Below are 72,089 nucleotides of genomic sequence, written 5' to 3' on the forward strand. Positions count from 1 at the left end.
TTGAAACTTTGTCTGATCCTTTCTTGTCTGATCCCTTGTTCTGTTTTCTCCTTCTTGTCTGTGTATTTCTTTTTGCCTTTTCTTTAACTTCTTGCTTTCCATCTCAGCTCACCCTTCCATTCTAAATATTACCATTGTTATTATTACAAGCTAGAAAATACTTAACTGCACACAGTACAGGGACAGTAACAACACCAAAGACAATGATGGGAAGACAGAAAAAACAGGGAAACCAGTTTCCCCACAGCAAAAAATTAGTACAGGAACCAGAAGGGAATGAAGAAAACAGATACTCAGATCAAGACTCTAAAAAAATGAAGATAAACTACGCCAAAGGACCCAATGAAGCCCGCAAGAATAATTTAAAAGAAGACATACTATAGGTGCTCAATGAGAATTTTATAGAGATGATACTGGATAGGGTCAACCAAAATGTACAGGAGACACTCAAGAAATTCCAAGAAAACAAAAATAGAGAATTTGAAAAAGCAAAAGAAGAAATAAAGGAAACCATAGAAGCACTGTATAAACACCAAAGTGAAACAGAGAACACGATGAATAAAGAGATAAATGAACTCAGGACAAAAATAGACAACATTAAAGAGGAAACCACCCAGGATATGGAAAACCTCAGAAAAAAGAAGGAAACAGAACTGCAAAACAAAACGGAAGGCCAATCCAGCAGAATAGAACAAACAGAAGACAGAATCTCAGAACTTGAAGATGAAGTGATAATTAAAGGAAAAACCAAAGCACTATTAATTAAACAACTCAAGACCTGTGAAAAGAAAATGCAAGAACTCACCAACTCCATCAAAAGACCAAACTTGAGAATCATGGGCATTGAAGAAGGAGAAGAGGTACAAGTGAAGGGAATGCATAATATATTCAACAAAATAATAACAGAAAATTTCCCAAATGTAGAGAAAGATATTCCCATACAGATGCAAGAGGCCTCCAGGAAACCAAACAGACCAGATCAAAATAGAATTACCCCACGACATATCATCATTAAAACAACAAGTTCAGAAACTAAGGAAAGAATGTTGAAGGCTGTAAGAGAGAAAAAACAAGTAACATACAAAGGTAAACCCATCAAAATCACAGCAGACTTCTCAACAGAAACATTAAAAGCAAGAACAGCATGGGGTGAGATCTTCCGGGCACTGAATGAAAATAACTTCAACCCCAGGATACTCTACCCAGCAAAGCTATCATTCAAAATAGATGGAGCAATAAAAGTCTTCCATGATAAGCAGAAACTAAAACAATATGTGACCACAAAGCCACCACTACAAAGGATTCTTCAAGGGATTCTGCACTCAGAAAGTGAAACCCAACTTAACCATGAAAAGACAGGCAGCACCAAACCACAGGAAAAGAAAAAGCAAGACAGTAGAGAGTAACCTCAACTTAGGTACACACAATCAAACCTTCAAACAACTAAGACAACTAAATGACAGGAATCACCACGTACCTATCAGTACTAACAATTAATGTTAATGGACTTAATTCACCCATCAAAAGGCACTGCTTGACGAAATGGATTAAAAGGAAAGATCCAACAATTTGTTGCTTACAGGAGACCCATCTCACGGACAGGAATAAGCATAGGCTTAGGATGAAAGGCTGGAAGAAAATTTACCAAAAACAGGCAGGAGTAGCAATACTTATCTCTGACAAAGTAGACTTCAAACCTAATTTGATCAAATGAGATAAAGAAGGACATTCCATACTAATAAAAGGGGAAATAGACCAAAAGGAAATAATAATCATCAACCTGTATGCACACAATGTCAACGCACCCAAATTCATCAAACATACCCTGAAAGAAATAAAAGCATATATTAATGCCAACACAGTGGTTGTGGGAGACTTTAACATCCCATTATCATCAATAGATAGGTCATCCAAACAAAAAATCAATAAAGAAATCCAAGATCTAAAATATACAATACATCAAATGGACCTACTTGATGTCTACAGAACATTTCATCCAACTTCTACACAATATACATTCTTCTCAGCAGCCCATGGAACCTTCTTCAAAATAGATTATATCCAAGGGCACAAAGCAAGTTTCAGCAAATATAAGAAAATAGAAATTATACCATGCATACTATCTGATCACAATGCAATAAAAGTAGAACTCAACAACAATAGTAAAGACAAAAAACATGAAAACAGCTGAAAACTAAATAACTCATTACTTAATGAACAATAGATCATCGATGAAATAAAAGAGGAAATTAAAAAGTTCCTGGAAGTAATGAAAATGAAAACACAACCTACCAGAACATATTGCACACAGCTAAGGCAGTCCTGAGAGGAAAGTTTATAGCCATGAGTGCATATATTAAAAAGACTGAAAGATCCCAAATCAATGACCTAATGATACATCTCAAACTCCTAGAAAAACAAGAACAAGCAAATCCCAAAACAAACAGAAGGAGAGAAATGATAAAAATAAGAGCTGAAATCAATGAACTAGAAACCAAAAAAACCATACAAAGAATTAATGAAACAAAAAGTTGGTTCTTCAATAAAATAAACAAGATTGATAGACTCCTGGCAAACCTGACTAAAATGAGGAGAGAAAAAAACCCAAATTAGCAGAACCAGGAATGCAAAAGGGGAGATAACAACAAACACCATGGAAGTCCAGGAAATCATCAGAGACTACTTTGAGAACCTATATTCAAATAAATTTGAAAATCTTAAAGAAATGGACAGATTTCTAGATACATATGATCATCCAAAACTGAACCAAGAGGAAATTAATCTCCTGAATAGATCTATAACACAAAATGAAATTGAAGCAGCAATCAAGAGTCTCCCCCAAAAGAAAAGTCCAGGACCTGATGGATCCTCTGTTGAATTCTATCAGATCTTTAAAGAAGAACTGATACCAATCCTCCTTAAACTGTTCCATGAAATAGAAAGGGAAGGAAAACTGCCAAACACATTTTATGAAGCCAGTATTACACTTATCCCAAAACCAGGCAAAGACACCTCCAAAAAGGAGAACTATAGGCCAATCTCCTTAATGAACATTGACGCAAAAATCCTCAACAAAATAATGGCAAACTGAATTCAACAACACATCAAAAAGATTATTCACCACGACCAAGTAGGCTTCATCCCAGGGATGCAGGGGTGATTCAACATATGAAAATCAATAAACGTAATAAACCACATTAACAGAAGCAAAGACAAAAACCACTTGATCATCTCAATAGATGCAGAAAAAGCCTTTGATAAGATCCAACACCATTTCATGATAAAAGCTCTAAGAAAACTAGGAATAGAAGGAAAGTACCTCAACATTATAAAAGCTATATATGACAAACCTACAGCCAGCATTATACTTAGTGGAGAAAAACTGAAACAATTCCCTCTAAAATCAGGAACCAGACAAGGATGCCCACTATCTCCACTCCTATTCAACATAGTACTGGAATTCCTAGCCAGAGCAATTAGGCAAGAAGAAGGAATAAAAGGAATACAAATAGGTAAAGAAACTGTCAAAATATCCCTATTTGCAGATGACGTGATCCTATACCTTAAAGACCCAAAAAACTCTACTCAGAAGCTTCTAGACATCATCAATAGCTATAGCAAGGTAGCAGGATATAAAATCAACATAGAAAAATCACTAGCATTTCTATACACTAACAATGAGCAAACTGAAAAAGAATGTATGAAAACAATTCCATTTACAATAGCCTCAAAAAAAATCAAATACCTAGGTGTAAACCTAACAAAAGATGTGAAAGACATCCACAAGGAAAACTACACGCTTCTGAAGAAAGAGATTGAGGAAGACTATAGAAAGTGGAGAGATCTCCCATGCTCATGGATTGGTAGAATCAATATAGTAAAAATGTCTATACTCCCAAAAGTAATCTACATGTTTAATGCAATTCCCATCAAAATTCCAATGACATTCATGAAAGAGATTGAGAAATCTACCGTGAAATTTATATTGGAAACACAAGAGGCCATGAATAGCCAAGGCAATACTCAGTCAAAAGAACAATGATGGAGGTATCACGATACCTGACTTCAAACTATATTACAAAACAATAACAATAAAAACAGCATGGTACTGGCACAAAAACAGACATGAAGACCAGTGGAACAGAATAGAGGACCCAGATATGAAGCCACACAACTATAACCAACTTGTCTTTGACAAAGGAGCTAAAAATATGCGATGGAGAAATAGCAGCCTCTTCATCAAAAACTGCTGGGAAAACTGGTTAGCAGTCTGCAAAAAACTGAAACTAGATCCATGTATATCACCCTATACCAATATTAACTCAAAATGGATCAAGTATCTTAATATCAAATCACAACTCTAAAGTTGATACAGGAAAGAGTAGGAAATACTCTGGAGTTAGTAGGTATAGGTAAGAACTTTCTCAACGAAACCCCAGCAGCACAGCAACTAAGAGATAACATAGATAAATGGGACCTCATAGAACTAAAAAGCTTCTGTTCATCCAAAGAAATGGTCTCTAAACTGAAGAGAACACTCACAGAGTGGGAGAAAATATTTGCCAACTACACATCAGACAAAGGACTAATAACCAGAATATTTAGGGAACTTAATAAACTAAATTCTCCCCAAACTAATGAACCAATAAAGAAATGGGCAAGTGAACTAAACAGAACTTTCTCAAAAGAAGAAATTCAAATGGCCAAAAAACACATGAAAAAATGCTCACCATCTCTAGCAATAAAGGAAATGCAAATTCAAACCACACTAAGATTCCACCTCACCCCTGTTAGAATAGCCATCATCAGCATCACCACCAACAACAGGTGTTGGCGAGGTTGCGGGGAAAAAGGAACCCTCTTACACTGCTGGTAGGAATGTAAACTAGTATAACCACTCTGGAAAAAAATTTGGAGGCTACTTAAAAAGCTAGACATTGATCTACCATCTGATCCAGCAATACCACTCTTGGGGATGTACCCAAGAGACTGTGACACAGGTTACTCCAGAGGCACCTGCACACCCATGTTTATTGCGGCACTATTCACAATAGCCAAGTTATGGAAACAGACAAGTTGCTCCTTAATCAATGAATGGATTAAGAAAATGTGGTATCTATACACAATGGAATTTTATGCAGCCATGAAGAACGAAATGTTATCATTTGCTGGTAAATGGATGGAATTGGAGAACATCATTCTGAGTGAGGTTAGCCTGGCCCAAAAGACCAAAAATCGTATGTTCTCCCTCATATGTGGACATTAGATCAAGGGCAAACACAACAATGGCATTGGACTTTGAGCACATGATAAAAGCGAGAGCACACAAGGGAGGGGTGAGGTAGGTAAGACACCTAAAAAATTAGCTAGCATTTGTTGCCTTTAATGCAGAGAAACTAAAGCAGTTACCTTAAAAGCAAATGAGGCCAATAGGAAAAGGGGACCAGGAACTAGAGAAAAGGTGAGATCAAAAAGAATTAACCTAGAAGGTAACACACACACACAGGAAATTAATGTAAGTCAACTCCCTGTATAGCTATCCTTATCTCAACCAGCAAAAACCTTGTTCCTTCCTATTATTGCTTATACTCTCTCTACAACAAAATTAGAAATAAGGGCAAAATAGTTTCTGCTGGGTATTGAGGGGGTGAGTGGGAGAGGGAGGGGGTGGAGTGGGTGGTAAGGGAGGGGGTCGGGGCAGGGGGGAGAAATGACCCAAGCCTTGTATGCACATATGAATAATAAAATAAAAAAAAGAGAATATACACCAAATTTTCTTATCCATTCATCTGTTAATTGACACACAGTTGATTCCATATGTTAGCTATTGTGGATAATGCTACAAGAAACATGCAAATGCAAATGTCTTTTTTATAATTCTTTTTTTACTTTAATTCCTTTGGATATATACCCAGTGGTGGGTTAGCAGGATCATATAGTAGTCCTCTTTGTAGGTCTTTGAGGAATCTCCATGCTATTTTCTATATGGCTGTAATAATTTACATTCCCATCAAGAGTACATGAGAGTTCCCCTTTCTCTTCATTCTCTCCTCTTCCTCTCCAGTATTTGGTACTCTTTGTCCTTTTGGTAATAGTCATTCTAACGGATGAGATGACATGTCATTGAGGTTTTAATTTACATTTCCCTGGTGATTAGTGATGTTGACCATTTCTTCAAATTCTTGTGGGCTATTTGTATATCCTCTTTTGAGGAATGTCTGTTCAGGTCATTATCATTTTTAAGCAGATTATTATTTTCATTTGAGTTCCTTATGTATTTTGGAAATTAATCTCCTGTTGGTGAATAGTTTACAAATGTTTCCTTCCATTCTGTGGGCTATCTCTTCACTCTGTTGGTTGTTTCTTTTGTTGTAGAGAATCTTTTCAGTTACATGCGGTCTTTTGTCATCTTTTGCTTTTGTTGCCTATACTTTTGGGGTCATGTCTAAAAACTTCCTTGCTCAGTCCAGTGTCTAGAAACATGTCCCCTATATCTTGTTCTACAAGTTTTGTAGTGTTAAGTCTCACATTTAAGTTTTTTATCTGTTTTGAGTCTATTTTTGTGCATGGGGAGAGTTAGGTGTCCAGAGTTGTTCTTCTGCATGTGGTTATTGAATTTTACTAGCACTATTTATTGACGAAATTCTCCTTTCTCCAAAATATATTCTCGGTGCCTTTGTTGAAAATCCATGGATTTAACTATGGCCTTTCTGTTCTATTCTGTTTGTCTATATGTCTATTTTTATGCCAGTAACAAATTGTTTTGGTTATTGCCACTTTGCAGTATATTTTCAAGACAACTATTGTAGTGCCTCTAGCTTTGTTCTTCATGCTGAGGATTGTTTTGTTTTTGGTCAACTGCTTTTTCCTTTGCATCTATCAAGAAGATTACATGGTTTTTTAGCCTTCATTTTTTGTAATAAAAGTAATAGTAAAGTTTATTAGGAAAGAAATTTAGCATAACAGATTAAATGAAGGAGAAATGGAAAAAGAATCATTTCTTGCTCTCCCTACAGGAAATGGGAGTAGAGACTCCTTGTCCTCCATTTTTTTGATATGTTTATCTAATTGTTACGTTGAACAATTCTTGCATCTGTGGGATAAATCCCTCTTGATCATGCTATATAATCTTTTTTATATGCTATTGGATTCCATTGCTTTTATTTTGTTGAGAATTTTTGTATTAATGTACACCAGGGATATTGGTCTACAGTTTTCTATTCTTCTGTCTTTGTCTGGTTTCAGTATCAGGGTAGTTTTGTACTCTTAGGATGAGTTTGGAATGTTTTCTTCCTTTCAATGCTTTGTAATAGTTTGAGAAGAATTGACATTGATACTTTATAAGTTTGGGAAAACCCCCATCTAGTCCTAAACTTTTCTTGCTGGAAAACTTTTTATTACCAGTTCAAACTAATTTTTTTTTAAATTATTGAACTGTTCATGGTTCATATGCTCTCATGACTCAATTTTGGTAGATTATATGTGTTTGGTACTTCATCCATTTCTTCTAGGACTTCAAAATTTTTGGAATATAGTTGTTCACAATTGTCCCTAATGATCTTTGCATTTCTGCGGTAATTTATGTCTCCATTTTCACTTCTGATTTTATTCTTTATAATGTAAATTGTATGCATTATAGTACTCTACCTTTTCTCTTGACTCACTGACTAAATTTTGCTTATTTATTTATCTTTTCAAAAAGTTAGCTAATTTGTTTTTGTGTTTTGTTTTTAGTTTCTATTTAATTTTTTCTGCCCTGATCATTTACCAGATTTGTTTGGTTTGTTCTTGTCTTCTCATTCTTTTTGTTTCTCCATTAAATTGCTTATTTGAATTTTTTTTTCTTTTGAATTGCTTATTGCTATAAACATTCTCCTTATTACTGCATCATTATTTTTGCCATGTCATTGGTAGATTTTGTTTTTATTTTCATTGGTTTCAAGAAATTCTAAAATTTCCATTTTTGTTTCATTGGTCCATTGATTGTCCAAGAAAACATCAATTTTCATGTATTTGTACAATTTCAAGGTTCTTTTTATTGACAATGTCTAGTTTTATTCCAAACGAGTAGGCTATGCTTTCAAATTTTTTGCATTTCTTGAGACTTACTTTGTTGTGTAACATAGGGTCTATCCTGGAGAATATTCCACATGCTGATAAGAAGAATATGTATTCTGTAGCTGTTGGATGAGATGTTCTGTAAATGTCTGTTAGGTCTATTTAACCTATAATGTAGTTAAATGCCATTGCTTCTTTGTTGATATTTTTGTCCAGATGATCTACCATTGATGAAAGTAGAGTGTTGAAATTTTCAACTATTATTGTATTAGAGTGTATTTCTCCTTTTTGATCAAATTATTATTGCTTTATATAATTGGGTGCCCCCTCATTGAATGCACATATATTTACAATTATTTCCTCTTGTTCAGTTGATCTGTTTATCATTATATAGTGACCTTCTTTGTATCTTTTTATAGTTTTCAGTTTAAAATCCATTTTATGTGATGTATGTATAGCCACTTCTGCTTGTTTTCATTTTACTTTACATGGTATAACTTTCAGTTCTTCTACTTTCAGTTCATGTGTCTCTACTTCAGTTTCTTATAGGCAGAATTTTAGATTTAGGCTTTTTTTTTAATCCAATCACCAGGTATATATATACCTTTTAATTGGGGAATTTAATCAATTTACATTAAGGTTCTTATTGATAACTAAAGGCATACTCCTGCCATTATATTAACTTTTTCCTCATCATTTTGAACATAGTTTGCTCTTTTCTTTCTTTTTGTTTATCTTTGTAGTTTAGTGTTTTGTCTGTATTGGTAGAGTTTGGTTCTGTTTTATGGTGTTTTTTTTTGTGTGTGTATCTTTTCTACCCTTGAGTTTTGTGCTTTCCTATGTTTTCATGATCATAGTTATCATTTGGTTTCTAATTAATATAGGGCTTTCTTAAGCATTTCTATGTTTTATTATTATTTTTAAAAATTTTTATGTGCTTGATTTGCCTGGCTAGAACCTCCAGAGTAATATCAAATACAAGTCATTAGAGAAGATATTTTTGTCTTGTGCCTGACTTAGGAAGAAAGCATATGACTTTTACATCACTAAATGTGATACCACCTGTTGGGTATCCAAATGTAGTTCCTTTTAAACCTTCTTTCTGTGTGGGCTTAATCATGAGTGTTAGATTTCCTCAGGTGCTTTCTTTGTAACTATTTAGATAATCATCCAGTTACATTAAATAAAAGTAGATTAAGCTCTCCAACCAAAATGGAGACATTAACTCAATGAATTTATTTATTTATGTGTTTGAAAATTTTTTTGGCGGCTCTGGGGTTTGAAATCAGGTCATCATGCTGGCTAGGCAGGTACTCTTACCTGCCCTAACTGAATGAATTTTTTAAAAAGATCCAAGTAGGGCACCAGTGGCTCACTCATGTAATTCTAGATACATGGGAGGCAGAGATCAGGAGGATTATGGTTGCAGGCCATTTGGGGAAAAAAAAATTCAACAGGCTCAAAGAAAAAAAGCTGAGTGTGGTGGCTGTAACTGTCATTCCAGGGATCAAGGAACATAAAATAGGAGACTAGCATCCCAGGCTGGCTTGGGCTAAATAAGAGACCCTATCTCCAAAATCACTACAGCAAAAATTGCTGGAGTTGTGACTCAAGTGTGAAGCCTTGAGTTCAAACCCCAGCACCATTAAAAAAAAGAAAGATCCAAGTATGTGATGCCTATCAGAGGCAGAAGTTATGTTTTCTTCCCTTGTTTTTATTAATATGTTTTATTATTTTCATTTCTTTTAAAATGTGTAACCCACCTGGAGATGCTGGAATAAATCTCACTTAGGCAGGGGTTATAATCTATTTTATATGTTACTAGATTTAGTTTTTATGATTGGCATCAAGATAATAAGGATTATATTACAGTAGGTAGGAAATGTTCTCTCCTCTATTTGCTGGAAGAATTTGTGAACATCTGGTTTTAATTTTTCCTTCCAATGTTTGGAAGAATTTACCAATGAATCATCTGATCATGTGGCTTTGTTTTTGGTAACAGTGTCACACTATTTAGTTTGTGATGGATCTATTCAGATTTTGCAATAATTTCAAGTCTTGACAATTAGTTTGTGTCCTAAGAATGCTATCATTTTATCAGAGTTATATAAGTAATTGGTGTTCAATTGCTTATAGTATTCCTTTAGAATCCTTTAAAGTTTTTTTTGTTTTTGTGAGATCAGTAATGGTGCTTTTTGTTGTTCATTTCTGAAACCTCAGTCTCCTTTTTTGACTTTTGGTCAGTTAAACTAAAAGTTATTCAATATCATTGATCTTTTCAATGAGCCAATTTTGATGTGTTGATTGTCTCCATTATTTTTAATTCTCTATTTTATTTGTTCCATTTAGCTTTTATCATTTTCTTTTCTCTGCTTGTTTTGTGGGCAAGGAGAGTTTGCTCTCCTTGCATAGATTCATATAGGGGAAGTTTAATTGATTCATGGTTAAATTTCTTTTTGGGTATAGTCATTCATAGATATAAATTTCCCTTTTACCATGTCCCATGGGTTTAAGCATGTTTTGTTTTCATTTTCATTTGTTGTAAAGCAGTTATTATTTTCTCATTATTTATTAATTCATGCATTGATTATTCAACAATGTATTATTTAATATTCACATATTTGTGATTTCCTCAAATTGTTCTCTAACTATATTAGTCAGGAAATATACTCTATGTAATTTCACTCTTTTTAAATTTATCAAGGCTATCTTGTAACCTAGTATATGATCTATCTTACAAACAGTTTCATATGTACTTGAGGTAAATAGGTACTTTGCTGTCATTGGGAAGAGTATTCTCTATGTGTCTTTGGTTCAGTCGCTTTATAGTGCTGTTCAAGACTTCTTTTTGATATCTGCCTAGATGTTTGTTACTGAATAGAGTAGTGAAATCTTCAGTTACCATTGTAGAACAGTGTGTTTCTTTGTTCAATTTTGTCAGTTTTTGTTCTATGTACTGTACTATGCTAAAAAACTGTAGAACTGATTTTTTCCTTTCTAATTGTATTTTAGTATACATTATCCAACCTGTATCCATCTCCTCTTCCCGGTACCTTTCTGATGAATGCCTTTTATTTTCCATTTCAATGAAATCACCTTTTTCAGTTTTCCCATATGAGAATCATGTATTTATCTTTCTGTTCTTGGCTTATTTCACTTGTCATAAAGTCCTGTAGGCTCATCCATGTTGTCACAGTAATAGGATTTCATTATTTTTATAGCTGAATAGTATTCCATTATATACATATATATGCCACATTTTGAAATCTATCACACATATTTTCCATTTCTAGAACTTCTCTCCCTCACTCCTTCCTGTCCCTTTGCTCTCCCCTTCTTCCCTTTTCTCTCCTCTATCTCTTTGGTCTCATTGTAATTCTTTGACACTATCAAATAGTTCTAGTAAATCTAAAAATTATAACTGAGGTTCTTAAAAGAGCCACTACTTATTGATGTATTTAATCTTATCTACATGTAGGTTTATGCCAGAATCTGATGTATCATTGTTTGTGTGCATAATTAGTAAGGAAAAAATTAACTAGGACATTCTTCTAGCTGATGTTTAAGCCATTTATTAGACAATAGTCAAAACTACTTTTTGTATTGCTCTAATATCACAGAAAGATTGCTTTGGCAATTATTGTGAGGAAAGTAAAGGTTAGGAATCCTGTTGTTTGTCATGAAAGTAGCTAAAAGTTTTATATTTGGGAGGGAATATTTTCTAAGTTATAATAGTAATTTAACTATTGTGATAAAATGAGTTTAAACTTTTTGACAATGTTATGACTACAATGTTGCAAAATCATTTTTTGAAAAGGAAACAAAGGTGGCCACTTAAACTAAGAAGCATTAGAATGTTTATAAAGTGACCATAACTTCAACCATGCACAGCTGATAAATCCATCAATGAAGCAAACAGAAAGCTCACTCACACAGCATTTAGTATATGATGCAGCCAGGAATTCAAAAGTTGCAGACATTCCAACTAATGGTGCAAGGTAGCTGAAAAAATTAGGAAGCTCAATTTCCTACAGTAACTAATGCACCAGATTTGAATCACAAATGTATTTAGAGTTAAAAATTTTAAAACCCTGAACTATAAAAGTAATAAAATATTACTAAAAATGTAAATAATTAAAAAGCTAAGAATGGCTATCTGACAATAATTGTAAAAGAAAACTGAATGAAAAATGGTAGATTTGATTTCATTAAAAACTTCCAACATAAAAACATCTACAAATAAATTCAAAACAACGAGCTTGTGTAATTTGTGTAATCTTTATGAAAGAAAGATGTTCATAACTTCATAGAGAGATATTACAAAATAAAAAAATAAGCAGAAGTTGGGATGTGACACACAATAACAATCCTTAAAAAATGAATATACATGTAGAGAAACCAGTAAACACCACTAATAATGAATACTGGGGTAAATTAAAAATTAAAACACAAAAAACATTTTTACTCTCAAATTAGTAAAAAATTGAAGATATAATATTAATTGTTCTTGGTGACTATATAAGAAAACTGGTGCTCTCGTAATCTGAACTGTAGATTAGACAGTTAAACCACAGAAGGTAGTTTAATTATAATAGCTAGAGAATATAAAATTCTCTATAAATACTCAGTCATAAGTAAGCCGAATATATGAGGCATGGGAAAATAGTCCTGTTCTATTGGTAAGTGATGTGTATAGAGTTGCTTTAGAATAATTTCATCTGTAATTGAAGCTGTAGCTATAGTTCAGGAAGAATATTATACTAGTAGTAGATATTTTAAAAAATTTGCTCCACTTTTTAAATTTAGGCAATGTTTATATCTTCTATAACCAGAAAAAGTTATTATAGAAAAAATTATTGCATATAAATTATGATAACATAATTTTGTTATTCTTTAATTTTATTGTATTTTCTAGAATAAATATGTGATTTTTAAATGAGCTAAATCATTGACCATCCCAATTACATAAGCAGTGAGATAATTCTGTTGCTTTACTGTAGGTGAGGTTGTCAGTGGTTTCTGTTTGTTTTTATAATTTCTGGCATTTTCTATTTTATATAGCAAAAAATCTATTATATAATAAAGAAAATAAAGGTTATTTAAGCATCCTTGCTATGTTCATTGTGCTTAGACATTGTTTAATATTGACATATGATAGTTAAATTTTTTATACTTAGGCTGTGATTAAAAGCAGAGGTTTTCTGTATGAAAGTAGTGAGTATTTAAGTTATCAACAAATGGAAGCACAATTGAACAGCTTGCAATTCTTGCTGAAAAGGAGATGTTAAGGCTTGATGTGAATCAGGAAAGAAATTTTGTGAATGCCCATTAATCACATAGGGTCCCCAAGAAATGGAAATTTACTATTTATGCAGTTTGCACTCTCTGCTTCTTTTGGTGACTAGAAGACTGGGAAAGATAGAAGCAGACAACTCAAAAAAAGCAGACAGGTAGTTATACACATATTTAGCTCTGTTAAATGAATGGAGACACGTAGGTGGCTGACAAACATTAAGCCAGCACACAAATAATTGAGGAAACAAAAGCCAGTAGAAAGTTGAGTACAAGCAGTATGAGGAGGTTGCTTAACCCCAATCTGGATTGAAATTGCAGAACAGTGTTAGGAGGAATTTTGACATATTATAAAATTCCAGGTGAGTGGCAAAAAGTGACCCTTTCAGCATTGTGTTCAAAGCAAGGTTAGGTTTTGTAAAGACTGATCTTTTGATGACTAATTCAAAAGGCACCAAATTATACTTAGGCAACAGGTTTTTGGGCTAACTTGTTTTTTAGTGGCATTAACAGTTTGAAAAAATACTTTGTGGCCGTAAAATATATAACATAATTCACCTTTCTTAGCCATTTTAAGTGTACAATGCATTAACATTAATTTCATTCACAATGTTGTATGACCATCATCACTATTCATTCCTAAATATTTTTCATACAGCCCAAACAGAAACTATAACCTTAAGCAATGATTCCTCAGTCTCCTACTCCATGGCTCCCAGCAACTTTTAGTCTACTTGTGTCTCTGAATTTGCCTATTTTAGATATTTCTTACAAGTAGAATCATGCAAAACTTGCATTTGCGTACTCAGCTTATTTCACTGAGTATGTTGTTTCAAGGTTCATACATGTCATAGCTTATGAGAGCGTCATTCCTTAAGATGAATGAGTAATAGTCCATGGTAGGTATGTGTCACATTTTGTTTGTTTTTGGACTTGAGCTTGTTTTTATTGTGTTCATCACTAATTATCATTGACTCTAGGTGCAATGTTTTGCTGTAGAACAGATCGCAAGAGCTTCCTCAGTTAAGTTGAGCTGAAACTTTTATTCCTATTGATTAACAACTCACAGCTTCCCCAGGACCCAGTAATGACCATTTCATGCTTTAATTCCATAAAACTGACTATTTTAGGTATCTCATATAAGTTGAATCATGCAGTACTTGTCTTTCTGAGATTAGCTTATTGTACTTAGCATATCCTCAAGGGTCATCTGCTTTATCACCTATTGCAGAATATCCTTCTTTTATGAGACTGAATATTATTCTACTTCATACACATATCACATTTTCTCTACTTTTTAATCTTAAAATGGACATTTAGGGTATTTCCACATCTTTGTTATTGTGAATAAGGTGGCAATGAACACAGTAGGTCTAATACCTCTTTGAAATCTTGATTTCAGTCTTTTGGATAAATACTCAGATGTAAGATTTCTGGGTCATATTTTCCTTTTTAAATTTTTAAAAGAACCTCGACACTATTTTCATCTTGCATTCCCACCAACAGTGTGCTGGGGTTCCAGATTCTCCACAGCATCACCAACATTGTTGTTTTTTGGTTTTGATTTTGAGTTATGATAGTATCTTGATAGGATTAGGCGATATCTCATTGTAGTTTGTATGTCATATTTTCTTTATCCATTTGCCTGGTGATTGTTCCCATCTTACAGCTATCTTGAATAATGCTGCAGTTAGTATTCACTTAGACGTATTGATTTAGTTCTCTGCTTCAGTTCTGTTGGGCCTAGGAGTGGAAATGCTAGGTCAGAAAGTAATTATGTTTAACACTTTGAGGACTCACCTTGTTGTTTCCCCAGTAGCTCAACAATTTACATTCCTACCTCAGTGTATGAAAGTTCCAATTTCTCTACTTTTTATAACATTTACCATTTTCAGTTTTGTTTTAATTATTGTAGCCATTCTAGTAACTGTGAAGTGATACCTCCTTACAGCTTTGGTGTGCATTTCCCTGGTGACTAAAAATGTTGAGCAGGTTTTGTGTGTTTATTGGCAATTTGTATATGTTCTTTGGGAAAAGGTGCATTAAAGTATTTTACCTATTTGTACATTTTTTATTTGTCTTTTTCTTGTTGAGTTGTAGTTTCTTTTCATTTTGTGGTGTTGTGGATTGAACCCAGGGTCTTGTGCATGCTAGGCTAGCACTTTAACGCTGAACTGTACCCTAACTCTTTAAGAGATCTCTGTATGTACTGGATATCAAAACCTTATTAGATATATTATTTGCATTTTTTTGTCATGCTTTGTTTGTATTTTAACTTCCTTGGTCATGTCCTTTGATGTACAAATTTCTTAATTTTGATGAAGTCTAATTTATATTTTCCTTTGTTGTTTGTGCTTTTGGGGTCATATTTAAATATTCATTATTTAAGTATTCATTGACAAATTAAAGCACATGAAAATTACCTGCTTTTCTTCTGAGTTTTAAGGTTTTTAATTCATATATGTCATTGATCCATTTTCAGTTAATTTTTGGCATATGATACAAAGTAGGAACCCAACTTCATTCTTTTGTATGTAAAAATTCAGCTGTCCTAGCACCACTGTTTGGAAAGATTGTTTTCCCTCAATTAACTGGACTAATCACCCTTACTTAAAATCAAATGGCCATAGATACATGGGTTTATATCCCACATATAACTCAATTCAAGTTCCATTGCTCTATAGCTATCCTAATGCCAGTACTATTCTTTCTAAATATATATACATACATAAGATAAATTTTCAAAATTATGTACTATATATATGAAAATATATGCTATATAGTAGTATGTATACATATGCATATATCCATATACATAGTATACTCATTAAAAAAGGGAAATTGAGTTGAAATTGACTAATATCTCCACTGGATATTCAGTTTATCTTTGGGCATCTGGATGTTTAGACACTGAGACCTTAAGACTCCCAAGCTATAAATCTCAAACTGGTAACATAGAAATGAAGGGTGCCCTTTCTTAAATTTAGAAAGCACAGTGAACCCAGTACAAGAAAGTACACTTTTGTTGGATTTCTCAGGACCTGGAAGTTTGGAGAACTCTAAGCATCAATTAATGATGAGGTAATTGTAAGCTAAGAAGTTTCAAAAGATTTTGGTAGATTGTGAAGAGGTGTTAAAAATTGTTTGGGCCTCTTTGCATTTGTAACAGACAACTGATATTATTGAGAATTTCTTCTTTCTTCTCAAAAGAAGTAATAAAATATTTCATATTTCATTTTAATTTTTCAAGGTTTGCTGTAAATACTTCAGGTTAAAGCAAAGTAAACATCAACAAAATTAGAAAGTCCAAGGTAACCCTTGACCTGATTCTAGTATATAAATCATGGTTCCCAGCACAGCTCATGATGGCAGAGCTGTCCAGGGCTGCTTCCCTGTCAAGGCCAGCTGAGCTACCTTCTGCAGCTATCTCCAACACTTCAGGCATTTGAGAGTGTAGAAGACTCTTCAACTTGAACATTTATTCCAATTCAAGTGTGTCTGAAAGATTTTATTGCTCAGAATATTTTGCAAAAAATCTTAAGATTTTCCTGAATTTCCTTGGGAATTTTTAATTGTTTTCTGAGAATATCTTATAACAGCTTAATGGGCATTAAATTTTAACATTTAGAATAGAATGTAATCAAGCATATTTGAGAGTATTCCTAGGAGCAGACAACACAATTTTCCTTTGACTTTGCCTTCCTCTCATACAGCCTTTCCCTTTTCTAGGGGAAAAAAATAAAGCCGAATTCCTTTCTACTTTCTTCCAAGTTCTGATTGTTTTCTTAAAATCCATGAAGCCCTGATGACTAGAAAGTTGAGGGTTTCAAAGTCCATGTCTTAAAATTTATAGTGTAGTTGTGTAGATTTTATAATAATCTAGGAATGACGTGGGAGTCGATGGTATGAAACAAATTATAGAGTTGTAGCTGAGGATTTATGAAAGCCCTGGTGTGGTGTAAGAAAGATCACATTGCTCAGAAAGTAGGTGTCATTTTCTCAACTAAGCCTCCTTGAACATAAAAAAGAGGTTTAAGATGTTTTTAAAAGAAATATTATTTGTAGTATTAATAATAACATGCTTCTATACTAATATGTAGCAGAATTTATTAGCTAGTTTAAAATATTTTGTTAGGCATCCTTCAAAATAATCCACAAAGGTAGGCTATTAAGACACACTTTTATATAATAAACAAGAATAAACTAAATGATTTTGGAAACTGACAGTAGCTATATATGGTACATGCTTTGACTGGACCACAGGCATAGGCTATCCCAAGAAATGACAGTTAGTTTGTACGTCAGTTCAGCCCTTCATATGCATGTGTGTATATATATTATAAATAATATAATAATATGTAAATATATATATATATAAAATGTATAATATTAAAAGTAAGTGCACAAATTCCTGGTTCTGAATCCACAGACCTGTCTTTTGGAAAAGTCTGTTCTACCTGGAGAGTAACAGGAAAAGACATGTGAAATTCATATCTACACCTGTCTATACCCAGGCCTGGGGCAGACCACCTCATAAACAGTTACTCTTGATAGACAGTAGGTATTTAAAAAAACTTGTTGGAATTTCCAGGACATAGCAGTAGATTCTGGGTTCTTTAGTCATGGTTTATTGAGTCATTTATTTCTTATATGACCCAACTAAGGAAGTGGCAATCTCATAAAATTTCTCTCTTAATTGTTTGCAACTAGAAAATAAAAGGAAAGCGTAGTTAATGGTGGGGCCAGAAGATGAACAGATGCATTGAGAGAAAATGTAAGTAAAGTTAGAACAAAAGCAAACTTAGAATATGTTTACTTAAAACCTGTGAGGCAGTACTCACTATGAATAAGCAGAAAGAAACCAGTTTGGGGAGAGATGAGAAGAGCAAGCCTATGGACAGCAGAAGCTCCATGAGCTGGAGATAGACTGTGGTGCACACAATGCACCTTCTCTTCTCCTAACAGCATTCCATCTTCTTGTGGCTCCTATGAAATTGTACAACAAGGTCACGAATTTCTGTGAGGTCCCTGCATCTTTAAATAAAAAAATGTCACAAACCAATTTCTGGAGGTTTGTTTTTACTTTTATTTTTATTTATTTATATTTTTTGGCAGTGATGGAGATCCAACCCAGGGCTTTGAGCATGCTAGGCAAATACACTACTCTTGAGTTATTTCCCAGCTCTGGAGGTATTTTGAGCAGGTCTCTTTTCTTTGCAATTCAGACTCTAAAATCGAATAAATCCAAACAAACCTCATAATCTCCAGAAAATACTATTTGTAGTACAAGATCCTTACAAATAGTTTTACTTTTGTCAAGATCTATGACAGTGCTGAAATACACACATAGCTTTGTTGTGTATATTTTTGATTATGGATATTGCTAAACATAGCTATACAATTCAGATAACTTCTTGCTATTAGGATATAGATAAGATTGTGGGAAAGATAGTGAAAGGAATACCTTTTGCCCATGACACAGATACCCACTTCCCACTGTGGTGTGAAGGAGGCTGGCAGGAATGACTGTGCCTGACATGGAGATGCAGGCTGAGAATGAAGTACAGAATTTTTTAAAGGTTGATAGAATGTGAGCCATAGTATTTCAGAGCTCCTGGGCCCTTAGTAAGTGCTTTATCCAGTCTGCTGGCTTTACATAAAAAGCTGAAGAACTAGAGGCTTGGTGATGTTCCAAAGGACCACTGATTATCACACACAGAGAACTGAGCTCTCGTGTCCTGCCTCCCTAGACCAGAGTCCTTCCATTCTCATATAGAAGCCAACTTCTTCTTTTAGGCATATTTTTAGGACAGTTAGCCCAGTGCCTCAACCAGTAGACAGACACACAGTGTGGGTCTTGGAATTCATCAGAGAAATGAGTGCATGCTTCTTTGATGCCCATCACCTGAAGTGCTACAGAAGTAGGAAATAAGAATACCCTGCCCAGATTTAAGCATTTAAAACTTTTATGTCTTAGGAATTGGTGTACATCAAATTTCAGGGTCTAAATATTGGTCTAGCCTTCTTAGTAAATAGAAATATGCTGTGCTCATAATTATGAATGTTTCATAAAATTGATAAAGAGTCATTTCAGGTAGAAATCATGGCCCATGAACTGAGGGCATAAGAGTAACCCCTAGAATATAAACTAAGCCCATCAAGCAAAGTCAAAATTAAGTTTTTTGATTCAAATTTTTATTTATTTGCCTTGCATATGCTATGATGTTGTTTTCTCGGGGATGGCTGAGCTTTAATTAACTTGTCACCTGTAGTATATATTTCCCATTGAGCAAAAAGCCTGCACATTCAGCTTGGAGGATTTGCCTGAGATACTGTGTCATAACCATTCACAAATCATGACTTGTATCCTGTTTACAACACCTTTGTCCCACACAAGTCTATGTAACTGATCTAATTTGCCTTTCACACAAAGGGAGAACCAGGTCCTATAAAGTCACTGTTGCATATCTGTGGATATCATAATACTGTGTTGAAAGAAAATGATGACATCCATGGGCCTACTAACCTGAATAACATTTGAGCAAAGAGCATAAGAGCAAAAGTAAGTAACACAGAGCCACACAACACTAACTGCCATTTATTGAGTGTCGCCTCGGTGCCAAGTATCTATTATCATTATTTCACTTAATGTCCTCGCAATTACCCTATGGGATAACATTTACTATACACATTTCACAAAAGAGTAGACTAAGATTCAGAGAAACTCAGATCATATATCCAGGAAGTAGCAGAAGTGAAACTTAAATTCAGGTGTGTTTTCCTTTCAAGGCTATGAGTTTTTTAGCCAGTACATTATCCTGCCTCTTGTATGAGTGAGAGATTCTGGCAGTTACAGCAACTTGGAATTCTACTTGATCCACTAAGAGAGAATATACAGAAAGTCACACGGTTCACAGAAGAACTGAACACAGTAGTCCATCGCTCAACAAATGAACAAACCCTTATTGATATGTATGCCATGCATGACACCAGGCTGCATGCTGTACCAGGTTCCAAGAAGCAGAAGAATCAGGCTTTGCCCTTAAGGACTGAAAACGGCAATAGGGGCAATAAGCTGTGCACATCAAGGGTAACTAACAATACAGGACTTATATGATAATAGATGACAGGAAATACCTTCAGGGTTGGAAAGAATAATAAGATGTGAGGTTATTCCTTCCCCCAGGAGAACAGAGACTCACAGTACAAATGATGCCAGAGAAATCTTTATGAAATTGGCTAATTTCATTTGAACTGGCAATGATTTCTGGGCTGCTGGGTTGCTGACCCCATTCTCTCTCTAAAGTTAGACTTTTCATGAAAAATCTGCCCATCATCAGTAAGACAGTAGAAAGTGTGTCTGCTTCATCAAACACAAAACTGACCAAATAGGATGCTTATGTTGCATGTAATCTTGACCTACCCTTGTTGGTGATTGAAATATGGAACAGAAGATAAGTACCAGTTGGGAGAGATTTGAATGTGGCACTTCTAGAAGAAGGATAATAAAATTACAAAGTATTTTTTTTCTAGTTTATTAGCACCAGAAATGTATTTTAAAATTTAAAATGAAGGGCAAACTACTTAAATTTTTCTGCCCTGTCACCTTCTTGGGTGGTTTTCATGAGTTAATAAAATGACATTTAAACTGAGCAATTATAAAACTCTTAGCAGTTAGTCTGAAATGTCCACTAATCTTTGTCTAACATCTCCCCATGAAATGGCCCATTGAGAAACAGAGCAGGCCACCACCACAGAGTGTTGGCTGTCTGCTTCCCCTCTTTGTGTCCTAAATATGTCACCTCAGCATGCCAGGCTGACATGCCGTGGCCCCACTGTCAGGCTTGTTTGTAAAAGCTACCCAAATCCTTGTTTTACATGCTTCTCATAGTCTTCCCATGTCTGGCTGTATACTACAATGTCATCAATCAATGCCACACTGCATTCACCCAACTTTATCAGCATCGTGTGCACCTTCATCTAAAATGTAACTAGTGTGTTCCCCTTGCTGAAAAGTAGGCCCTACAACATATAAAAAAGTTGAACGTGGCCAAGGTTTACCATGCAGTGACATCCCTGGAGTTACCAGAACCTCTTCATCACCATATGCTCATTGTTTGTGACATGCCTGGCTTTCAGACCAGATCTTGAGTTCTAGACAGAGCGAAGGTAGGCAATACTCAAATTCCCACTCTAGCAGGGGAATCCTCTTTTGTTACTTTGGTTAATGACAGTGGTCATTAGAAGGTTTAGTGTCTCTGTAGCCATCTTATCACTGATGTCTTGATAGAACCTGTTACGAAAGAAAATTGTACTGAAGTTCTATTGCTTTTCTTCAGGGAACAGGAAATTGTTATAATGCTAACTAGGTAGAGAAAATACAGAGTTGGGCTCACATGACTATCTTTTCTTTGTCTAGATGTAGAAACTCTGCCTGAGATTATTCTTCATTTCTGTGCCTGATAGATGGCTTAAAGGACACATTTGATTTTGTATACCTGCCAAAGTCTGACTTCGGTCTTCTACCTGACAGATGACTGGTAGCTTAATGATTTAGAGAAAGTGCTTGAAAGGATGCCTTAGATGCCAATCCATTTGATTACCTCTGTGGGGAATTTTAATAGATAAAAGAATGCTTTGATTATATATGTGAGCTGTTTTGATCTGCCATCATTTTTTTATTGTTTTTTTTGAAAGTCCTTAAAGAGAGAGGTTGGTCTCTCTATTTACTTTCTCAACATCCAAAAAATATTCTACAAAGGCAGTTGACCCGATATTAACTGTAGAATATTGAGGTACATCAACATATCAAATGTGAGCACCTTTCTCTCTTTCATGGGCATAGGACCCTGTAGAACTACCCTTCTTTGAGGTCTTGTTCATTTAAGTAGACCCTTATAGTAGCATCAGAAATTACCTTCTCATTTGTCTCTTTGAAATTTTCTATTTAAGCCTTTTAGCCTTGTGAACTTACATTTGTCTGAAGTCTAGCATGTCAGTATCTACATAAAGTGAATTATAAACTTAAGTTCCAGAGAAGGGCCCCTCGTCATGGTAGCCAGCTCTATTTTGATCATTTTACTATCTAAGAGTCTCCTTCCTGGAGCAATGGGAAACCACGTGGGCTTCCTTCTGTTCTTTCCTATGAACTTATTCTTGAGTTTCCCTATTGGCTAATTTTCTATGCTCCCCACTTCTTGACCCTGGCTGTGAAACATCTTAGTTCTTGACCTGAACATAGCCAGCAATCAATTAGTTGAGCCAGAAGGGTATCCAGTGGAATTTGCCAGCTGCTACTAACAGCATACAAGGACAGCCCCAATGGTTACTCAGTCTGTTTTCCTTTCAGTGTATATTAAAAAGTTAGAGATGGGAGAACCAGGAAGTCTGAAGAACAAGGTCAAGTTATGAGGGGTTATTGCTATAAAATACACTGAAAAATCTACTTCTTTTCATCTGAGTAGGTGTTCCGGTTAGTTTGGCAGAGATATGAATCTCTGCTCTTAGGGAAGCTGGGGCTGAGTAGAAAACTGGAGGAATTTTGGTTGATAACTACATAGGTGATTATATATTTTATAGAATTGATGACAATTTTATAAAATCACGAGCATGTCCAATAATTCAGAATGAAAAATTTCCTCGAGGAAAAGAAATTGGCATTCTTAAATTTTGCAACATTGTCAGTACCTCCCTTTTCTGCAAGATTTGCTTTTACAGATTAAAAAAGAAAGGAAAGGTTAAAGAGTTGGAAGACCTTGGCATATTTCCCTGAGGCAGAAAATTTGTCCTCACCGCAAGGTGAAAGAAAGTGTGAATGGTGCCTTAAAGGCAGTTCAAGAAGTATTCATTAATCAACAAGTATTTATTTAGCACTATTTTCAAAATTGTGCCTGGGGCACTGGTAGGATAATAAAAGAAGTGTAAAATAGAATGCATGCCCTCAAAGAATTTATGCTCTAATTGAAAGGAGGAGGAATAATAAGAGACAGTTTAGAATAATGCTAAATCATATGTTTCAGATTACAAGAACTATAAGAATAAGGAAGGTTAGCAATGAGACCTGGAATTGTCAGAGAAGCCTTTGCTGAAGTGATGGAGCTTGAAATGAGTCTTGAAAGATGGGTTAAATATAGTTAAAATGACCCTCACATTAATTAATTCAGAGAAGTAATTAATTCTGATGGTACGGAATGTGACCTAGGATATAGCACTATTGTCACTATTCTCCTTAATTACAAAGAGAAAGAATTAACCTGTACCATGAAGGCATTTCAAACACATGGCCGCCTTTGAAACAATTTATAGGCATGCCACTTAAGTAGTGGGATTTCTGCTAATTGACCTCATTTCTCCTTCCTACTTTTTTCCTGTAGGCATTGTAACCTTTCAAAGTTTTTGAACTATAACTTTGCATTAATCTATCTTGCACCATGTGCACATTCTCATGATTTTTGATTGGTGATAAATGTGAGGACTAAGAACATTTCTACATCTTATGATTTAGAAATGAGCTACCCAGGACAGTCATCTCTTGTTTCCTAGGTGACGGCCAAGTGGCATTGCCTGTTGTGCAGTGTACCTTGCAGGGGGACACAAACTGCCACTTCATGTACATTTCTTCATGTGCCCTGGAAAAACTTCTTTGCCATTATTCCATGTCATCTTGAATTAGTCTACGAATTGCAAAGAGAGCAGTTCTGTCCCTCCCACACAGCCACTCATTTTGCCCTAAACATATCGATGCACAATGACTTGAAGAGTTCAAGGAACAGCCTTTCAGTTGTGTGTGTGATGATAATAATATTAACTCCTATGTGTGAAACATTTCATGTTCTTTTTCTCATTCAATTTTTTTGCCAGTTCTATGAGGTAAATGAAGAGATAGAGGACTGTTAGAAATAACTTCCCTACACATAGAAATGCTTTTGTCCTTTATATAAAAGAATATAAAGGAATGCCTTTCTAAAGAAAAGAAATGTGTTTTAAAGCATCTTATAAATGCCTTAAGAAATGTTTTTCTTTATGTAAAAGTCATACTGGATAATTGTAAAAAGCATAAAACACATAAACCCACACATAAATTTAGAAAGAAAGAAAGATATGGGTAAAAAAATCTGAGATTTTTAAGAGGTTAAGAGTTGCTTAAAGTCACTTTCCCAGATAAATGACAAGATTGGTTTGAAGCTTAGATTGCCTGAGGCCAAATCCTATGCCACTGGGGCAGTCAGGGTGTTACTAGAGAACTGCAAGCGCATTGCCACCTTGATATTCAGGAGGGCACATAATTTTATCCATACAATGCAAAGGTTAATGGGATTGCCTTCTTCCAACTCTATCATAGTAAACGCAGGCTTTATGGCAATGTTAAAAAAATGACCTCTCTCTGCTTTATGCTGATCATTAACTAAGATTATCTCACACTAGAGATTTACTATACCAAAGAGCACTGACATCACTAACTGCTATTAAGTGTATGATACTTATACTCTATAAAGTGGAGCAAAATACCTTTGTCAGCAATGTAGGAAAAATAGATATGGCCAGAAGCATCCATTCTGCATAAAAACAGAGCCACCATCTGTGGGAACCTATCAGGTTTGATCCTCTGTGACCATGTCCACTAGATGAAAATCTGTGCATGGAACAGAAAGTCAGCTTTGTGTTTCTTCTATTTAAACAGCTGAATGAGATCAACTCTCCAGTAATTTCACCAGCTTCAAGGGGGAAAAAAAAAGGAGCAGCAACAGTTGAATCTGAATATCTGGATATGGCTTCAAATTTTGAAATCTCAAGTGATTCATCCCTGCCTATACCAGGTAGGTAAGTTTTGTTTCCAGAAAAGGAGTATTGAAAGAGAGAGAGATAAGTAGGGAGATTCTTCATAGGCAATTCCACTTTAATTTTCTTAGGAATAGTTCTTACAGATGTTATTTTCCCAACAGTATGCAATAAAGTTTGATTCAATAAGCATTTATTTACAGCCTCCTGTTTCTGAGACATCGAAGTCATTTCTAGAGACTGAGGTAAGAGACACAGCCTCTTTCAAGGAGTGCCTGCTTTGGTAGCAAAGACAGAGGGTAAAGCATATAAGCAATTAGAATAGAGAGCACCAAGGGCTTTGAGGGAGGGTACTTTGGGGACCTGGCCCTGTGTGATCCATAACAAACCCACCGAAGAGAGGGGTGGAGGTATTACAACAAAGTAGATTTCCTTGGAGAGGTTTTCAGAGCCCATATTTTGAGTTCCCACTTCATGCCATGGGTACAGAATCCTTCTGCCCTCACAAACCAACCATCTGTAGCCACATGTCGGCTTTAATTCCAAGCTTGGCCTCTAATTGTGTGAAAGGCTGACAGAGTGTCCTGGGGATTATGGTCATTTGTAAGAAAGGTAAACACTTCTTTTATCAGTATAAAAGTGGGTAATGATATATGACATTAAGATTCTATTTTTATGCATCAAACTTACTAATTTGATTGAAGCATCTTAAAATTTATATTATATAAATTAAGGTTTATTTATATTATATTATATATAACTTATATTATATTAAGACTAAATGTTTCACAGACAGTACAAAGAGTGTCCATGTTTGATTAACATAGATTTCTCAATTGTTAACATTTTATGACATTGGCTCCAGTTTGGTCATGCTGTCTATTTATGTCTTTATATGTCTAAATTTGTGTTTTTAAGATCCATTCAGGATAGAGAACTAAATAGTAATTTGAAAAGGGAAAGTTTGATATAAAAGAATGTCTACTTGTAGCAGGGGATTGCTGAAATGAGGAATTCACTAGGAAAAAAGTAAGGAGAACTCTAATCAATATAGGAATAGCAGATACAAGGAGCAGCCACTACCCACAGCTGAGCTAAAATGCTCAAGGGAGCATCTCTGCAGAGCTGATCCTAACCTCATTGAAGAGGGCAATCCATGGCTTACTAAATGGTAGATAAATCACTGTGCCACTGAGCCAGTGGAACTTGCTAGAAATTCATCCACTGCTGTGCCAGGGAAAGTTGTTTACAGGGAAGTGTATCCCTGGATACACAAAACCTGAATACAACAAAATCATTTTCCTTCCTTCTTTTGTCTATTTATTTGCTTAAATGCACAAGGACTATTGATTCCTAATTTATTTAGTTTACTTAGCATATTACTACAATTATTTATTTGTTGCTATAATTGACCCAAACTTGGAAAGTTCCCATTGAAAAGGAATGCAGGTGGAAGCTATTGGCCACTGGGTGCATTTGGCCACCATTCACTGCAAAAACCAGGTGTTGTAAAAGTTGTGCTGTGGGAGGTGAGCCCTGGGATAGCTGCCTTTGTGACAAGAGCTAGGTGCTGGGGAACCTACATGTGCTTCAGGAGCCAGGCACTGGGGAAGCCACCTGCTCTGCAGGTGCCTGCCAAGTGAGGACACTGGAAGCAGGAAACAAAACCCATCCTCCTGCACTAACTCTCCATCTCTCCTTACTGATTAGGCATATTTTTAGTTAACAAAGAAAAATTTAAAGACCAGATCCACTTTTGCAAAACATGTAATAAAAGGTGAATATGGAACTGGACAGTATATCAATGATTATATTTTTATTCTTTTTTAAAACATTTAAAAGAAAGCTATAGACATAATGCCCTACAATGCTTAAACAGTCTAATGTGTATTTTCCCCAAACAATACATTTTGTTACCTAATCACAACACAACCTTTCGAATGAAATCAATATGGACATAAGACTGTCCCAATTTCTGTGTTTCAGGATAAGACTTTGTATCTACACATCCTGTTTGGTCTTCAGTGTAGAGCAGTTCTTCAGTTTTTCTATGTATTTCATGACTTTGAAAGTCTTAAAAATTAAAGGCATTTTATTATGTAAAACATCCTTGATCAAACCCTCATGGCCAGGCTCAGGTCATCCATAATGGGACAAGAACACCATAGAAATGATGGCGTGCACTTCTCAGGGTTTCATATCAGAATGCATGTGATGTTGACTTACTTCTCCACTTGAACTTGATCACTCAATGCCGCTATGTTTCATCTTTGAAAGGCATCATTTCATCTTTGTTATTGGTATATCTATTGTGGAAAACTACTCTGACACTATGTGAATAACATTTACCTCATTAAACATCTTCTCACTAATATTAGCAACTATAGACATTTTCTTTCAGACTCTCTGTTCATCATTCAAATCTTCTTTATTCATTATTCTATTGTAAACAAAATCTTAGCCACATTCTTTCATTTTTCCCTTCTTCCCTCGCTTCCTCTCTTCCTTTCCCTTTCATTCCTCCTTTCCTTCTTTCTTTCATTTATATTTTTATCGATTTGTATGTGTTGGGCATGAACTCCTGATTCCTAATTTATTCAGCTTCTTTAGCATATTATTATGGTTATTTATTTGATGCTCAAATATTCCATAAATGGTAAATTACCATTCAGGATACTTCTGTGTCATTGTAATGAAACCGAATCATGTTTTGATCACTTCCTTCATTTCTAAAACAGCAAAGTATTTGAGGACATCTTGTATTTTCCTTTTCTGAGAACTTGAATCAGCAATTTCCTCAAGAAGTACTGGTTCAGGTATTTAGCACAAGAACTTGGTGATATCTATGCTTATTGCTACTGGAGTGTCATTGCTTATTTGCACTCAGAGAAAGTAGTACTGAGAAAGATACTTACTTACAACATACCGGTGTGCATGCACATTCACTTATATGACACTACATTTCTACATCGCAGCATAGTATGTGTTTTAAAAAATCCAAAGTTTATATTGGTATACGTCCATCATCCAATACAAAGGTATTTCTAGATTTCTCCCTTTCAGTATTTGTAAGATTATTTTTGCACAGTGAAAGCTGACTCTGTTTATCCCAAATAAATTTACTAATTTGATCAGCCAATCTCAGTCATGTTTGCTGCTTCCTTGGCCATTAGCTCCTCCATTATTTGTTCTGACTCCTGGCTTCCTCAGTCCTGGGTTCAGTTATTGCTCTTGACCCACTGAGGCTTCAACTCTCAGCCACACTTTTGCCTTTGGCCTCTAAATGAAGGGTGAGAGAGTGGAAAGGGAAACATGAGGATTTTGGCATGGTAAAAGTTGTAGCAAGAATAATCAATAAAGAGAGATAACTGGGAGTCCAAAACTACGTTTTGCATTTTAACATCTATAACAGTTGATAGCCTTGAAATGTGGGAAATGTGAAAATTATCTACAATTTTTGTTCAAATTCAAAATTTTAAAAATGTTTAGTTAAGTCTGTAAGATGTAAATTTCATTTTTAAAAATAAAAGCTTCATCTCAGTATTTTGAAGATTCTGCTGTTTCCTTAAGTGACTTTTATTTGAATATTTCATACTCAATTTATTATCATTATTGAACCTTAAACATGACTAATGCAACAACCCAATGTACAAAAATGTGAGAACAGTGGGTCAATAATAAGAGGAAAACATCCTGTGAGCATTGAAACTTCATGGGACCTAGACTGAATTTCTACTACCAGTAGAAAGACTTTGTGAATGAAAACAAATCTTGCAGCTCCTTGGAAATGAAAATATTACCAGCAATACTTAAAATTTGTTAAAGAACAAATTAGTATACAAAGAGAGATTACTAATTTCTGAGATAATCATTGAAAAGTGACTCTGGAAAAGAGAACAAGAGGACAAAAGTTTTATGGAATATCATTTCAATAGGTCATTTGTTTAGTGTGGTAGTACTCTTACGAGACTTTTTAAGTTATTGAATGAAGGAATTTTTACCTCTCAGAAATATAGGATGGTATTCTCAGGTATCATTCCTGTTTTATAGCGATGGGAAATGGAACATGTTAAAATTTACCCTGACTGCCTAGAAAACTTATGGAGGGGAAATAACCTCGGTCATTATTTAGCATTTTCTGCTTCTCACACTGTGAGCCTCCCAAAGACTTTGTAAAGGAGGGTTGATATACCACAGGATAAATGTGGGACATCTTTTCTTTTTGGAAATTCTATTTTGCTCAAGGGAAAAATTTTTAAATGTTGCTTAAATTGCTTATTACATATTGCATATTTATGTATTACACAACAAACAAGCTACATTAATTATACTCAAATCTGTGCAGCGCCTCTGCATTTCCAGCCTCTTGTGCAGTGAGGTGCAATCATGTGACTAAGTTCCAGACAATGGATCTGGATGGAACGACAACTACCATGTTCATGCATGAGTTTTTAACTCTACAAGTTCCTCAATGCTTTCTTTCCTTCTCCTTAAGCACATGTAGATGATCCAATGAAGTATCCCAAGCTCATTCAAGATGAAGGAGCCACTCAGAAGACGATCTACATTGCACTGTTACATGAGCAAGAAATAAACAGATATACTTAGATGTTGGGTTGGTTGTTTAGTACCTTTTGTTACTTACCTGACTGGTGAAAAGAAGAATAAAATATTGCACATTAAGTTTTAAAGTAAAAGAGTTAACTTCACTTGCATTTGGGGCTTGCTGCTTTGGGTTTAATCCTAAAGACTTCTCAGCACAAGTTTGTTATTTTCTCTTTGAAGAACTTCTAATAGAGAACTTTGAGAAGCTCTAGTCTATAACCACTGATAGGTTTGGAGAATGTCTAAGGCAAAACAAATATCTTTTCTAACAATCTCTTAGTGACATAAAACCTGTAATTTTATATCTCCTAGTGTGGGCAAAATGATAGTGATGTGCAAAAATGAGTTTCCCCAAAGACGAAACAATTGAATTTGTACTTGACACTCTGTGCAGTGCATAATAAAAGTTTTAGCCCCATTGTCAATGTTTAATTTGCTTAGTTCTTTTGAACAAATACTCACTCACTGAAGATTTTTGCTCCTGGTTTACTGTTATTCATTAAAACACTACTCTCATTTCCCCTTGGTGATTTCAATGTCCATACTGATATTATTTCTAATACCCTGGCTTTTCTGTTCTGTGTCCTCCTCTCATTCAGTGATGTTATCTTTTGTCTTATATAAGCTATTCACTTCCACAATCGTGCTTTGGATCTTTTCATTGTCAATAATTATGATACCTCATAGTCTTAGTTTGATTTATTCTATTCTTTGACCATCACTTTCTGTCTTCTTAGATGTGTGCTCCTTCTCCCCTCTTTCCCCAAGTTTTATAAGCATTAATAACCCATTTATGCTTATATATTTTCATGTTCCCTCCAAACTCTTGCTATCTCACCTTCTTACCCAGCTTACATTCTCCAGTTAATCAGTCCCTTGAGTATGCCTTCATCTGCCTTTCACTTGTCTTGCTTTATTGTACTTCTTTGGCTACCCACAGTTCTGAATATCACAGCATTCAGTCTATACTGCACCTGCTTACTTGGAACTAAAATGACTAGAGAAAAACATGCAACTCTGCTGACTGCCCCTCCCGTTGGACTCATTATTGCTTACTTCAGTTGGGCTCCTAATGTTGTCCAGCAATCATATTGTGTATTTTCATATCTTCTCATTTTTAGAACTCTTAAGCCATTATTTTATGCATTCTTCTCTCTTCTGAAATCTCTAATACCTTCTTATGCATCTCATTTTTAGTTAATGAATTTGTTTTCTTTTTCAAAAAATTTCCTTAAACAATCACTACCTCATCTTCATCCTTGACAGCACTTGAACTATGAACCCACATCTCCCTAAATAGCCTGTGTTCCTGTCTAATGTTGTCCCTCTGTCTGTCCATCAATCCACCCCTCTTTCCTATTCAACAATAAGCTGCTAATTATCCTTATTAAACAAAGAAAAACAAACAGAAACCTGAAGGCTTTTTATCCCACATTCTAATTCCACTCTGATTATCTTTTCTCTTCTTGAGATAAAACTCTGCAAAGAGTTGCACAGCTGGCTGTCTCTAATTTCCTTTCTCTCAAATGAGAAATCTAGATGAATCGCTTATTTTCTTCTAGTCTTTTGACTTTTACTCTGAATATTTCCTAGTCCCATGTCTTGGTTTATTGATCTCTTCAGTGCTAATCACTGTCTAATATTATATAATATATTTTTATGTATTAACCAGATTTCTTTCTTCTCTATAAAACTTTTAGGTCATTGAGGGAAAGGATTTTTGCCAATACTTTTACTTTTGTATTTCTAAAAATAGTGATAGACATATGGTAGATCTCAGGAAATATTAAATATATGAGTAAATAAAATACAGGGGCAAAATTTGCATAATTATACATTTTAGTTCATCTGTGACTGATTTCAGGTCCTGACCTAAGGCAGCTGCATAAAGGACTCTTTTCAATGTGAAGATATTCAGAGAAGATCACTGTGAGTCATAACTGTAGAACATCACCTCTTCCCTTACCCCTCTCCAGTCTGCTCCTGAGACTTCCCACATCAAATCCCCAGCTTCTCCACTTCAGTGCTCTAGATTGCTCTCATGCCTTTGTTTACCTGTTAGCCACAGCAAAACTGAAAACTAAATAGACACAAACTGGCACCAAATCTGTTTTATCATTTTTCTTTTAAACTGACCACAACAGCACAATTGATGGAGCCCCCCCAACGCTCATGCTCACCCATAAATGATACAGACATCATGTCCTGTTTTCATAGTTGGTAGTGGCAAGATGGTTGAGCATTGTGAACTGCACCCTGACAGCTGAGACTAGTTTCGTACTACCCTCTATCCACATGGTGCTCCAAGAGACACAGCCTCTTTATTCTACTCTACATCTTTCCTTCCTCTTCCTTCTCATTCTCTTTTTCTCTATCATCTCATTCTGCCTATTTTCTCCTTCCTTTTAGTCTGTTGGTTGTTTCTCAGCAGTGGCATATTTGTTGACTTGCTTTTTGGTGACGTCTTCTTTTAATAAGGAAATCTGTCTGTTGGTGTCTCCTTGCTTAAGGGTGTGCTTACTTAAAGTGTAAAATGTCAGAGTCTACCAAGGATGACAATAACCCTCTGGGTGAAGAAGAATCAGCCTCTGCATTATTAATCACTCAAGAGGTAGACAAGAAATATCAGCCTTCTCAAAGAAGAAAAGACTGAAATTAAGGCTTTGCATCTTTTATTTCATTTCCTTCCTATTATCTTGTGTAAGAGTGCAAATCATCACACCTCTCCTCACCATGCCAAAGGTCAATAGAAAAAAAAGGGGTCAAAAACCTCTTTTAACAACTGTGCTGGCATTAACAGCAGTTGGAACTTGAACTTTACTCAGTGAGAATCACATTGGTTAAGACACAGGAAACATTCCTTTAGTGAGTTGAGAATGGCTTCAGAGCTAGTGTCACAATCTGTGATGTGGATGAGGGGAGAGGGAATAGGCAGGTGGCTACATTCTGACCCTTCCTCCTGCTTGACTGGCAGAGCTAGCATTCCCAACTGTCCTGACTGAATGTCCCTTAAACACTACAGCAGCCTACCCTCACAAGGCTGATAGGAGTGTAGCCTACAGTTTAACAGCGATGCAAACTAAGCCTAATGATATTCTGCATGGTCATGATCTTTCTGGACGGTTACACAGCATGAAGAACTGGGGTGGAGGCTCTTATCTTGGTTTGTGCTATAGCAGTCCAAAACGTGATCACAGATTTATTCCATAGTGAGACAACCTGGTTGGCAGCATTTTTGTATGTGGCATACACAGACCTGTATATCTCAGTATTCTTTAGGCAAATTATTCAAACAATTGGGAACATTCTACAGAATACTAGTATCAGCTGTCCAAATTCTACAGCAGTGGAATTGGAGATGAGAGTATCTTTTGAACATATCCCTTGTAGCTAATAATACTTCCTTGTGGGTGTTCCAAAGAACTCGTGGGTTTCTGTTATCTTGGTATAGTGCCAGAAATATTAAAATAGCTTCAATTTTACCATTACCTTAAAATTAAAAATTTTAAAAAAGGTTTTCTGTTTTGTGTTGCAATTTCCATGATCATTCTGTGCTATATATGAATTTTATTTTATATTTATAAATATATACTTATATATATTTTACTTATATATTTATATATAAATAAATATATAAAAATATTTTATTAATATGTAATCTATTTTTATATTTATATTTACAACAGTATTTAGTCAAGAATATAGTTTAAGATTAGATTTATTCAAACTTCTAATTTGAAGTCCCCTGGGTCAGTTCGAAGTTGACGAGATAAGCATTACTCGTACGACGGTCAACTCCACATGTAGGAATTCAGCTGGGCCTTATAATAGGCAACCAACAGTCTAAGGCTTGCAGGTACCTTTAGAGTTCATGAACTTGCCTACCTTCATGCAGAACCACAAATGAGTTCTTGTAGAAATAGCACTCAAGGTGGGTGACCTCATCACCTTGAACCACCAGGACAAAATGTCATAGACTGAATGCTTAAACAGCTCAAACTCATCTCCTCACAGTTTTGGAGAAGGAAATCTGAGAGCAGGCAAGCAGCACTGTCTCGATTTGGTAAGGGATATTTTTCCAGCTTGCAGATGGCTGCCTTCTCTCTGTATCTGCACATGGCTTTTCCTTGGTGCAGAAATGAGATAGATACTATATAAATAGATAGATACACAGATAGACAAATAGAGATTATATAGCCAACTATCTCAACATGAGTGTCGCATGCTTATAATCTAATTTTTACCTTTTACCTAATTGTTACCTATGGCTCAATTTGAGGATAGAGCTTCAATGTATAATTTTTGGGGTGTTTGAACATTTGGCCCATCACAGTTAGGGTGGTTCTCTTTGCAAACACTATGTGCCGTATGTGCAGTGCTCCATTTACTCCTCATGACAACATGTGAAGGAGCGTTCTTCACCTACAACGCCACTTTGTAGATGAAGAAATTTAGTTTCTAAGAGGATAAACAACTTGAAATACACAAAAGAACTGAGTCTAAATTCAATCTTATTTCCAAAGCCCACCATAGAAGAAAACCTTATTATCACTTATAGTAAATAAGTTTACTGATTTGGATGCAGAGTTTTTTTCTCTATTTCTTTATATTGGATTCACAAACATTCCTTTTTCCTTTAATTATGGTGCATCAAATCTTTGGCTTGAATTTGAGTCTTTTAAAGATCTAATAACATGCTCAGGAAATAAATTGATTGCAAAACGTTATCTGAAGCTCTGGGATGTGAGTGACATACTTTCCTATCCTAACATGAAAGAAAATATGTTCATTACATTGGAGCTGGTGAGATATTATATAGTTCTGAAATTTGTTCTAAAATTCAGAGTGTGAAATAAAATACTGCTTTCTGAGCTCTGAAGTTTTACGGTTCCATTTGGTAGTTGAATGAGTGATCAAATATCAGCAAGATTAAAAAAATTCAGCAAATATCATTACTGCACACATACCACAAGCCAAGAAACAAGAAAGACCCTATACTCCAATAGAAAGTAAGAAAGACAGCATCTCAGATTAGGAATCTAACACATTATGAAAATTATAATAATAAACATTTTATAACCCTCTAAACAAAATCTAGTAGAGGCAATGATTTAAGGGTTTTTTTGATGAAGAACTTTTAATGTCATTTAAAAATTGAGACTAAGTGCAGTATGGGGTCATTTGATTTTACGTTGTTTTGGGTAACTTGGACAAGACTGCAAACTCAAGGCTAGTCAACCACTCCTTTATGTTTATGTGCAAAATCTGTAGTAAGTGCAAGTCATCCAGTTATTTTCTTTCTTCACACTTTTGCAAATGACTAAAAATGATATGTAATATTATTATTGTAAACATAAAGTTTGGAGCAATGCAATTTGGGCTAAATTCTTTTCTTTTCTTTTTTCTCCTTTTTCTGTTTTTCAAATTTTCCGTGTTGAGATTAGGCAACTTCTATTATAAATATTAATTCTTAATGGTTTCTAAATATAGAATATTCAAAGAATTTTCAAATCCATTGTATTTGGTCAACAGGCAATGCTTATTATGTGATGGATATTCTTTTAAGCACTTACTAAATCTGTCTAAAATGGGGACTTTAGCAAGATAACAGGAAAAAGTCTGTAATTTCCATGTAAGTAGTTGGCCACAGAATATCATTAATTAAATGTATACCTATAAGCCTTTTTGAATATGTATGATTTTTAATATGCCAAAGGCTGAAGCCAAATCATGGTTAGATTGGTGGCCCAGACTTGCTCTGTTGGTACACTTCAAGTATGTATTTGGTCTAACTCAGAAGGGTAGAGAGAGACCCTGGCAATAGAGTAGTTATTTTTACTTTAAGACCAAGGTTCAAAGTGGAAGTGATCTGCCCCCACTCACACCCTTGGGTTTCTTTCTTGATGCTGTTAGTGTTAATAGTCTGGAAGTGATAAGCATGGAGTCTGAGAAGAATTTTTGTGGTTAAATGGCAGCATCGTAAATGTACTAGGCAATAGGGTGACCCCCAAAACCAGGGCCATGATGAGGCATAGAAAGGGAGATGGAAAGGACTCAAGACTCCCATCACTCATTTATGAATTCCACTTAAGGTCAACAATATTTCTTAAAAAATGCAATAAACTGAATGCGAAAGTTTAAGTAATTATGCCAACCTGAAAAATATAATTAAGGATAAAATTTCACTCATTTGATAAACATACTGGAACATTCTAGTCTTAACAGTAAAGATACAAGGCAAGTTAAGACTACTTACTCTTTCTTATAAAGCAATTCAAGAATACCAGGGAAGAAGGAAGTACTTTTACAATACACATTGTTACCAGCTGGAATACAGAAACTCCTGAATTGTATTCTAAAATATGAGTTTCTTTTATAGAAAGAGTAAACTTTTAAACTTCATGGAGAAGGAATAAGGAAATTTCTTCAACAATAAAAGTATTTCTTCTTGTCAAGATTTTCAGAAGAATGGCTTGCTAATATTAAGCTGAATGTCCAACTATGTGTCCAGAACATTCCTCATCCTGAGAACAGAAATTGCTCCACTGAGTAAACCCAAGGTCTTCAAAAGTGAATGTGCTTTAGGAAATGCTGGTGCAGTGAAGATCCTATGACTAGTTATTGATTGTGCCAAGGAACCAAGCAAGTTTCCATATCCACATCATCGAATACCAAGATGAGATTTACTAGAAAACATTATGCAAGAAACAATAAAATAGCATCCTCAAAAAATGGATTTATGGGTGGTGAAATGGCTCAAGTGGTAGAGCACTTGCTTAACAAGTGTGAAGCCCTGAGTTCAAATGCCAGTACCACCAAAAAATGGATTTATTTATGAACCAGTTCAGGTTTATTATAAACAATGATTTCTAGTGTAGCCTAGTATATTTTGGTTCCAAAATATAGATACATTGCTACTGATTACTGGCCAACTATTTTGGAACATTTGAGTATTTTGTCCCTATGTATTTCTTGCCTACTTCCCGTGAAATGCCAAATTAACCTTCAGAAACTCCCAATTACATAATATCTCCAGTGAATAAAAAGACCTTTTGCGAGTGTGTGTGTATGTGTGTGTGTGTGTGCTTGCGTGCATGTGTGAGGGTGTTTTTCTGGCTAACACATGTCAGGATCCGTTTAAGCCCCTTGCTTTGTGCTCAAATGTCACCCTGCCAGAATTCATTACATCCTGTTTATTAATTAATTAAAATGTATTTATACAGAACAGGCTTTATGAGATGGAGTAAAAAATAACGTTATGAGAGGCATTCTCCAGACAGAATGGCTTGTCTCTGATGGCAACCAGGAATGCAACTCCAGCACTCTCTGTCAATGCCATGTATGTAACCACATCATATGAAAATGTAGCAATTAAAGGCAGAAAATTCTGCCTTTAGTTCTGGATCTGGATATGGGATAAATGTGTCTTGTCTAGACAACTGTTAAAAGCTTAAGTATCACTCAAATATCTGATAAGTAAAAACATATCCCTGTACTATACACACTGACTCTCACACACATATGTAAAGACACTCAAAAGCTCAAATGGAGAAATAAGGGAGGAGAATAAGGAAGCCCTGAAGATTGAATGAATGCCTGTTGATCAGCTGACACCAGCATGAACTAGATGCTTCTGTGGTCATTTTCTTCGAGTTGGTTTTGTTTTTTTCATGTAAGTGCATGGTTTGCATCTTAAAATGCCCCCAGAAGGTCCATACGGTAAAGGTTTGGTCTCCAGTCTATGACTATTGGGAGGTGGTTGAACCTTTAGAAGTTGGGGCCTGATAGATGGAAGTTAAGTCATTGTGGAGTGTGTCCTGGAAGGGAATATTGGGATCTTGGCCTCTTTCTTTCTCTTTCTGCTTCCCAGCTTCCATGAGGTGAGCAGCATCTTTTACCTTGTGTTCCTACCATGATATACTAGGTTGCCACAGACCCAAAGCAATGGGGCCAAGGAACTGTAGACTGATACTTCTGAAACCAAGAGTCAAAATAAATCTTCCCTACTTTTAATGTTTGTATTTCAAGTGTTTGTCATAGTGACAGAAAGCTCACTAACACACTCAGGTTCCTTCCTTATCTTTCAAACGGATTTGGACTAGTCCAATCCCCCAGAGTGACTGTGAGGGTAAAATCGAGTAGGAGAACCTGTTCTAAAGAATGATTAGGCACAGCATAGAGATAAAGTGTCATTACAATGGTTCCTGTAAGCATCCTCTTAGGTACCTGTTTTGGTGAGTCAGTAGCTATTTATTTGTATGGGGCTGAGTTCTGAGTTTAAACAGACTGATATTGACAGACAAGGTCTTCAGTACAAAAGTTGGGAGGATGTCTGTGATCACTGGAGGTGATCACATTGTCTGGAAGGTATTATAAGTTGTGGGCAAGAAATTTTTCTGCATTATAGATAGCTAGATAGATGTATTTGTGTGTGTATTTATATACATTATATACATTATATTTATATTATGTATATAATGATGTGAGCCAGAATGCAGTTATATAAAATTAGAAAGAAAATGATGAGCATCCTCCCAACCAAAAACAACCTTCATACCAAAAAAAAAAAAAACAATACAAACAAGACAAGAAATAAGAAAGAGAAAGTGCCTGAGATTAGGACTTTTTACTTTTATCTTCCAGCAAATGAAGAAATCAAACTAAAATACATTGTACCTAAAATAATGTTAGGAACATATATTCATTGAGAATTTGTTGAATGAAATATCTGAGCAAGTGTTGAGATGTAGGTTAGTTCTTTCCAACACTCAAGTAGAAAATATTTATTCATTCTGGCTTTCATATTGAAATAGAAATCAATGTGAAAAATCAAATTTGATTTACTTAAGTTCTCTTTAAAACCTGCTTTTCAGGAACATGTCTATTCTACAGTGAAAAGCACAGCTATTTGTGATAAGCTGACTGTTACCTGTTCAATGATACTAGCAATGATTTTGAGTTGTAATCATTGCCTGTCCAATTCCAGCTTGTGGGTTGTGCTTAATCTAGAATTAATCCTTTTAAAAACATATTAGGAAATAGCTCATGACTGTATGATGCATAACTATCTGAACTGTGGGTTGTTGGTCTTACATGGTTGATTTTCCTTTCCTAATCTCTATAGAACTCTTAAAATAAGGCAGGAAAAATAATTTGTCAATTTGAATATTGCAGGTTTTCTCTAAGAGGCAGATATATAAATTGAATTTGAGATTACTCAGAGAGTGATGTTTCCATCAGACTTCCATTAGTAAAACTTCCTGAAGTTTAAGTGTGGCAATGGGTCATCTGTCCTTCTGTCTCATTTAATAGGTTAGGGAGCGGGCTCACAGAAGTGCAGCCAGCCACCCTCAGCTAATGAGAAAAGAGCCTGGGACAAGACTCCTAGCTTGGCCCTTGACTCTAAGCTGGGCTGCCTCTATAAAAAGTGACCTCCCTGAAGTGTCAGGAAAATGAAAGCAAGTTTCTAGAAGTTACCCAGAAATAAATCCATGTGTTTTTGAATTAAGTTTCTGACTATTTGCTATGATTTCAAGCTAGGTATTTGATTTGGAATTGAAGGTGCAGTCTCAAGTAGCAAAAGGAATGCCTGCTGATTTAAATTATCTCTAGATGTCCTTAACTCAATGGGGTTTTTGCCTTTAAGGGAATCTCGGTGCAAAAGGAAAAAATATAATGTGTTAACTGTACTATAAGGGATAATTGTTTTTCTTAATACTACTTTCTCTTCTGTTTGCACCCATATCTATCTATACATCATCAAATAGATTGATACAGGCAGTCCAGGCCAGGGCAGTTAAGTGCTGATAGGATATGCATCCTTTATTCTTTAATTTCCTTTCTGTGATAGTCTTAGAAGCTGTCTGTTCTAGGGGGCATCACTACAAGATGGCACAAGACTACTTGATCCACATAAAACTTTCAATGAGCAGGAAGTAAACCTTGGAGCCTTGTCAGATGGGCAGCTGGTATTAATTGCTCATTTTTGCATTCATTATTGTGACTTCCCAGTGCCTCCTTTCCTCATTCTCTGAGTCTCAGTCAGGGACCATGGGTGTATATTTTCCTAGTGACTAGACATAGAGTTTCAGCAAGAACTGTCCACTATCAAAGGGAAAAAATACCACTTTTTTTGAACTGTATCAAGTTCTTGTGAGTTTTGTATTTCTTAAAAGACAAAATATCTTAATTTCTATGAAATACATCTTTTTATATTAAAAGGGAGAAAACTTGTTATGGTTTGATTTTTTTCTCTTTTTGTAAATTTGTGTCTGAGTGTTTTAGTGGAATATAGTCCAAGGTTCGGCTGGTGGAGTGGCTCTGGTGGTAGAGGGCCTGCCTAGCAAGCATGAGGTCCTGAGTTCAAACCCCAATATCACCAAAAAAACACTCAAAAAGGAGTAAGACCAAAGTTATTTTTCTTACTGTGGTTAAGTTAAATTTTCCCAAGGTCATATTATCATATCTTTCATTATTATAATTGCCAAAAACAGTTAAAACAATTTTGGCAAAACTGAGTTGTCCTCCTATTCTTGTCCATTTCCCTCATTCCTTCCCTGCAATAGGATTTTAGTTTCGCATACAGCCATTTAGCATTAGACTAGATTGTCTGGCTTCCCTTGCAAGTAGGTCTGATTAGTGTGAGTGAAATAATGCACGCAGCTTCAAGTCATCTTCTTAAAAGGAAGTTGCTCACTTTTCACTTCCTGTCTCTTTCTCCCTTTTCTTGAATATGGTGCTGATGGACTAACTTTAATTGAGTAAATGGGGACAATGTCGTAAAACATTTTTTCTCATATTAACTTGATAACCAAGGGATCATAAAATATTGATTCTGATTCAGAAGTTCTGGGTGGGACCTAAGTGTTCACATTTTTAAAAGTCACAGATGATACAACAGTTTGTGATCCAGCTGTTAGGGGATGTTAGGCACACAGGTAGAAGATATGGTGGCCCCTGGAAGACCTCTAGGAGCAGGGCTTCATCACTTACCCTGGACCATTCCTCTCTGCATTGCTAGTGAGAAATTCATTAACTTCTATCATTTGCACTAGGTTTTTCACTTAATTTTTTTTTTTGGCAGTAATAGAGCTTGCACTGAGGACCTTGCCATACTGTTTTAGAATCTACTGGTTAGCTCTAGCCTATATTTCAATGAATATAAAAAGAGCTGTAATAACAAAAATAGTAATGATAAATATAACTTACTGAGTGCTTACCATGTGGCAGATAGATCATTATCTCTTTAATACTCATAATATTGCAATGAAGTATTGCTTATTTTTTTTAAATGTGAAAACAAAGGCAAGAAGGGATCACTATCTGGTATAAACACACAATTTGTACAAGTAATGCTGGCAAATGTTTGGTGTCTCTGTCCTTAAATGAGACATTTATAATCAAATGAGCCACAGTCTAACCAGTGCATTTGAACTTGAGATACCAAGTTTGGGACCTGCTTAGCTTTTACCTGAGCTTTTGCCTGATGGTATTTGGGTCAGTATTGACAATTCTCTTCTAGACAAAAAGTCAGGGAGGATCTTCTTTGCTATTCATGGGAAAGAGGCCCAAGAGTATCATTCTTTTCACAATTCATTATCAACTGAGATGACAGGAACAAATAGACTGAGGGTGCAGGATAAGTAACTAATGCTTCTACTGCATCTGATGATGAAGACTTGTTCATTTTTATTGCTCATCTTACTAGATTCTTTACTTCTACTGATCAGATTTTTTTAGTTCCTGGTAAGCTAAGAGAAAGGAAGAGAGGAAAGTAAAAAAAGAAAGAAAGAAAGGAAGGAAAGAGAGAGAGAGAGAAAGAAAAAAGAAGGAAAAAGAGAGAAGGAAAGACAGACAGAAGGAAAGAAAGACTGATTCTAATGGATTCTTGCCTGGAAAATGTCAAGTCTGGCAGATGGGAAAATCAGCATATGTGTTTACTGTTTCTCTGGCCTTCAGGCTCCATCCCCAATCAGAACTGTTAGCCTTAGTCAATCCGTGATTCTCACAGCCTAGAGAAGGGAAAATGCTAAGCACTCTGGAGACCTCCTGCTTTTGTTTCATCCTGGGGGTGCTTTGCTGCATGGAAGCAAAGCCAAATGACACACCACATTTGTGAAGCCCTGTGTGGGGAAAATAACAGATGGATTAAGACATTTTTCCAAACATGAGTCTGGATTAAAAGTCAAACCTCAAAAGGAGCATTTCATGATTTCCAATTCTAGAAGGGCCAAGTCCACCTCTAGTGAAGGCAGTTTAGTTCTATTATTTTTGTGACAGAATAACAATGACACTTCTGTTTAAGACTACTGTGACCTTTCTAAGGGAGCTGTTTGCATTTCACTTGTTCTGTCATTTTGCTCTTTTTCCCTAGAGATCACTTTGCATGTACACTATGAGAAACCAATAAAGAGGCAAGAAAGGGATAGGAAAAATGAAAAGGGAAAGAGATTAAGAGAAAAAGAGGTACTTTAATACTATAATAAGGCAAAGAGAGACAGTAAAGGAGGAAAAAGAGGGAGAGATTTACAAATTCTTGATCTCTAAGTTAAAACTATCAGAAAGTGTTTTCTTTCTTTCTGATTATTGTGAACAATAGATTTCCAGTGAAGAGGAAGAATCTTAGGATGCAAGAAGTCTAGGCTATTGCCAGGTGAATGTTGTGCTGTATATCAGAAGACTCTTTCATCTGCATTACTTTTCCTTTTGTCCCATTTCTCCACCTCACATTCCTCCTGGGTAATCTTCAGCTCCACCATCTACTGCTCTGCAAACCAGTAGCCTCACTGTGACTCTCAGCCTCCTTGAGACTTTGAATCGCATTTGAAAGGGATTTTTCATAGGACCTTACATTGTATTCCAAAGACACATTATAAGTTTCCTTCCTTCAAAATTCCATCCACACTCATGAAGTTGACAAACACAAATGAAGCCACTAGTGGGTAATAATTAAGCCATACATAAATCTTCTTAAGTTTGCATTTTAATACAAAAAGGAATTTTAGATAACCTGGTTGGAATTTTAGGTATTCTGGTAGGATTTGAGAGAAATATTTTTAAACATAGAAGTCTTTCCTAGAAACTTGATCATATAAAAACATATAGTAACTGAATCTAAATGTCTTCTTGAAGGAGAAGGAAAGGAATGGAGAGAGTTCTTTAACTTCGATATCATTGGAATTTGTTCAATAACAAGTGTCTATTCCACTTTATTTACATAGATAATACACCAAGCCTAATTAAACAGCACTAATAAATATAAAAGTACTTTAAAAACCTAGATAAATGATAATATATTCTAAATATTTCTAATTGCCTAATTTAATGCAGATATTCTGCAGTAGGCTTATCTCCACAGAAAATAGAATTCATTATCAACCCAGTAGTTGATAAAGTCTGATAACTAAAACACTATGTTCTTACTAGAGAAAGGAATTCTTTTCAACCCCTTTAATAAATCTTATTTCCCATAACTTGTGAGCAATGATGAATATTTATTAATTTATTTTTAAGCTGCTGGATTTTGTAATAATTTGTTACTCAGCAGTAGCTAACTGAAAGACTTCTCCAGAGCTGAAAAAGTCTTTTACAGGTCCTTTTAATTAATAAACATACAAAATCAGTAAATATATACAACAGAATTACAGTGTGGAATTAAGCTATTTTTAACATATCTTTAGTTTGAGTGACTACTTAGAAGTGGTTGAAAGGGACAGAAAAGTTCTTAAATTTTTCTCTCCCTCCCTTTTTCCTTTTATAAAATTTATCAAGTATCTGTGATAACAAATACTTACAGGAATGAGTAAACTATTGCCTTTGCCTCTAAGGTGCTCAATGAATATGGGGCATGTGTGAGTGTGTGGGGTGGGGTGGGGGAGTAGGTAAAAAAGAAAATGAATAATTAAAAGACTCCTGTAACAACAAAGGAAATAATTATCAGAATCAAGAGGCAACATACAGAATGGAAGAAAATTTTTGCCAACTATTTATCAGATGAAAGATTACTATCCAGAATATATAAAGAGCTCCTAAAATTCAGCATCAAAAGAAAAAATAACCCAATTAATAAATGGGAAAATGAATTAAACAGACAGTTCCCAACAAAGGAATACAAATGATTAAAAAATACATGAAGAAATGTTCAGCATCCTTAGCCAACAAGGAAATGTGAATCAGAACTATAGAGACTTCATCTCACTCCAGTCAGAATGGCTACCATCAATAAAACAGAAAAGAAATATTGGCAAGGATGTGGGGAAAAGGAATGCTTATACAGTATTGGGGGAAATGTAAACTAGTGCAACCACTATGGAAATCTGTATGGAGGTTCATCAGAAAAGTAAAATAGACCTAACTCATGACCCTGCTACATAAACCACTCCTGGGCATGTATCCAAAGGAATGTGAGGCAGCATACAATAGGCCTGCACACCCATGTTTAGTGCAGCACTATTCACAATAGCCAATCTATGGAATCAACCCAACAACAGATGAATGGATAAAAGAAAATGTCACATATCATGTGTGTGTGTTTATGTTTATATATATAAATATTACCTATAACATATATTTATATAATATATATTTTATATATCACATGTAATATATAATATATTTATATACAACAGATTATTATTCAGCCATAAAGAGAATGAAATTGTATCATTTGCAGGAAAATAGATGGAACTGGAGATCATCATGTTAAGTGAGATAAGCCAGACTAAGAAAGGCAATTATACATGTGCTTTCTCAAATGTAGAATCTAGATTTAAAAAAAAGAATGATATGAGTATAAAATGGAAACCACTTGGGGTAGGGAATAATGGAGAAAAAAGAGTAAAAGGAGATGGAGGGGTGAATATGAACAAAATACTTTACATTTATGTATGAAATAGAATAATAAAATCTGTTAAGTTGTTTAAAGAGGGGAGGAATAAGAAAGAGTAATAGAGGAGGTGAATTTGTTCAAAGCGTACTTTATGCAGGCATAGTTGTATTATAGTGAAACCCCTTTGTACAATTAGTATATGCTAAAAAAGACTTGTGCAAGAGCATAACCAAGATATGAGAACACAGAAGGATCAGGGTAAGCAATTCTGCCTGAGAACACCAGGAAAGTGTTTACAGAGGGTACTGCATTTGACTTAGTTCTAAAGGGATGATACATAAACCATGATCCATTTATCAGTAAATAGAATCAGTCTCACCTAGGAACTAGTGAAAATGTAGACTCTTTGGTCCCTCTCAGAATACTGTGTCAAAATCTCCATTAAAAAAAATCCCCAGTGACTTTAGAATTAAAAATGAAGGACAGGACTGTAAAATAGGTCATGTGAGGGGGCTGGTATTTGTTAGAGTGTGAAGGAGAGTGCAGAGGATAAAGGAGAGCAAATACTGTTGATGTGTTTTATATACATATAAGAAATATAACAATGAAACCTTTAAAAATTCCCCAGATAATATGCATACATTAAGTTTGGGTTACAATTATGGTTAGGATGATTGTTTTCATTTTGCCTATGCATTATAAATATCTGGGAGTTTTTAAAAGTTATTAATATTCAGGATTGTTTTATCTAGTTTCCCATTAAATTGTCTTGAGATAATGCCAAGCATAAAGATTCTTAGATTGTCCAGGCACTGGGTGTGCTATGGTTACAGGCATATGCTAGACTGATAGATTTGTTCTAGAGCTTAAAGATGCTGTGCCTCAAAGCACATAAATGACAGCAATAATAGATTTCCACGATTCAGAGAAAATTTAAGTGTCCATCCTGTAAACATAGAATTCCTAGAAGTGACCATGATGACTTTTTTTGATGCCTGAGTTCTCAGTATACTTTCATGCCCCAAATCTTAGAATGCCTGCAGAATAAACAGAGGAATAAGTAAAATTGAGAAAGTTCTCAAATTGCAGTAAGAAAACAGGAGTGAAGGAAAAGGTGACTGATCACATTTGAAGAACTGTTTGTCAATGGTGTAATGAACAAAGGCAACTTTTGGTAGAAGTTTTATATGAAATAAGGTGAGCAAGAACTTCATTTATACAACTTCCTAATGTGTTTTTGTCCAGTATTGCATCTTGTCTGCCTTGGCTGTGCTTGGAGAGAGAATTTTAAATCAAGGATTTGTCATTGATGGATATTACAAGTCCCATGATATTCTCAATATATCCATTGCAATATTTGGTTCAAGTTCCAATCAGAAAATTACTTTCTATTGGCTGTAAATTTCACACCTCTAACATGAAGACTTCTTATAACATACTTTCTCTAAATTGACCTCAGGTCCCGCCTGAGAACAATTATGACACATACCCTCAAATGGGCTTCAAATTGAGCCACAGCCTTGGCTAAACATATTTTTAATGACAACACATAACATTCAGGTCATTGAAAGAATATTTCCCCCTTCATATGATACATGTGTTGCTGGCATAAAATTATATGACTCATGACCCTTTTCAGCATTGGGAGGGTGGAGAAATCTTTTTCACTTTCAGTCTGAAATTACTCGGTAGTATAAATTATTACTCACAGTTCAACACTTTCTGTGTTCAGCCCAGAGGTGGCTGCCTTCTCAAAGGCTCTGTGATTTATGGGTGGAGGCAGAAGGGTGAGAGTGCCTTTGAGCAAACACGTACCTGCCAAGTGTTCCCTCGGTCAGATGCAACGGAAGGTTCAGAAGATGGATCCTACCAAATCACACAAATCAGACAAAGAAGATAGAAGTCTTTTAACTCTATTGATGGGGAATAACCTGTGTGCGTGGTGGAGAGTCTGTTCTGCTTATCTGGTTCCTGATTTTGTTTTTTGGGGTACCTTAAGATGAGAACCACACAATATCTAGAATGATCCAAGTGGATTCTAAATCTAATCTGCCTCTTTCTAACTTTTGTGAGTGCACAAGTAATATCTCTAAGCCTCCACTGTCTCAATTACACAATGGAGATGATGTATTTCTTGCTTAATTCTCAAGGTTATTGTTTCATTCAAGTGAACTAAATTATGGGAACTATTGTGTGAAGAATACAAATGTAAATTACATTTTGTAGGTGCGAAAACTATCATAAAATATGGTGGGTTCACCCTAGTGCATTCCCTCCCCAAGGGTTATAACTTCTGATCATGACCTATACCCAGAGGTGTTTAAACTATTGTCCTGTTGGAGCCATTATTATGGTCTCATGTCTTCGTCTCCACCTGTGCTCAAGATTCTATACACATCCTACCTCAAAAAAATACAACAGTGCCTTGTTTTGATTGTAAAGGAAATAGATCATGAGCACCTGGACTCCAGAAGTTGAAAAGTCTGATGAGAAACTGTATATAAGGACAACAAAAAAAATGGTGGGACTAAAAAGTTCTCTGCCATTTTTGTAAACTATTCACTACTTGTGTTAAACTTCAGTGGGTGAATGAGCATATCTTTGTCAAGTTAAAGCATTAAAAAACATACAGGTTTTGATTTTAAGAAAATGGAAAAGAGGTGCTAGGGCTGTTATCTACCAGAAATATCTCCATAATGAGTATGTTTGTATCAGAAAAAGCTGCCAGATGTTACACTGGTTTATAAAATACTAAAATTAAAATCAAACCATGTGGTAAGCAGGACTACTGACAGTCAGTGTTTTCTTATCCTGCAAATCATTGACTATTGGAATTGGATTGAATACATATTTCTACACAGACACAAAACATAAACTGACATGTGATGTATTTCTTCTAATGAAATCAGGCCCAGTGGACAGATGTAGGCCCATGGATGAACAGAATGACCACAGGCTACAGTGGTTGTCAAGAAGGGGTAGGCTTTGAGAGTATTAGGATTTTAAATTAAGGGTCATCTTCCCATGGTCTCTGTCCATGTAGGTTGAAGTTTTTTTCTTTATAAATATTTATTCCTCCTCCTTCTCCCCCTTCCTTTCCTCTCTCCTTCTACTTCTTCTTCTTCCTCTCCCTTTCCTCCTTTTTTTGGTCTTTCCTAAATTGGCTATTCAATTTTGATCTTAAATGTCCCCTCTCTGTATACTGTAAAGGAGTAATTTCTTTTGCTCCAAGGAGATAGAGTATATTTTGTTGAGATGAATTCTAGGAGCCTGGAGAAAAAGTGACTTTTCTTGGATCTTCCAACAGATCCTGGCTGATTTCAAGTGAAGACATATGCCACCACCCATTCTGAATTTCAATTCTTTTCTTTCTAGGTCCTTTATTTCCTCTATTATGTAAATATAGTCACCAAAGATACACTTTTCAGACAGTAATTACTATTGGAAGATTGGACCAGTTAGGCTTGCTAGGGGTCACATTGGGAATTGGGAATTAAAAGGACCTTTCAGGGGACATGTCCCACTATCCCATGACCTTAGGTGGTGATCTGTTCACATTTGATAGAAAACGAACCGAAGAACCCAGAGCACTAATTAGCATATACCAACCATCTTTTGGTGTGACAATATACTTATATAATGATAGCCATGTGTCACTTAACAGCAGGGATGTGTTCTGAGCAACACATCATTAGGCAATTTTACCATTGAATGAACGGGATAGAGGGTATTTACTTACAGGTGCAGGACTACTAAGTGTCTAATCAATAGAACTACCTTGTATATGCAGTGTACTGTTGGCCATGATGCTACCACGCAGCTGTAACTGTGTGTGATAAATGACATGTATGATGTACTATGTAATGCACTGTATTTAAGGTACAGTGTACATTATATTTATAAACATAATTTTACATATGTGTAATGATGATAATATACATGTGTAATAATTAATATAAATATCCTTTAAAAGTTTTTTTTAAGAATCCAATTTGGTTCCCTCACATTGATGCTGCTCACATGTACACCTTGTATATGAAGAGTTCATAAAAAGCAGACTGTTTAGAACCATGCTACTTAGGATTTCAACAGTGAAGGTGCTGGGGAGCACGGTGGAAGAGAGTGTAACAGCTCTCGGTGTTGGTACATACATAGAGGAAAGTTTCTTAAAAGATGTAACACTGAAGTGGAATCATAAAAGAAGAGACAGGACTTCAATAGATAGAGAAAGAGGAGTGGGCACTCCAGGCAGACACCCAGTGGAATGAGAAGTACAGATGTTTAGAAGGTAGGGGTAGAGGGAGATGATACAATCAAACTATAAAAGCTGATAAAGTTCAGGCCAGGAAAAGTTTATGGTTCAAAATATGGCACTTTTATTTTATCCTGAAGCCACTGAAAGTTTTAATGTAGGTAGTGTGTAAGTCCTTGATTCCATCTGGATACCCTATGAGGTCACATACATGACTTTCTGCCATTTGTGTGGCATATCTGAATATTTGCCTTTTCTACCTAACAGACATTAAGTAATGTTTGGGCACAGTCCTATAGAGAGGATTGGCTTTGGTGTTACTGTGCAAAAAAGAAAGAGGAAATGGCATTTCAGCATTGACAGCAAGGTCTTTCAAGGGACAGTACCGCCTGTGTAGCTGGTGATGTTGGATTGAGTGAGAGCTGTCTGTTAAATACCTCCTTGTATTAGCAAATCTCCTTGAGTGGCCTTGAAAATCACTGAAGTGACAGAAGGCTTTATAATCCAGAGCTTAAGTTTACTTCAGTGATATGTCGCAGAAATTGTTAAGTGAGAACAGGAGCCTGTCTATTCACCTTAACAAGTGAGAGAGGTAGGCGCCCCCCCCAGCCCCTGGCCCCTGGATCAGAAGAGTCTGTGAGGGGAGAGAGGGGACAAAGGCAGTAGTCCAACCAGAGGGAGGGGTGAGCCCACAGGCAAGGACAGAGGTAGCAAGTCTGGGGAAGAAAGAAGCCAAATTCCGCTCACACAAAATCTAATTTGTGCCAAACACAACTAAAGTCTCCTGTATAATTTTGGTTTGTGTGGTTGTAAGATTTTATGGGCTCCTGGAACCAAGAAGGGAGACCAATGAGGAAAGTAACTGTCAACACATGTTCTTAAGGAACTCATACATTTCAATTCAGCTGCCATTCAGGCATGGTGCTGACATCATAATTTTCAGGCAAAAGAGTAAGATATATCTTTTTATACAGAGCTTCAATCAACTGCAGAGACTCTTGTTGTGAGAGTGTAGAACCAAATGTGGGTTAAATGAAAATCATTTAATTCAGGGAAGAAGTTGCCAAGCTTAGCCAAGGCAATAGCAGCAGTTGTGACTATTCAAAGCCACAGAGTATAGTCTTTATTACAGGTTATCTTCTTCATTCCTTCCAAAATAATGTCTTCAAATAAATGTGCCAATCTACCTATGAGAAAAAAAAGTGATAGTGTCTATAAACCATATATTTCTAGCAATGGAAAGATTTTCACTTGAAACCAATTAATTCTAAAGGAGAGGGATTACCTGCCCATTATGATGAGCCAGTGACTCCTGTTTGAGCCCGCTGGATTCTTACGCTGTTCTCTGGCAAACATATTTGCGTGACACGTATAGAGATTCTAATTATGTGCTAGGAATTCTGCAAGTTCTGTATGTACATTATATTATCTAATCTCCACAACAGTTCTCCAGGACCTTATTACTAGACCAATTTGTCAGAAGGGAGTATGAAGCATGCTGGTTAAGTAATTTGCTCAAGTTCATTAAGTGACAGAACTAGGATTTGAACTCTTGGATGCCTGAGTCCAGAGATCAAACTCAACCACCATACTAGGTTATGAGCTTAGTCTTTTCTGTGTATTAAGTTCCCCAGTTCATGCACAGTCTGAGTCTTATATCTTGTCATTATTAGCATTTTGATCTTACACCATAGGCAATGAATTATATACTTAACCATGATAACACAAGAAAAAGATATTGCCTCAAGGTTAGTAATTCATTTCCAAATTCAAGATTCCTAGACAGTCATCTAAATTTCAGAAAAGCATAAGAAGAATTCAGGAACAAGTGTCTCTCTGTGGAAGGATAATTATATTTTGAGATTTCACCTAATTTTTTTATTATAAAAAATTAATAATCATTATTATCCAAGTTCTAGAAATAAATGATTCCATGTTAGAAATTATAAGCAATCAGACAACACACCAATCAAGGCTTCAAAACTGGGCAGAAACTTTGCATATTTAGAAATTTTGCTTAGTGGGGCCCATGCAACTTGTCACAGACTATATAATTTTTAATGAAGTCATTGACAGGAAGGGAACAATCTGCTTCTATAACAAAGTATCATAGGCTGTGCAATTTAAAAGCAACAGCAGCTTACTGCTCACAGTTCTGGAGGCTAAGAAGTCAAAGATCAAGGTGCTGACAGGTATGGTGTCTGGGAACAGCTTGGACTCTGTTTCCAAGATGGTGCCTTGCTGCTGCATGTTCTCAAAGGGACAAAAGCTGTGCCCTCACGTGATGGAAGAGAGGAAGAGCAAAAGAGAGCTAAACTTGCCCTCTCTATCTCTTTTATAGACACTAATCCATTCAGGCGGGCAGAGTTGTTATTACTTAATCATTTCTCCAAGGACTCCCGCCTTTTAATAAATAAGCCATGGGGATTAAGTTTCGACCCATGAATTTTGAAGAGAACACATTCAAACCATATTAGAGGAGCTCTAACTTTTTCATTGAAAATAAGTCAAGCAATTTCCAATTCCAAAATAATTTCTAATAATTATTCATTTCTTCCTGCTGTTATTTAAAAAATCTTAAATTGCAGTTTATGACACAATACAGAAAAAGTATACAGAGATGTGTATAGTTCATTAATTCATCGCAAAGCTGACACCTGTGTAACTGTCATTCAGGTTAAGAAACAGAACATTGTCAGAATCTTATTGATGAAGATCCCCTATAGCCTGATCTTAATAATTAACTTCACCCTTCTCCATACAGGTCACCAATATTTTGACTTTTATGGTAATCATTTCTTTGCTTTTCTTGAATTTTTACCAACTGAATGTCCATTCCAACAAACATAATTTAATTTGCCTGCTATTTGAATTTCATACAAAATGTAATCTTCGTATACACATTGTTCTCATCTGACTCCTTTTGTTTCATATTATATTTTGGGATTCATTCATTTTGTTGCATGTAGTTCTAATTCCTTTATTTTAATCACAACATACTCTATTGTGTGATTTGTAGCTTACTTGTTTCTTCATGCTATTGTTGGTATACATTTACAATGCTTTTGGTTTGATATAATATGAATAATTGAACAATACTGCCATGAACTGTGTACGACTCTATGCTACAAACATGGATTTCTGTTAGATATCTACCTAGGAATGGAATTTCTGAGTCATAAGATAAGGGAATGTTATATTTTTTTCTGATAATTCCAAAATATGTTCCAAGTGACTGTGCCAATTTACACTCTCACCAGGAGAGCATGCAAGTGAGAATTAATCCACATTCCTGCCAACAATCAGTTTTGTAGGTTTTTAAAAACTGTATCTAATCTTATGGGTATATAGCTGCATTTCATTGTGATTTTAATTTTTTAATTTCCTTTGTTGCTAATTACATTGAGCAATGGTCTGCTTGTTTTGTTTTTTAGTATTTACTATAGCTATTTTAATATTTTCTTTTTTTGAAATTCCTCATCAAATGTTGCTCATGTTTATATTTGTGGTTATTTTCTGTTAATTTCTAAAAGTTCTTCATAAATTCTATTATCCATTTGTCATTAAATATATTGGACATTTCTTTCCCCACTTACATCTAAGCCCTTTCAAATTCATTAATATCTTCTAGAAACTTTATAGAATAACATTTTATATTTGGATATATATTCTAACTGGAATTAATTTGTATTCATTTGGCATTATTTGAAACAAGAGTCAGTATGCATTTTTGACAAAAATATTTCAATTGGCTCAACAGAATTTATTATTCTCGAAAGATCTACAATGTTATTTCTGTCATAAATTAGATGTCTGCCTTAAAATGGTCTTAATTGCAGTAGATCCACAATAAGTCTTGATATCTGGTAAAACAAGCAGTTTTCTCACCACTTTTGGAGGGTCTGGTGATTCTTCATAAATTGATTTTCATTTCAATTTGAGAATTATTTTGGCATATTTCACTAGGTACACATACACACACCTTTTTGAGATATTGATTATAATTAGTAATTGTTTAAATTTGAGAGATACGTTTGGAAAGTCTTGCTATCTTTATAATACTATATTGTTTCTTTCAACTTATGACCATGCTTTAGTGTTCAGTTAGAAGATATTTGTTTTCTCACAATATTTTATAGTTTTCTTTGTAGATGTCTTATGCATTTTGACGTAATTAATCTTAGGGACTTGATGTTTCTTGATAAAACTGTAGACAGCATTTATAAATAGCATCAGTTGGGAAAAATGCATGCTGACACATAGAAAACCATTTAAGTTTTGTGTATTATTGTGATATCTGGCAATTCGACTGCACATACAAATTTTCATTATTTTTCCAAGTACTCCTTTGGATTTTTTTTTCTGTATGAATCTATATAATCTCTAAATGACAGTTATGTTTCTTTCTTTTCCTCTTCATATCTTTTATTTATTTTTCTTGTCTCACTAAACTCACTAAACTCTCAATGTAATGATAAATACAAGTGAACCTAAAGGCAAATTTAACTAGATTTTGATCAAAAAGAAGTTTCAAATTTGATAATTAAATATAATGTATTCTATATATTATTTTTAGATATAGTTAGACTAAGAGATTCCTCTTCTACTCCTAATTAAATTATAAATTGATGTTGAATTTTTTTTCAAATGATTTCTCATGTATTGAGATGACCTTATTTTCTTTTTCTGTTAATGCAAGATACAGCATATGAGTTTAAAATGTTTCATCTATGTTGCATTCCTGAAATAAACCAAGTTTGAATTGTGCAATGTATTTTACTTTTTATGTATCACAGAACGATTTTTACTAATATTTTATTGTTTTTTGCCACTTGAGTGATATTGATCTATATTTTCATTTTGTACAAAGTTCAAATTTTTATGTTAACATTATTCTGATTTCATAAAATGAATCTAGGAATGTTTTTCTTTCCTTATCTGAAAGAGTTTGAGTAAGATAGTGCTATTTCTTGCTCAAATGTTTGTTAAAATTCACCAGTGAAACCATTTGGAACTATAGGCTTCATGGGAAACATTTTTATATAATGGATTTAATTTTGGTAATAGTTTCAGGATTATTTGGATTTTCTATTTTTTCTTAAGTCAATTTTGTTAAGTTGTACTGCTTAAAAATAAATATTTCTGTTTCTAAATTTCAAATTTATTTGTATGTGTCTTTCACTTTACTTTTTAAAATTATATTATTGATTCTTTGTATCATTTTCTTTGGAGCTAGTTCCAGAGTCACTACTTAGTTAAATTTACAATAATGCACTTTAAGGCCACCAGTCTTTTGGGGGGATGGCTGGGGAAAAGATAAACAGTGTGCATCTTTATAGTGTCTCCCTTTCATTTAAGGGTTCTGGGTCTAAAAACTGGCTCAAGTCCTGCTGTTGATTGTCTGATTCTCTTTTAATCGGATTAATAAGAGTTTGGCAATCTTCTTATCTATTTGATTTTTAGGAACACCATGATCAATTAGCAAATGTCAAAGTTTGTGCAAACTAGTCCATTCTGATTTCTTTGACTCTGCTGTCTATCATGGTACCCATACTCACCTTGCCTCTGGTAGTTGTGTGCTATCACTTGGCCCCTTTCACCTGGAATTCAATTGCTCCCATGCTTCTATTTTGTTCTATGCTCCTATGTTATTGATTGGCTAGTTGGGGGTTTTAATCACCTGTTATTTTCCCCTTGAGTTAATTACTGTGTTGTGACTGGCTTAGTCATTAGCTAGGTTGATGTGCTTTCTGTCCCTGACCTGGAAGTGTAAATTAACAATAACACATTCACAGATTCAATGCCAGACCAGTTGTTCACATAATATATAGTGAACCCCTTGGTGATATTATCTATAAGCAGTAGGAATTGGAGGGGGATAATGGTTGCTTGGAAAGATACTTGGGTAATTTAAAAAGGTGGCTCTAGAAGGGGGTGCAGAAAGGGAGGAATGGAGGGAGGGGGGAAGCGGTGTGGGAGCTGTAGGGTTTCAGGGCCCTTGATGTAGTTAAGTTTTTGTAGTGGAGGTTGCTTGTGTCAGAGACTGCAGAGGGATGGGGTGTGTAGGGTTGGTACAGTAGACTAATCAGTGAGTGGCTAAGTATGGAGGAGTGAGGAGTAGTGGGCTGAAAGGTAGGGGAAGGCAAGAAGGGGGAAGTGAAGACGGGCAGATAGCGGATGGAAAGGGGCAGAAAAAATAATTGGGGGGGAGAACAATGGATTGTAGCACATGAAAAGGTAAGTGAAGGGAGTAAGAATAGAGATAAGAAAATAGTAGCAATAAAATAAAAAATAATAAAAAGGGAAAAATAAGAATAAAATAAAGTGAAGAAAAAAACAATCAACAACAACAAACAATGAAATCAGTTTGCTGAAAGTTCTGGACTTAGTCTTTTGGCATGGCATCCAGGTACTGGCGTTTATGACTGGAGCTTTTTCAGTGTCTCTTGTCTCTTCTCAAGGTTGGTATTTGGGGCTGTGTGGAGAAGGATGTTTGCCACTCTGTTGGACAGCTTATGGGGGAGTCTGCTGGGGGCTTTTTGAGTCCTGTTTTCCTTGGTCTGATGGGTAGGCAGGATCTCTGAAGTGGCCCCACCAGAAGGCTGGCTTGTGAGCCTTCTGCCCATAGGTAGGTTGCAGTTGAGATCTGTGATTGCTCAGTACCAGATTACCTAAGGTGGTCAGATATGTTACTGCTTTGCCAGGCAGTAAAGTAACTGAGTCATTCTACAGTCTCAACTCTGGCTGGTCAGCTCCTTCCCCAATAGAGTACAGTAACTGAGTTTTGTGCACTTCCCAAAGTTAGGTCAATGATCATCCACGCCCTGCTCTGGAAGGTAGGTCGGCTGATCTCTCCACCCGCGCTCTCAGTGTTCATTCTCTGCCCCGCCCCCACTCTCAGAGTTTGACTCCTTGTCCCACGCCTATTTTCTGAGGTTGGTTTAGTGTTCCACCCCGCCCCTACTGACAGTAGTGAGCTATATTCACAGTTTAGTTTTGGGGAGGTGCAATCTGGCCATGGGCTGTGCTGGACAATGTTCTTGGGAGGGCATGTGGTGTTCAGTGCTCACCTGCTGGGTTTGCAGATTCACACAGGTAGAGTTGAGTCAAGACTGGTGAGGAGAAATGGCAGGCAGCTTTTCCCAAGGCAGGAGCTCACTGGGACTGGGTCCAGGCCAGAAGGACATATGCAGGTTGTCCATTGGTTAAGGGTCCACATTCTTCCCTGTCCTGCAAGGGGACTTCCCCAGCTGTTAGCTGCAATTAAAAGTTGTTTTAAAGGATCAGTCCTTGAATATTATTACACCCATGTGTTGGCAGTTATTTAGTTGGCTAAAAAGAATCAGAATTACCCAAATGTAACTACCACAAGTCTAAGTGGTTTCTGAAGTTGTGGAGCTCAGGAGTTCTTATTCCCTGTTCTAACTGCCACCTTGGATCTCCACTTGATCTGTTTTAACTAGCCAACAAAATAAACTGTTGGAGCCCTTTTCAACTCCCCAGACTGCCACCTTACATGCAGAATCTCTGCTTAGTGGGCCAATATCAACAAATTATGCCAAATTATGTTCCTTTTATCATTATCCCACATGCTTAGTAGCACTTCCACTGGGGAAGGGAGCCTCTTCTACTGATAAAGCCCTGTGATGCTTGGCATTCAATTTGCATTGGACTTTAGCCAGCTACAGGATGAGATTCTATGTTTGACTTTCAGCCATCCCAGTCCTGAAGTTACATGAGATAAGTTTTCTTCAAGGCATATATAGAATCTTCAGATCATTTATGCTGTGTTTAAACAGAAAATTCAAATCCCCGATTTTATCCTTTTCTTTCACCACTGTATTCATGGACATCAGGAGCAAACACTATTTTTGTTAGTTTTCCAAAAGTGTTAAAAAACACGGTATATACAGCATCTCGCTTCTTATCAGTGGTTGATTGGAACTATTTAGTGCAGATATTTTTAGTGTCTATTATCCATGCTACAATGTGGTAGCTCCTGCTTCTAACAAAGATGGATTTCTTTCAAGGACTGTCAGTGGTCTCCTTACTCCTATAAACAGAATTATTACTGGCATCATTATGTCTAATTAAATTTGAAAAGCAATCCTAAAAAACCCAGAAACAATTCAGAAAATTTCTGTTACTCCCAAACCATTCTTGATACGAATATTTGTATGTCATTATTTTCCATATATATGGATATAATAATATATAATTATAAGAAATATTCATTAAGGGAGGAAGAAAGGAAAGAGAGGAGAGAAAAGGAGGAGGAGAAAGTGTGGGGGGGAAGCAAAGAGGAAGGAGAATCAGTTCATAAACAACTGCTTTAGGATAAGACAAACTGTGTTCAGTGGCTCTCCTGGACAGGAGAGTCAATAGTGTAGTTTCAGTATAATTCTGAAAGTCTGAGAACTAGGAAACTCAATGATGTTAGTTCTAGTTAAGTCAAGACCCATGTCCTAACTGAAAACATACCTTTTGTCCTATTCAGTTCTCCAAGAGATTGGCTGAGGCTCACCTATATTGACAAAGGGCAATTTGCTTTACTTAGTCTATGAATTTAAATGTTTCTTTTTTTGGAGGGGTACTGGGGTTTGAACTCAGGGTTTCATGTTTGCTAGGCAGATACTCTACCACATGAGCCATGACTCCAGCCTGAATTTAAATGTTAATCTGATTGAAAACACCCTGTGGACACACCCAGGGTAATATTTAACCAAATATCTTAAGTTTCAAGTCCCAAACAAGCTGACAAATGAAATTAAACAAGACATTATTAATTTTATGTTATATATTTTATTATTGCCATTTCAAAATCTGTCTGATAAGATAAAATGAACCATTGTATTTTTTATTGCTACCTTTCCTTTTTTTCTACTAATTACTGAGAAAGGTGTTATAAATTCCCACTGAAGGAAGAATTTTTCTTCTCCTTATGATTCTTTAATATTTTGTTCTTTTTATTTTTGTCCTATTTTTTTAGGTGCATACAAGCTTAGAATCATTATTTTTCTATTATCTTGCCTTCCAGATCACATTTGTTTAGCGATATCAAATTTGTGGTCAAACTAGCTGTTTTAATATTGCCTATTATGTAGTTTTTAATTCTGGAATTTCTATTTGGCTATTTTTTATATGTTCCAGATCTCTGCTGAAATTGTCTGCCTCAGTTTTTTATTTCTGTGAAAAGTCATAAGGACGTTTATTTTAAAGTCGGCATCTGATAATTCTATCATTGGTATTGGTATGCCCTGTTGGCTTGTTGTCACTGCTTTTGCTGGCTTTTGTTTAGAATATTTACTTTTTCTATGGTCACTTCTAACTTTTATGCTTAACACTTTATTTACAAAGTACAAGTGGAATTTAAAATTATTGTTGGTACCAAATGTTTGAGGCCAGATACTTTTACATTCCACAAGAAGGGATTTATATTTACTCAATATCTTAATCAAAATTCAAGGATAACTGAGTTTCTGACCTCTGAAAGGTGGTCTTTTATCAGTTCATTCTCAATGGTGGGTGGGATCTTCAGCATCCAACTAAAAAGGAGGAAGTGGTTACAGAGGTACTTTCCTCTGGCTTGGTAAATTGTCCCCTATAGTCATGTGGCTTTCAAAAGCACAGGATTTGAAAATATTGTTCTTTCTATGGACACACTTCTATATCCAGAATATAAAAAGTGGAGCAAATTTTATATCTCCTTACAATAGCCTTTGTTAGCATTTTTTGTTCATAGCCAATCTCCTCTCTCTTTCTGTCTCTCTGTCTCCCTGTCTCTCTCTCTTTTTCATACACAAGTTTTGGGAATACACTATAATACTACAGGAATATTTTATAACTCAATATAATTCAACAATATATTCTCAACACATTTTCATTTTCTCAAACATTCCCCTGAAACAAGATTTTAGTGGTGACATATGGAATGTAACATAATACAATTGATCAAATTCTTATTATCAAATGCTATAGTTGTATGTAAATTTTTTTTTATTTTTTTCAACTGAAATAGACATTTTTGTATTTAAATTTGTCCACATGTGTTCACATGCTGTATTAGACTATATTACTGGATATGAAATTGTGTTAAATATTATCTAGAATTTTGGGACTTTAATTTTAAGTTACTATTAAAATTTCATGTTAATTTATAAATTTGAATAATAGGTTAGAGTAATTGTCTCCTCTAAGTCTACTCATTGTAGATTTTTATTTTTGTGGTGCTGGGGTTTGAACTCAAAGCTTCAGGCTTGGTAGGAAGGCAATTGAGTCACTCCTCCAGTTCTGTTTTTTTTTTAATGTGTGTTGAGTATTTTTGAGATAGATTCTTGAAAACTATTTGCCTGGGGCTGGCTTTAAACTGTGATCCTTCTGATCTCTGCCTTCTAAGTAGTTAACACTATAGGCTTGAGCCACAGCTATGGCCCAAACACATTTATACATTTTGACATAGAGTAAGGCTGACCATCATTTTCATTGCTTTGATTCTTTTTTATTTAGGTACTGTTTTTATATCAGGGAAGCTAGTCTTTATATGACAGAGATATTAAACTATTATCTTTCATGTGCACTAACGTATTTCTTAACTTTCACACTTATTTTTTTATTTCGTTTATGATGTCTTCATGGGTTCAAAGTTTTTATTTTTGTACACAAAGTTTCTACCACACTAATCTAAATTTTTGCTTCTTTTTGTCTTTATGCTTAGTCTTGATAGATAATTATTTAATCATATGGTTTATAAAAGTATTTTGTTTCACATATTATAGTAGACAATTTAACTAAATTTTACTTTGGTGTTAGAGAAAGTTTTAATTTACATTTTCCAAATAGTTAACTAATTTTTCTTGTTAGAAAGCTGGCTTCTTTCTTTTTCTATTCTGTTCCATTGATTATTGTAACTTACACTGATATTGATAAACTGTTTCAATTATTAAAGCTTTACAATATGCTATAATTCCAAACAATAAAACTACCTTTATTACTCTAAGATTTCCTAGTTTTTCTTGTCTACATTTACTTTGAGATGAAATTTATTTTTTTCAAGCCTTAAATAAATATTCCTTTTTTTTCTATCGGGGAGGTCAATCACATTATATCTGTAGGCAGAATTTGAAAGAATTTATGTTTTGGCTCTAGTAGGATTGATCATCTAAGTGAACAAAATGTTGCTGTTTTAAATTTTCTTTTCTTTCCTCCAGGAAAGTATTAGTTTTCTTCATGTATATATAATTTTAAAATTATTGGTTAAGTATTTTATTTTTCATCAGTTTTTTGAAATTAAAATTATTGTTGCTACATTTTCCATAGTTATTCTGACCCAGTCATTTTACTGAGCAGTTATAAATTTCTTAGTTTTTAGTTAATTTTATTAAACTTTAAAAATCTAAAGTGCTTATCTTATGAAGTTAAGTTTTTCCTGCTTGCCAAAACCCACATCCTGTTTTTGTATTTGTAGGCATTGTTGTTGTAACTTAGAACCATTAGGAATGTCTAATGCACTACAGGCTAGGAAGACTAGGAAGTCTCTGTTCTCTGAACTGTACATGACCACTGAAGTGCATTAGATGCTGGAGAACACTATCAGAAACACAGGTACAATACCATCTCTGCAATGAAAAGTTGAATAGACATTTTATCAAGAGGATGTATAAAGCAATGCAGGCTTTTGGAATAGTAGGTGGTTATTTGAAGAATCCTTGCTAGACTACAACACCAGGAAAGAATGAACCACTTGCAGCAGACTTACGGATTGGGATTTAACAGCAGGGTTCAAATCCCTGGAAAGGAAATTGGTGAAAATTATTAGGACAGTTATCCAGTTCTAAAGGGCATAAGTCATGTTACACAGTCAGGGACCTAGAAACAAACAAAATATTCAGTCAGATTATCTGCATGGACAGTTACTGAACTGTATTCTTAAATATCCCATCTAGTGTTGTATTGGCTATATGGTCCAGGATGAAATAGAACCTGCATTTAGAGTTCAAGTGCTCTCAGCTTTCAAAGGATGGAAAGGTAGGCTCTGGATCCAAGAAGCAAAGAAGTACACAGAGCAAACTCCCCCACCCCATAGCCTCATATACATATTCATGCGTACATTTAAATAAGATTATATATAAAATGAGCTAGCTAGTCTTCGTGCATAATAAAAATAATATAATGGAAAAACTTGCATGCTGATTCAGTCTCCAAAACTGTGACCTAATAATTATACAAGCTTGTTGATTTTAAGGGACTTTTCCCACTTTCATTGTTCTGATTCTAATAAAGAGCCATTCCACAAAAGGTCAAGCTTTGGTAACTAATGGATTGTGATTTGGGAGATCAAATCAGTATTGTACTTTTTCTATTCGTAAAATGCTTACCATGGGCTATGCACTGGAAATACGGCAAAAGACCAGATTAAAAATAGGACTTGTCCTATAGTTTCTAGTCTAATAAGGAAAACACTATTAATGAAGTGATCAGACGATGTGACAGGAATTGTGGGGGGGGGAGTAGAATGTGCTAAAGGCTCATAGTCAGAGCTCACTGTATAATGGCAGGAAGGAGAATGACCTCAGAATAGTTTGTTACCTAGGTACTCCAAAAAAGGAAACTATATGAAAAGACCTACATGATATATTTTTAAGAACAAGAATTCTATATTGGTAGTAATTGTCTAGTAAGGACTGCCAAAAGGTATGGAGGTAGTGAATAGCTTGGGGAGGTAGGGCATGTGGTGAACATGCCAGTATTGACATTTTAGAAATTGCATTATGGAGAATGGATTGGGTGAGGACCAGAATGCAATAAGTGAAATCACCTAGCTAGTTTTTCCTACTTCAAGTTTGAACTAAGTGTACCTTGGAGTAATGACATTGATGACTGTATTCTAGATGTCCACTATCCTTGCTTTATTTGTGTGTATTGTATACTGTGTGTGGTTATTAACTAAATTCTTTTTGCAATACTTGTCTCTTAATGAATTAATTTATTCTATGTGAGTAAATAGCCTGAATAATGTCCTCCCCAAAATGTCAACATCCTAATACCTGAAATCTGTGAATTTGTCACTTTACTTTATAAAGGAGACTTCCCAGATGTGATTAAGTTAAGGATCCTGAGCTGGGGAAATTATCCTGTATTATCTGCATGGACTGAAGGAATCATGAGGGACCTTAGAAGAGGGAGCCATGAGGAACAAAGTGTTTAGATGTGATGACAGAAACAATAAGTTGGAGTGTCACAGGCAGGAGCCACAGAATCCAGGAAACTTCTAGAAGCTAGAAAAGAAAAAAAATAATTCTTCCTTTACATACAGCCTACAGAAGGAAGCAGTCTTGCTGAGGGACACATTGACTTTATCCTAGCAAACTGACTTTGGGCTTCCGGCTTGTAGAATTGCAGAAGAATAAATTTGTGTTGTTAAGCTACTCAACTTGTGATAATTTGCTACAATGGCAAGAGGACTCTGTTGTCCTAAGCAAGGGCATTTGGGAGAAGGGTAAGTGAATATTTAAGGATGTAATATGAATAGCATCATGGTATCTATTTATCTACCTACTGGGATGAATGTTTTCTGATCATTTTTATGTAGTAGTTATTCCCAGAGCCAAATGGCATTTTTTTTTCTAAATGAGATTTTAGTCTCATTCCCTTTGCCAAAGAATATGCAGTCCATTATAGAAGTAATAAAGCCATTATCAAAACAGAAACAGACAATACCAGGCTTTGGGAGGTATGGAGTTTTATTATCCTACTGCCACAAGCAATAGTTTGAGGAGAAAAATGTTTCTCAGAAAAAAAAGCCAAGATAAAGATTAGAGTTAGAGCATGCTCCAAAGATAAATTAGAGACCAAAAATTAAAGATTTTAGAGAAAGAAGCTGATATGAAAAAGCCTATGGCATGAGATGAGAAATGTATGAGAAAACCAGGAGGAAATCAGGACTGGACCAGGCCTCCTCCATTGGCAAGCATGGTAGGAACAGCTAGAGATAATTACTTATTCATTCTGCTTAAATACATCTAAGAAATGGAGTGGAAACCCAATACCCAGCCACTTTTAATTTTCTTTCACTTATTGTTGTTATCTTCATGAAATGAAGATATGTTTTGTACAATTGGCAAAATCCTTGTCATCACAAAGAAATCTCCCATTGCCTGACTCTGTGGCCACAAGTTGGTCTAACCTGTTGTAATCGTTCTGCTAACAAGGAAGAGAAAGATGAAAGCCAAGCCTTCTGCTTCAGCACGGCCCCTGAGTTCTAGAAGACTGGCAACCTGGCCCTTGAGTGAATAAAATTTTAGTGCCCTGGGTTTGACTCCTCCATGTGCTGAATTCTGTGTACTCTGGCCCTTCAGGTTTTCTACAGATGCTTGTAAATCATTTGTCATCTCTGAAGCTGACAAAGAAACCAAAAGGATCCTTCATGAGTCAAAGACACTCATTTTTTTTGAAGGGTAAATTTCCTGGTCTCCCCACTCTGTCTTAATAAGAACAGTGTCTGACCTACTCCATGAATACTAACACTGGCTGTGAGCAGTGTTCAAATGTACAGGGCCAGGGACCCCTGCAATTGAGGAGCACAGAAGTCCAGACAGACATTACCTCCTTGTATGGACCATTGGAGTGAACCTGTAGGGTGTAGCTGGAATTAAGGGTGCAAACTGGACATGGGTATGTGTGTTAGTGAGTTAGTGTCTTAGGAGAGCCTGGGATACTCTCAGTACAACCTGTGTGCATACTGTTGGCTAAGAGAAAATCATGAGATGATCTGAATTTATGAGAAAGAGGAAAAGGGTGCAGGATTATAGCAAAATCCTCTTTAAAGAATTCCGAAGCTGGTTGTGATAAAGGGTTAAACTCCCTTAAGACTTGCTTTGGCCTTGACTGCCCACACTCCCAACCTCCCCCTCCAGTTCCTCACATTTCTAAGACGTCCCTTGTGCCGAATTCTTATTCAACTTCAAACTGACAAACTGTTTTTAATCTTTTCCTTCCATCCAGCCTGGAGATTGGGAAGCAAAAATCAATACTGGTTGGCAGGTGATCAAGCTGCTTCAGACTGGTGTGAGGAGAGAGCGGAGAGTGAGAGCAAGAGGACAGGAGGAGGGGCGGGAGGGGAGAGAAGGGGGCCTGCGGGAGGGGAAGGAGTTTGACTAAGTACCATGAATTACTGGCTAGAGGTCCAAAGGGCTGTGATTTCTCTGGCCTTGAGCAGGGGAGCTTGGGAATGCCATTAGAACAATTAGGTCATGAGTTCACAGCTGTTGAGGTGCCTTTGGAGAGAAGCACTGAGAAATTTCTTGACACTTGAATGGGAGAGAGAGGGAGGGAGGAAGAAAGGTAAGAGGGAAAAAGACAGTGAGAGACTCAATCTTTTTGTGGTATCCTTTAAGTAGTGGTTTACAGCATCAGTACCACACTGCAAGCTTGATGGTTGCTTTAAAAAGGAAACAGGATAAATATCACCCTAATTCAATTTTTAAAATAATGCTAAAATATTTTAACATGTCTCTTAAGGATGGATTTTCAGGGGTGTAGGTAATAGGGAAAGATATTCGTTCAGGTATTCCTAAAACCTGGGGTGGTATAGTCTCTAATTCCAGCTAGGAGACTCAGTGAACCCTGGTTGCTCAATTATTTACATTCTAAAAATTTGACAAAATACTAGATCCTCATTTAAGTGACTGGGAGTTAGAAAATTTTAAAACATGGTCTTTCTTCATGATATCTTCAAGAACAAGTTTAAAGCCTGAATCATTTTCTACATGTGCCACTGTTGTTTAGAATCACAGAATGAGTGTATATTACTGTGAGATTTGAACTTGTTATTTTTATAAAGTGATAATTACTTTAGTCTTGGTTCTTGAGTAATCCATAGCTGCAGAAGTAGCTCTAATTCCAGGAAGAATTATTCCCTTTGTTCAAAGTAGCCCTAATAACAGATAATATTAAGGCAATTTTGCAAAAAGTTTGCAAAAGATTGAACAGAATATTTTTCAAATTTGAGAGTTTCAGTTTCAGCATTTGACTCCTACTTTATGACTTAAATTACTTTTTAAAAAGAATCCTCAGAGAATTGACCTGGGATCCTAGTCTTTTATTTATTTATTTATTTATTTTTATTAAGATATATTCATTTGGGATCCTACTCATTATAATTTTGTAGCCTTTTAAAGACTTCTGCTCAAGAAGCAATTCTAGCAGTACTTAAGAAAGTATAATATGAGCAACTGAGCACAAATAACCTCAAAAACAATACCAACAACTTAATGAAAAAGCAATGTATCAGAAATGTAGATCTGACAGTGAGGCTGAAGCCCTGTGTCTGTTAGTCCACAGATCAGGGAAGAATACGGTGGTCAAGAACTTGATCTGTAAAGAAAGATACAAAAAATTATTCTATACCAGAAATGAGAACTAAAACTAGGCTCACTACTTGAAAGTATTAAGCACTCACTGGTAAAAAATAATATAAAAAAATCTAATAAACATTAATCATCATTTTCCTGCTACCTCAGTCGTTAGCTTGCTGCAGATAGCTTTAGAACTATGTTTGAATCTTGCCATTTGAATGTTCTGTTCTGAGTCTATGATACCCACAAAACACAGGAACACTGAGCTGATACTTTCATATCTGGACAAGGTAGACCTTTATATCTGAAAGTCTGAGGCTGCTGGAGAGAGGAAACTGCAAGAGTGAAAGCAGTCATTGAGCCCAAAGGGGAGGGATTTTAAGAAAGCAAGAGAAAGATATTTTAAAAACAAAAAGAAAAAAAATCTTAAACCAAAACTATAGAACACTTGGAGAAATCAAATTCTTAGTAGCTCAAAACTCCCAGTGAAATAAATCTCATAAAACAATTTGAATAAAACTTTGAAATAAATCCAGTAAGTTATAATACTCAAAAGATGAATGAAAACACACCCATTAAAATGAGAAAGAATATATTAAAGAAGAATATATTAATGTTATTTAATATAAAATGAATCAATTGAAATTCATGTGTTTAAAAGATTGAGTATTAGTTGCATTTACTGGAATAAAAACTCAATAGGAGTAGCAAACTAGTCACAATGCAAAGAGAAAATTAATGTATTGGAAAACTATTGAGAACACATTACAGAGAGAAAAGACAAGGACACAAAAGAGCAGATCAAAGGCTAATAGTATAGAAAAGTTCCAATTCCATCTAATAGGAATTCCAGGAGAAGACAGTAGAAGTATGGTGGAGAAAAATATAAGTATGTGTGAGAAGATATCTGCAGCATACGTATGTTAACACAAGATTTTTATACCAGAATAAAGAACTACAACAAGTCAAGAAGAAAGATTCAGTTAACTAAGGATTGAGCAAAGGGCTTGAGTAGCACTTAATAAAAGCAAATATCTGTCGTGGCTCAAATATGAAGTGGCCCCCTAAAAGGCCCGTGAATTGAAGACTTGGTCTCCAGCAGGCAGCATTATTGACAGGTGATTGGATCACGGGGGTTAATCCATTGATGAGTTTATCATAAATGGGCTATTGGAACAAAAGGCCTGGTTGAAGAAAGTAGGTCTTTGGAAGTGTGCCTTTGAAAGGTATTCCTTTTTCCTGGTTTCTTTCTGTCTCCTTCTTTGCTTTGTGGCTACCATGAGGAAAGCAGCTTTGGCTCACTATGTGCTTCCTGCCTGATGTTCTGCCTTGCCATAGTCCAGGAACAATAGAGCCAAATGATCATGAACTGAAATCTCTGAAAACATAGGCCAAAAGAAATCATTCTTTCTTTAAGGAGTTTTGCTCAGGTATTTTGTCATAGTGACAAAAACTAACACAATATCTAAATGGCCAATAAGCATATGAAAAAGTTCTCAATATTATTACTCATCAGAGAAAAGTAAATTAAGACCATACTTAGATACTACAGTACATAATTAGAATTGCTTAAATTAAATAATCTGTTATTTGCCAGTGTTACTGTAGATGTGGCAAAAACAAACAGTATTGCTGGTGGGTTTATATATTGGTACATTCAATCTTAAAAAATGATTTTGTCAATATATACTAAATATGTCCAACAATTCTATTTTAGATATATAAGTAAGGTAAATGATTACATGTGAATATCAAAACACATGCATAACAAAATATTCATAATTGGCTAAAAGGTGGAAACAACTCAAATGTCCATCAGCAGTATTATAGACAAACTGTGATATACTCATAGAAAATTCTACAGTAATATTAAATATAAATGGACTCAAGTCAGCTATTAAAGTCAGACTTTTCCAGTTTGGATTTAAAAAATGCTCATTATCTGAGATACCTAAACAAAATCACACAGAAAGATTGAAAAATAGGTGGTAAAAGTATGACATACTGAGCAAATACTAAGGAAGAGAAAGCTGGTATAGCTATAATGATATATTTCTTTTTCTTTTGGTGGAAGGAAGGTTTATATCCAATTTCAATTTCTGTCATTTTTACTTGGCAAGGAAAAGACCAGATTTTTTTTCTGAATATCTTTTTTGTTTTTCAGATTTTTAATTGTTTTTACATTTATTCATATGTGTATACATTGTTTGGGACACCTCTCCCCCACTGCTCCCCATTCCCTCCCCCCCTCCCCTACCCCTCATTCCAGGCAGAACCTATTCTGCCCCTCTTGTTCTTCAATTTTGTTGAAGAGAAAACATAAGAGACAATAAGAAAGGCAGCAGTTTTGCTAGTTTGAGATAAAAATAGCTATATGGAGAGCTTTCTAGCATTGCTCCTGTGCACATGTGTATTACAATCCACATTGGTTCACCTGTACCAGACCTCTTCACTACTTCCTGGTCATCTTCCCATAGTGGCCTCTGCCATTTTAAGATTGCTATATTCACTCATATACAGTGATTACATCAACAACATTCAAGTTTTGGGTTTCCTTCCCTTTCCCTATTTCTCCTGTGCACATTCTCCCCTCAGTGTGTGACCCATGTCCAATAATATTACTGCATTTGTTTTAGGTCTATAATCCTCATATGAGGGAGAACATGTCATTTTTGGCCTTTTGAGCCTGGCTAACTTTGCTTAAGATGACGTTCTCCAGTTCCATCCATTTACTTGTGAATGACAAAATTTCTTCTTCTTTGTGGCTGAATAAAATTCCATTGTGTATAAATACCACATTTTCTTGATTCATTTGTCAGGAATGGGGCATCTTGGCTGTTTCCATAACTTGGCTATTGTGAATAGTGCTGCAATAAACATGGGTGTGCAGGTGCCTTTGTAGTAACCTGAGTCACATTCCTCATTGAGGGGAAATTGGAAGCATCTTAAATATCCATCACTGGAGAATAGATAAAGGCATAATCCACTATTAAATGAAAGGCAATAACTCTGGAGTATGTACTTACATAGATGCATAAACATACATAGTAAAAATTTAAGGACAGGAATAACTATGGAAACCATCAAATCTAGGATAGCATTTTAATATAAGAAAGGAAGGAATGTGACTAAGAAGTATGCCTGGTTACTTTTGTTTAGTACTTTAAATAAAGCAATCTGTAGGAATCATAGATAATTAAGATTTATTAAAAGTAATGAGTCACTAGTGAATCACTACTGCTTATTACTTTTTGTATAATTGTGAATTTTCTTAATTTATATAATAGAACACAAAGGCAGAAACAGAAAGCTCAAACAGGAACAAAACCAGTAGTAATTATTATCAAGGAACTCTTATCTCTTTGCTATTTAAATACCTTCTTGGCCAAGAGTTAGGGTCAAGTTCAGTTTTGCCTTAGGCCATTAGACTTCCATGGCTTTATTAATAAGGTAAGAAGTCCTCAGCAGTCTGGAGTGGGTCTCTTAGAGCATACCTTGCCCTCAAAGTGGAAGAGAGTGTAGCAGGCTAGAAGGGCGAGCCCTTCTATAAATGGGTAATTTCCCCCAAGATGTTTTTCCAGACTGAAATTTTAGGGCTGAAACATGTTAGAGTACCAAGTGCTTCTGACTAAATCTATATCAAAGATGAAATATATCTAAAAGTGAACTTATTTTTTTAACTTTCTCTCCTCCTAACCCTTCTCTTCCTGGACATCTTGCCCATCTGGATGACATCACATTTTACCTGAGTTATCCTTTGTACTCCTCACTTTTGATCCTCAGCTGATAAGCACTGAGTTCTTGTTCTACTTTTGAAATGCCTCCTGCATCCATTGTATCCTCTGCCATTCATCCACTGCTATGGATTTTCTCACCATTCTTCATCTCCCATCTGCCTTCTTGAGTCAGACCACTTCTGCTGTCCTATTGCAGTGGGAAGTATCTCCTTTGGTTCTCTATTTACCATATATCCAATCCTCTTGCCTCAGGACCTGAGCCTCTCTGTGATGCACTATCTTCCAGATTCTTTCTTGCCTGTCATAGCCTTTCTTCAAGAGTCCTTTTATGAGGATCTTATTTAAAATTAATTCAGGATCACAGGTTTCTGCCACAGGATCCACATCTTGTACCCAGGAAGCAGTTACTCTCACCTCATTGCTGACGGAAGTATACCAGCTGTTGCAGATTCCTCTCCTCTCTGTCTCTAAGCAGGCATCCCTTTTATCTTTAGTCCTTGGTAGGTAAAAATTAAATACCCCAGACTTCAGGGGAACATGCCAAGTTCTCCAAGAGGTACCCATATATTTCCTTTTCTCAATAGTCTTAACACAGGAGGAAAGTATCCTCACAGATCCCCCAAGACTGATGGGGTGGGGCAGTAGGAGTTGTGCAGCAAACAAAAACTCTCTCTAAAGAATCATCTCTCAAGGACTCTTTCACTTCAGGTTACTTATTAGAAAGGGTAGTATGAGCAATAAAGAAAGTGTTCTAATGAAAATTAAATCCCTAGGGGAGAAATGTTCTGCCAGTTATTGTTTGTTGGTTATAAAGAAATATATTGAATACTGCCTATGGGTCATATTTCTTGGTGTCCAGTGACCAAAGGACACTGAAATCCATTTTTCAGCATTTGTGAGCATTTTAGCATTCCAAAATTGGTCAAGAAACAAAAAGTTTCCTTCATTCATTTCTTCATCCATTCCAAAAGTGTTTATTGACCTCCTTCACTTGTCAGGCATATGGATAAAAAGAAGACTCAGATATTTTTTGTGTTTTTGAGACATTCACAATGGTATGTGCCATTTTATGAGAGTTCTGAGAAAGAAGCACTCAATTCTTTCGGAAACAGTTGTAAAGAATTTTATGGAAGAGTGGAGATTTGAAATCCTTTTATCTTTATCTGAAACACAAAATGCAGCAAAATAAACCTCTTCAGGTTTTAATTATTACTGACTCTTTTCTCCAAAGCTATTAACATTGAGAGCAAAGTTTGAACCTGCTTACCATAGTTTGTTCTTTAACTCACCACGATTAGGTTTCTCTTCCGTTTTTTCAGTGATACCCGCAAAGGTCAGCAGTGTTCCCCTAATCACCAAGTCCAATGGGTCTTTAATCAGCATCTTCTTATTTGACCTTCCTCTGATACTTGATGTTATCGATCATTCCCTTCTTGAAAGTCTTTCTTCCTTTGAATTCTGTGACAGTTTTCTCTCTTCATTTTCTCATTTTCCTCATTATTTCTCAGTTTCCTGAACTTGATTATTTATTCTTCTATCTTCCTGTAAGTATTAGTGGTCTCCAGTTCCTTTTCTTGATCAACTGTTCTTCTCATTTTATGCTCAACCATTTTTATAGTCTCAACTATCATTATACACTGATGTCTCATATCTAAATTTACACTTGGATTATTTCTGGGCCAATACAATTAGCTGCCTCTTGGAAATCTTTATATGAATTTTTTGCAACTGTCTTAAAATAAATATGCCCAAAAGAGATATCAACTACTATCTTTATTCTTAAACATGCTTTCCTTCTTATGATCCCTTTTGCTGGCTAGTACCAAGCACTCAAAATAAATCCTGTGAGTCACCCTGGAAACTGACTTCTCTTTCACTTCCAAAACCCAATCATTCAGTGAGTCCCACAAATTCTTAATATTTTTCATCAAATTATTTTTCTCATTCTCTCAGAAACTTCCATGGTTCAAGCTTATCATCTCCTGATTGAGGCAACTTGAACCATTTACCTCTGGTCCCACATGGCTAAAGGAATTATTCCTAAGACATAAAGCTTGTCATAATAATTTGTTGCTTTAAAAACCCTTCAGTGTAAATCAGTATTTTCAAAATAACGGCCCAAATCTTCATCATGTTACGCAAGGCTTTTCCTAAAATGGCCTCTGCCTCTGTTCTCTAATTTTATGTGTTGGCATACTGTGGTCTTGCACAGAATTTAAAATTCTTTCAATCTGTATTAAAACTTGTAATGATATTTCATCAATAAGCATTTTTGCTTCTGTTGTCTTGTTTGCTCAGCATTACTTTCTTTGAATATCATCTCATCTGATCAGTCTGGTGAGAAACTACACCATTTTAAAGATGCTAATTCTAATATCACCTCATTTTTGAGCAATAGCTGGCCCTCTATCCAGAGGATATGACCACAGGATCCTTTGTGTCTCTTCTGCTCTCTTCCACTCCTCTCTAGCTGACATCTCATATCGTAAGATATCTTATTTATTCATTTATTGCCTATTGTCTCAGTACCATAGACAGAATAATGGCTCCTCAAAGATGTCCACATACTAATCCCCAGAACTATTAACATGTTAGGTTATATGCCATTGATGAATTAAGGTTGATAATCAACTAATTTTGGAATAAGAGATGATCAGAGGTTATCCAAGTGCACCCACTATAATCACAAGGGTTTTAAAAGTAGAAGAAAGAGGCAGAAAATTTAGAGAATAAGATGTAGTAATGGAAGCATGGACAGAGTGATTCGATGTGAACACAGAATACTTCACTGTTGACTTCAAGGATGAGAGGAGGCCAAGAGCCTGGGAATGTAGGAAACCTCTAGGATCTAGAAAAAGCAAAGAAACAGATTCTCCCCTAGAGCCTCCTGGAAATGCAGCTCTGCTACCATCTTCCTTTTTAGCTTAGTGAGATTCTTTTCAGACTTCTAATCTCCAGACATCTAATATGATATATTGTGTTATTTTGAGTCACCAAGTTTCGTAGTAATTTGTTAGGGTAGCAATAGAGTACTCACACAAGATGCATACTGCAACTTCCTTAAGGGTAGTTCCTGTGCCTAGTATTTGATTAGTATTTAATATTTTTGTATTGAATAATGAAGCTTAAAACATGGTTACTGAGGGAATTTGAAAAGTTTGCTTCCCATCTGTGCATATGCAAAGCTT

Source organism: Castor canadensis, chromosome 11 (assembly GCF_047511655.1).
Source record: "Castor canadensis chromosome 11, mCasCan1.hap1v2, whole genome shotgun sequence".
Lineage (NCBI taxonomy): Eukaryota > Metazoa > Chordata > Mammalia > Rodentia > Castoridae > Castor > Castor canadensis.